Source organism: Erpetoichthys calabaricus, chromosome 12 (genome assembly GCF_900747795.2).
Source record: "Erpetoichthys calabaricus chromosome 12, fErpCal1.3, whole genome shotgun sequence".
Taxonomy (NCBI): domain Eukaryota; kingdom Metazoa; phylum Chordata; class Cladistia; order Polypteriformes; family Polypteridae; genus Erpetoichthys; species Erpetoichthys calabaricus.
The window spans coordinates 82651416-82723504 of NC_041405.2; the positions used below are offsets into that span (position 1 = coordinate 82651416).

Here is a 72089-nt window from a genome sequence, read left to right on the forward strand (position 1 = left end):
AGACGAAAATTGGGCTTTTCAACACCATTTTCATTCCAATTGCAATTTATGCCACCGAGACATGAAGAATCATGGCAAAGGTAGTAAGAAAATTTCACTTTTTGCAACAGCACTGCTTAAGAAGAAGCCCGGGCATCATGTATTGTGATCATATCACAAATGAAAAAATCCTGCAATGAAGTGGCATAAAAAGATTGGAGGATGTCGTAATGGAACATCACTTACGATTAGCAGGACATATTTGTCACCTACCTGACCATTGACATCCCAAGACAGCAATGACGTGGACACCACCAAAGGGGAAGAGAAAACAGGGAAGACCAGTAAAGACATGGCGCAGAACATTCCAAGAAGACCTGAAACGTATCAACATCAAGTGACAAGATATGGATACAGTTGCAGAAATGAAGAAAGTTTATTGCCCAATGTGCTTAACAGCACAGGAGGAACTAAGTAAGTCTAAGTCTAAGACTGTGCTTTGACTTCTTTCTAAAACAGACAGCAACCTTGTCACTCATGTGTGCCACCTGTGTCCTTGGGTTAGTACCAATGTACATCCATGAACCTTCACGGCTTTTATGGCATTTACCACAGGCCATCCCTCTGTGTTTTGTCCAGAAGAAGTGCAATACAAAACTGACTTTGAAGTATCAAGCCCCTGTATCAGACAGGGGCATATGGACCCTAGAGCTGTGCTCTTTTAGAATTGCAGTTCATTTCTGAACCTGCACATGTGCCTTCCCAGTAACCATGATATTAAAACAAGACAAAAAGAGACAAAAGAAAGTATTCTTTTACTTTCTTTAACTTGCAGCTTTCACTCCTATTATATTATATTATATTATATTATATTATATTATATTATATTATATTATATTATATTATATTATATTATATTATATTATATTATATTATATTATATAGAATGTGGCAGGCGGCTGGCGTCCATGCCCAGCCGGGACGCCCCTGCACACTATATTCAGGGGGAGCAGCCCTGGACACTGCAATACCTCCCCCTGGATGCTAGATGGCCTCCTCTTTGGGGTGGAGCAGTGCCTCGGTTTCCCACAGGGCTCCCTGGGAATTGGAGTTGGGTGCAGCCCTGTTGGGTCCCGCAGGCACTGCCAGGGGGTGCTGTGTTTGGGACTTCTGAGCCCATGTGGGCAGCATATGCATCACACCTGGAAGTGCAGCTGGAACTCAGTGATCAAACACCTGGAGCACTTCCGAGTGAACTATAAAAGGAACCAGCGACCACCACTCAGCGGCCAGAGTCGGGTGGAGGAGGACAAAGTTGCCTGGGAGGAGTGGTGGTGCCAGAGAGGAAAGAGAAGTGCTTTGTTACTTGTGTGCTTGGGACTGTGTTGTGTCTGTGGGTACAGGGAAGGCATAGCCCACAGAAAAAGAAAAAGAAAAGTCTGTTTATTTTACACGTGCCTCCCATGTCCAATCTGTGTCGGGTTGAGTGCTATACAGCGTCCATTCTTACAAGAGATATAACATAAAAAAATCTTGAGACGAGACTATTGCCAAGAGATTTTTTCAAGTTCTGCCCCCCTCTCAACCATTTTCAACCACGCACATGGTACTCTGACCTCTCATTCGTGTGAATGCTTTTGTCAGACACAGTTCCTGTGCTCTCAGCTCTTATAAATTTTTACATTTTCCTCACTTTATGTTCCCAATAAAAGACTTATTATGTCCAAATCTTATTGAAGAATTTCATCCCGAAGGGTTATCAACAGAAGAAATGAGTACACGGGCAATCCTAGCACTGAGAAATGATGAAGTCAAACGAATTAATTCGAAAATAGTTACACGGAAATGACATGTAAAATTTTAACAGGCAACAAGAACAGTAATGTAGTACATCTTCCGTGGATAACAGACTCCAAAGGAGATCTTGATATGCCATTCGTATTAAATCGTTTAGTTTTCCATTAGAGTAGCTTTTGCTATGACAATTAACAAATCAGAGGGACAAACAATCAAAAAAGTCGGTTTATTTATTAGAGAGAAAGAAACGATATTCACTCATGGGCAGTTATATGTTACATTGTCACAATGTAAGTCCAAACATGGAATCAAAATTCAATGCGATATTTACACAAAGTTCATTCACAAAGCCCCCTAGCTATGTTATAATATAATAAATACAGTACATATGAACATACAGCCAAAGACAAGCCATTGTCTTACAGTTCTCTGAGGTCTTTGGAGGCATTTCTCTTGGCACTGAGACAACATCACATCTGTGCCATTGGGCCTCTCTCAGTTTGACAGGCTTTTATACCCACACTTTCCATTGACCAATAGTACACCTGGATTAGTACCAATTTAGCCCATTCAGTGAGCTTTTTGCAGGTTGAACTGATGTGCTATGGATTAGCTTCTGCAATTGTGTCATCTCCTTTTCTACACCTGTTACAGTCTATATATAATGTATATAGTATATAATATATATATACAGTATATATATATAATACAGTCAACATATGACTCAGGTGCCGCTGTGAGTGGCAGCTATTCCAGCAGCTTTGTGTATAACTTTGTGAATTTCCCCTTGGGATAAATAAAGTATCTATCTATCTATCTATCTATCTATCTATCTATCTATCTATCTATCTATCTATCTATCTATCTATCTATCTATCTATCTGTCTGTCTGTCTGTCTGTCTGTCTGTCTGTCTGTCTGTCTGTCTGTCTGTCTATCTATCTATCTATCTATCTATCTATCTATCTATCTATCTATCATTTGTCACAGCTGCCTAAAAAGATTTTTCTGCTTTCTTTCATTAGAAAATGTATGTTTGCTAAAAATAAGTATTTTAAACAACATGGTCAGACATCATGGTATTGCAGAGTTATTTTTTAATTCGTTCTAAAGGTCTTTTCAAGTAAAGAGCTATGATTTTAACCTACGTAGGTTTAGACAGTACGCATTGAACTGCTGGATTTTAACTTTAAATTTTAATGTCACTGAGCCAGACTGCACGCTCATCTGTGACTTGACCTGCGAAGGCCACAGGAATCCCCTAACCCATCAGCAGGTCCATGAACTTTGGATAATAATGAAGACCCGTCATTCAGTTCTTCTTTATTGCCTAAGAACAGAACACAAAACTGGGGTCCATCCTTATTGAATGTTATTGTATTTGCTCACCTTCTGTCCATTTAGATATGGGATTTTGACATATTCTGCCTGACAAGCTTTTCACAAGTGTGGAGACCAGAATCTCTGCATTGGACTCTGCCCTTGTCCCTTGAGTAGGTTACCATATGACAAAATGACACAGTGGGAACCCAGTGAAAACACAGTCATCACCAAATTATAAACTGGGACCTTAAATGCTCAGGTCTATCTCTAGCACCGTGTGATCACTTTTGTTGTTTTATATGTTAGCTTTGTTTATCTAGGCAAGTCTTTCAGCATTCTAGGGAGTTTCACACATTGGGCTCTTCAGAAAATTCCACCACTACTTGAACTGGAAAGTCCTCAAAATCCTCACAGCTGGCTGACTCCATGTCCAAAAAGAGTAAACCATTTCACACTACATTCAGTAATGAAAGCAAACAAATGAATTTCATTGTTAAAAATGGCCAGGTGGAAAACAGACTGTTGGAATTGCGGCTTAGCATCTTAAGTAATACGTTTCTGCAAATGTCCACTTGGTGGCACTGTGGGCTGCAACATTACAGAGTAAATAAAGACATTTTGGCCACTTAACAATATTCTGAAACCCACTTTCTATTTATAAACCCACTTAAAGCAGTTCAGGATTGAGGGGTGCCAGAGCCCTACCACACCAGTCCATCACAAAGCCCTTCCATGCACTCAAAAGTACTCAGACTCACACAGGTCTAATTCCCTTAACCGACATGCATGTTTTTGGAATGTTGAATTAAAACTGAAGTAACAGAAAAACTTCTGTAGACACAGGGAGAACATGCAAACTCCACACAGGCAGCAAGCAGGCTCAGGATTCACGCCCAGGATACTGGATCTGGACCAATGTGCCACCCTTGGCTTCAGAACAAGGTCTAAATTAGGCCAGCATTTACTTGTACAGGATCTCCCACAGTGCAGTACACGTCCCAGCTGTTTCCTCCTTTGGCACACTGATATGTCTTGCCATCATAGTAACCTTTCCCTCTGTCGCAGATTGAGGTCCTTATCGTCCTCTTGAACCCTCTAACTTGACTCCAGACACCAGGTAAAAGTCCAAATATTACTTTTATTCGAACTATAACGTGCACAAAGCACCCTCCACTCCACAATACTCATAAATCAATAAACAATACTCTAATCAATCCTCCACACTCCCAGACACTTTGCCACCCTTCCTCCCAGCTCAGCTCAGTGTACTGGTTTCCCAGAGTCCTTTATATAGTCTATGACCCGGAAGTGTTTCTCCCTTCTGTCCATGTGATCATGAACACTTCCAGGTCGGATAAAAAGCTCCTTTCTTCAACCCGGAAGCACGTCGTTTCCTCTTGTCATGTGATCATGACGTACCTCCGGGTTATAGGGCAAGTAAGAGTCCGGCAGCCTCCCCACAGCGACTCCTGGTGGTCCCCATGGTATCCAGCAGGGCTGTGCATATAAACTACAAAGTCCATGAGGCCCTGCTGGAAGTTGAGGAACGTCCACGCTGTTTTTGAGAGCTCCACCTGGCGGCCTGGGGGTGAGGGCCGGAATATTTAGCCGGCCACACACCACACCTCATACCTATGAACACTTTGAAACCACTTCAGTTTCAGTGGCACCTCCTGACTCACCAGTATGAGAAAACACCCACATAGGACATATTGTACAATTCGGTTTGATGTCTGGTTATGCAAGACTTCAAGCTTTTTGGGGACCTCCTCTATTGTTGTCCCTCTATAGCTATTTTTGGAACATATTTTGTGCAGGAAATGACACCCTTATGATAAAGAGTAAATTAATACGTCTTCATCAAAAATGGGATTGGGATATTGGGATATTTGGGGTCAAAGTTACCCCATTTCACAAAATTTCAAAAAAAAAGAAAAAAAGAGGGTTGGTAGCATAGCTTTGTAGAATGTCATTTTATGATATTTGGAGGTTGCTGACCACAAATATTAAAATCATATTTTAATATTTGATTCTTTACTGGTGGTCCTAGCCCTCTAAGAGACACTCTCAGAAGGTTAAAAATGACACATTTTAAGCATGAGGGGTATCATTTTAGACTGTTTCAAGGTCACTAAATACGAATATGATGTTATTTTTGATTTTTCTAATTCAATTGAGAATATTTAAAACACATATTTTAACAATTCAATAGTTGATGCAACTATTTTTGTTTATTAGGTACTTCTACCTCATGAAGTAAATACTGTAGTTACATTTCCAACAAACAACTCAAATTAGGGTGGCTAACACTAATTCAGACTTTTGTAACCTCTCTAAATTTGACTTTGAAATGGGCAGTGTGATGTACGTCTGAACTAAGTCTAACTAATGCACAAAACCAAAAAAATCCAATCGAAGCAACACTCAGAAATCCACAGGACTAGAGATTTGGCCCAATGGACACACAAGAGTAGTTACAACGAGTTATTTAATGGAGCTGCCTAAAGGTTAATGACAGAAAGCATTGCTGCACCCCCTGCAACCTCTTATTTGTAAGAGAAGGACTCATTTTCTGTTGCAAAACTGCAGCATCACAACAAGTCTTACAAAATGTTTATTTCTTTATAGGTAATTACTGGAACATATCAACCACAACATTGAGCAAGAAAGGAAGGATATCTGCAAATTCATTCCTCCTGTTTAGGACTTTTTGGTGACAAATGAAAAAGTCAGTTTGGTGATGTGCTGAAGCTGTTCATTATCACCGGTTATCTAGCAGTACACCGGACAAAGTGTGGAATCACCTTCTGAAAGAGGGAAGGGCTGCGCTGGAGATGCTGCAAGCTGGTAAATGCTGGATGTTACTTGAAATTGCTGAAAAAGAAAAGACGCTGACTGCACATGGTTAGGACTAAATAACAACTGCAAATTCCTCAATATGTCAGCAAGCAGAACATTTATGTGTATATTTAGAGTTCATTGAGTAAGCACTCACTTTACACAAGAAAGAGAACAGTTGTTTGTAAAAAGGATGTTTGCACAAATGACATCCTGTGGTGTGGAATACGGGGAACTTCATGAGAAGCTCTTAGTTCACTTCCTTATGAACACACTAATTATCTGAAAAAGAAGAAACTAGTTTTTCTTTAACAAGGATGAATACACTGCAAAGATCAGATGAACAGACCTGCTTTCTCATAGTGTTTATTGTTAAAAGTAATCCGTGTTACTTTAGATGTGCAGCATGAAAACACAGTTTACAGCTGGAGCAATGCAGCGCTGTTGGGGTGAAGTGGGTACAGAAAATGAATGGCTAAAACATATAAAATTAAATCAGCCTTTATTTTTATAGCATCTTTTTATAGTAAACATCCCATGAGCATCTACAGTGGGCTGGCACCCTGCCCAGGGTTTGTTTCCTGCCTTGTGCCCTGTGTTGGCTGGGTTTGGCTCCAGCAGACCCCTGTGACCCTGTAGTTAGGATGTAGGTTGGATAATGGATGGATGGATATTATATTATATTATATTATATTATATTATATTATATTATATTATATTATATTATATTATATTATATTACAGGCTAATTGACAACTGCTGGTTGACCCTGTGCAGTTGAGTATGTGAGTGGGCTCTTAACAGGGTGGGCTCCTACTTTCTGTCCAATACTGATGGGTTAGGCTCCCACCCCCTGTGATCTCGAATTGAATTCAGCAGGATTATACTTGAGCAATCTTGATGCAGAATGGGCATGCAAGCTCCATACAGACAACCAATATAAACCATTTAAACTGTGGAGCCTGGATTAGTCAGGCAGTGCTCACCAGTGTAGCACCAGGCCACCCTGTAGTACGTTATATTATATTATTAGTCATTAAGGCCTGCTCTTGGCAAGAAATTTAGTTTTCTTGAAGAATAGATAACTCAGTTATCAAAATAGCATACATACCCCGTATAAGAATAGAAAAATTTACAAAACAAACAAATAAGTAATGGCATGCATATGAAGTGATGTGTTAATTTTAAACTCCCAGCATGATCAAGTCAGACATGGATTGAGATGGCAAAAATATTTATAATTTTAGTGTTGATAATTTATTGCGTTTAAATAACATAATATAGAAAATGACAATAAACACAAATAAGATAAAAGAAAACAAAGTATTCATTATTCTTTCAGGCAATAAAATAAACATGTATCTCAGTAACTGTATAAGAAACTAACAATTTTGGACATGACATTAATCATTAAGAGTAAATGTTAGGTTTCAGTATTGTGTAAAGGTTTAGAAAATTATAATAGTTCTTTAAAAAATAATATTCTGATGAACTGCACCAAGTTCAAAGCCCAGTTTTTCCTAGAAGATATCAACAACAGGCAGTTTTATTTACTTGAACATTTTAATAGAATCTTATTTAATTCCTAAAATTCCTCCCTTTAAGCCTCACCAAGATGTGACAGTATCTTTGTAATCCGAAGTTCTCAGGTGTGTGACTGGCCGATAGCAACAGAATTCCTGTAGAGTGTCTAGATTGCCACATATATGAAGTATATTGTAAATAAAATCAAAATAAAAGGATACGGACAGCACTCGTACCAAAATGCCACTGACTTTCAGCTGGACTTGCTACCATCTACACTATCCAGCGAGCGCCGAAGACTAGCACTCAGACAGCCATTTCCAATTATTAAATGCAAAATAACAACATGCTTTTTGCTGGTTTTCTTCACCATTAAAGGAAGTTTTTGGAGAGGTTGGATTTTTCTGGGCCCCATTGCCTTGAGATTAACGCTATACTGCCACAGAGATGACGAGGCAGGTTTTTAATAAGAAAGGCTCAGGAGATGATATGTAGTTTAAAGTCTAGCAGAGTTTATAAAAGACCAAAACCAAAGTTAAAAGAAAAAAATGCTTTAAGTCATATACAAAAAGTCTTAACAAAATGATCATGTCATTTTTAAGGATTTTATTCACAAACTTGGATAAATGAGAAGACCTTGTGTTGACCTTTATTCCCACTGACCTCTAATGTTATGCAGTATGCACTTCCTGGTATTTGGGTATAGCAACATTGTAGTTACAGAAACGAAATGCCAGTACCGATAAGAAAAAACAAATGGCAAATATCTTTATAAAGGTATTAATCAACACCCATTAACCAAATAAGATTGTACTCAAGTCCTAGCCAGCAAATGGAAAAACAACGCGGAAAAAGTATGAAATAAAGCTGTAAAAAATGTAAAACAAAACCAATTCATAACAGACCTATTAATAGAAAACATTTTTCCTTAGGCTGTCTGCAAATAGCTAAGAATTTGTCAGTCAGTCAGTGGAACAATCAGGGATACGTAGCTTTGTATTATATTATATTATACTAACTGTGTAAGAGCCCGGGCTCCTAAAAACTATTGAAATCGGCAGTAAAAGAATTGAAATGTAGAGTTGGTGGTTTCGTTTTGCAGACGTACTCACTCCCCTTGTCTATCAACAGCTAGGCGAGTTTGTCTTTCCTTCATGGTTCCACTTTGGCGATGGAGTCGCTTTCTTTCAGCTTCATGCTGTAGCCTCGTACTTCTTTCTTCTTCCGAATCGTTAACTTGGGGCCGCCTTGCCGGCTCTTTTGAGCTTCATGCTGTAGCCTTGCACTTCCGAGCTGGACAGACAGACACACAAACAATTCCATGCGTAGATATTTATATATTATATGATATGATATTATATTGATGTTGTCTCTATGACAAGAGAAATGCCTCCAAAGACCCCACAGAACTGTAAGACAAGTGTATTGCTTCAATGGCTTGTCTTTGGCTGTATTTTCATATATATTATATTCTATTATAACAAAACATTTTCAAACATGTTAAATGAATTTCAGGGTCATGAGGGATCAGAGTCTCTCTTGGCAGCACTGGGTACCAGTTCATTGTTGGGTTTATTAATACAAAATAACTTTGCATTCACATAGGGATTTTTTAATTGAATATTTGCACCTCAAAGATATACATGTTATTTTATACATAACGTAATTTTAATTAAGCTTCTTCTTAGCTCGTCTTTTCCATAATTCGACACTGGATTGATATGCTTGACCAGCCTTCTCTATACAGCTCGGTTCTGAACCTCATCCCCAGTCAGACCGTTTTCTTCTTTCACTTTATCCACACACCTCCACTTTGGTCTTCCTCTCTTCCTCTTCCCATGTCCTTCCATTTCCATCACTGTTTTGCTCACATATTGACTGTCTGTCCTCATCACATGTCCACTTCAACCTATTTTCCTGTACTTTCTTAGATATCTCTCCCATATTTGTTGTACCTCCGATTGTCTCATTTCTTATTCTGTCATTTTTGTAACTCCACACCCTTACCTTTATCTTTTGCTTTAATTCTTCAATCACACAATACTCCTGATACCTTCTTCCAGTTGTTCCATCCACACTACACTCTGTGGGTTATCTCTGCATCTAACTCTCCACCTTGAGCTTCCACTGATCCAAGATGTTTACATTTATTCTTTAATTTATTCTTTTCGATAGCTCTTCCTGCATGATAACTTCTGAATCTTGATTATCATTAAAGTAAATTTTAAAAGTCTAAATTTACAGAAAGTGTAGAAAAAGTCTTAATTTACTAAATACATGTTAATTAATTATATAATGTATTATGTATTAGGGGGCAGCACGGTGGCGCAGTGGGTAGCACTGCTGCCTCGCAGTTGGGAGAACTGGGGACCTGGGTTCGCTTCCCAGGTCCTCCCTGCGTGGAGTTTGCATGTTCTCCCCGTGTCTGCGTGGGTTTCCTCCGGGCGCTCCGGTTTCCTCCCACAGTCCAAAGACATGCAGGTTAGGTGGATTGGCGATTCTAAATTGGCCCTAGTGTGTGCTTGGTGTGTGGGTGTGTTTGTGTGTGTCCTGCGATGGGTTGGCACCCTGCCCAGGATTGGCTCCTGCCTTGTGCCCTGTGTTGGCTGGGATTGGCTCCAGCAGACCCCCGTGACCCTGTGTTCGGATTCAGCGGGTTGGATAATGGATGGATGGATGGATTATGTATTAGGAATAGTCATTTTACAATAGTGATTAATGGCAAAAATACATCTTAAGAAAAACTTCTGATGACTGTGCATATTCAGTATGAAATCATTAGTCTATTACGTACATGAAGTAGTGGGATATTGGCTACTGGAGTCTATCCTGGTTGCATCAACTTAAAGGCAGGAACCCACCCTAAAAGGAGTGGCAGTTCATTGTAGGTTACACTCTTGCACACACACCCGAACACACACTCAGTGACACCGAGTGAATTATGAGTGCTCAGCAAACATAACCTGCACATCCATGAGAAAACCCACTTGGGCAAGAAAACTCCATCCATTTAGACAGTAGAGCTCCACAAAAATACAGAAGGCTAAGAATCCCTAACCTGTATCTTGCCTGAGAATAACTGAAGTGGTCTGGAAAAGGATGTGACCCTTACTAAATTCAGCAAAGACTGGGAGGTGAAAAAATGGCTATTTAGTGTTCTGAACCCTTGATGATGCTAAGGCTAAACTTTAGTTTAAAGGCCTGTTACTCTGCATCCCACTAGATAACAAAATCACAAAATCCATTTATGTCCCACAAGTTCATAATGATGCTCCATTTATGAAATAAACAGTCCCTGTCAGTCATACAATAAACTTCATCTATCAATTGAAAAGTATATTTCAGTGAACATGGCTTCCATTTTTTTCCACACAATAGGCACTAAAGAAGGTGGAGAAGTCAGATGAAATAAAAGTTATCTTTCTTAAAAGGAAATCAGGAATAACTCACTTTTCTAAAAAAAGATATTTTATTACAACACCTTAGTCTTCCTTTTACCATTGTTTGGTGTCCTTTATTGTTGTAGTTAAAGATAGGGTGACACAGGTAGGAATTAATTCATAGAAGGAAACAAATAAAACACTGACAATGCAGGAATTCCTACAGCTTCCGTCATTTTAATTGTGAAGGCCTTTATTCAAGTTGCACCCTCACAATCCTGTTTGATTACTCAGCATAGCACAACAAAGTCCAATTTTGAGAAGGGGTTCCCAAATAATTGCTTAACATTTCCTTAAAGTTAAATACGTATCCAGTTCCAAGTATTAGATTGATAGGTAAGATGAAAAAGGTGCAGCTTTATGGTTAGTCATTAATACTACTTGACTCTTCATCTAACAGTAAAATGGGAAATAAACCCTTTCCCAAAGTAACTCTGCTTTAACAGACATTTATTTTGCATTATGTTTATATTGCAGAATAATTTATATTTATGCTTTCAAAGTAAAATAAATGAAGAGTTCATAAGAAACCTACGATGCACAATACATTTCACAAACTCTTTTGGGTCGCTGTACTCTCCTGCCTGCTCACTCTTGGTCTTCATTAATATTTTGGCACACACAGTTAAGCCCCTTTTAAACCAGCAGAGCCGCACTCGAGCCCTTGGTACTCAGCAGTGCAGTGCATGATGTGAGAAGACAAATTCACATTCATAAGATTAACAGACAGAGGTCCAGGAAATGTGATTAAGAAGGAAATAAGATCAGCAAGTCTAGACAGTAAGAAACACCAACAAAAATGAGCAGGGGAGGAACGAATAAAAAATACAGACATTGGCATCAAAAGCTGAATAAATTCAGCTCATGAAAAGTGAAAATACCAGCAATGGAAAAGATTGATTGTTGTATTATACACTTAGAATTGATATTCAGAAGTGCTCAAGTACTTGCCAATCTATCTAAATATATAATTAAATAAAATGAATACATTAATATTGACAAAGGGTTTTGCTCTAAGAATTAATAAAATGTCATTCTTTGTTAACAGTTAACTCAATTATAACTACAACTTCCCTGTAGAACATGCAGAGTTAGAAAGGAGACATTTCTCATTTTTTGAGACTAAAGGCAGTATAAGATTAAAAATGTTTTGATTGGGGTTTTGTTGGTAATTTTTAATATGCAAACTGATTGCAGATTTTTTCATTGAATTGTTGCATTGCTCAGATGAAGACCTTCACCATGGAATGCGTTCATAACAACTAGCCTCCATGTCTATGCCAACACCTCAGCTGAACAGACAGTGAAGAAGGGCAGTGCTGGAATCTTCATCAAGTACTCAGGAGGCAGAGAAGAAATCCTCTCCTCACTACCGGCCTTCATTGCACCCATTTTCAGGCTGAAGCAGGCCATGAAGGAAACATCCCTGACATCTCTAACAATCTAGTAGTTTTCACTGATGCCCTGTTTGTCCTGCAGGCCCTGCAGTTTCGAGGGACAAAGAGCTGAAAGTCCTGTCTACTACTCTTATATCCCTAGGAAGAGTCCGCACTGTCATTCTGTGGTGGGTTGCTTCCCACTGCAACATACTAGGCAATGGAATTGCTAACAAATTGGATAAAGAGGATCTATAAAAGAATAGGAAGACAGGCCCATGGAGCTAGGACAATCATCAGAGCCAATGAACACACCGAGTGGTTGCATCCCACACTATAACAGGAATGACCCACAACACCTGCTTACAAGACCTGAGCAGGTGGTTATCTTCAGACTATGAAGAAACTACAACTGCCTAAACCAACACCTCTACACCAAGATCCAGATTGGTCAGTCATACCAGTGCCCAGGCAAAACAGAGCATCTGCTGCAAGGCTGTCTACCGCAGAAGGCCATGAGATGCCAGATCTGGATGGAGGAGACCCCAGCTGTATGGACCTACAATGTACAGCAACATTCATCCAGGAGAACTGCGTGTCCATTGGAGTGAACGACAAGTAGAACTGTTCCTTGTGCAAAGATAAACTGTTTAATTTTCTCAAAGGAAGAGTTAGCAGTATTAGAGGTTTTAAGGTTAGACGCCCATCAGTTAGGAAATTAATGTGATGATCTGTTAGAGCAAATAAGTCTTCTGTTCTCTCTCTATGCATTGTGTTGATTTGGCTTGTTCCTAGTTCTAAGTGTTTCTTCTGTTTTGATGCCCTGGTAATAAACTCTGATTGAGAACTCGGTCAAAATTAAAATAACAAGCAATAAATTAAAATATTATGTTTTATTTTCTGTTTGGCAAGACTGTGACAGAAACTGTTACATTTGTCAAGAAAATGTGTCCTAGCTCTTGTCACGCCTAAATCTTTCGTCAAGCCTAAACACTAAACCAAAAGTTAAAGTTGAAGCCAGAATAACATTAGTAATGAACATTAACCAAAAACACAAAGAAATTTCTTCAGATTTAACTGTAATCTCACATGACTAGGAAGTGCTTGGTGCCAACCATCAATTTGGGGATGAAGTCAGCACTCCGCACTCCTCTGAGAGTTGTTGTATGCCAACGACATAACAACTAAATACCCAAAATCCTGACATGAAGGATAACAAAGATGGCAGTGGAAAAGGGTGCAAAAAATATGCAACTATTACAAAACAATTTCAAAGTTAAGAAATATTGTCAAAATTGGGTTCTACAACACCAAAATCCTACATCCAGATATGGAATGTTGGAATGTAATGGAAAGTCTGAATTAGCGTACAAGGCCCTAATTCGGGGTGTTCTTAAGTAATGTAATGATTTACTTTATAAGGCATTTAGTAAATGATAACAAGAACAGTTGTGTGAAATATTGTAAATATTAAAATGGGTGCTTTAATGTTTAAAGTCCAAATATTCTTATTTACTGCAGTGGGTTGGCACCCTGCCCAGGATTGGTTCCTGCCTTGTGCCCTGTGCTGGCTGGGATTGGCTCCAGTAGACCCCCGTGACCCTGTGTTCGGATTCAGCAGGTTGAAAACTGGATGGATGGATGGATATTCTTATTTATAATAGAAATTTGTCATTTTTCACCCTCTGATCGAGGTCCACAGATGGCTAGATCCCTAGTAAAGGATCATAAATTAAAACTAACATCATATTCACAATCACTGACCTTGAATTAGTCTAAAATGACACCCCACATGCTTATGTTTGAAATTTGTCATTTTTTTAGAGGGCTAAGACCACCAGTAAAGAGTCAAACATCAAAAATATTATCATATTTGTGATAAGCAACCTTGAAATAGCTGAAAATGACACTCCACATGCCTACATGACTGATCCCCATTTTGAGAAAAGGAGTAACTTTGATCTCTGGGTTAGTTGATGTGCACAAGTTCATGTCCTGCTGATCATTTTTGATGAGGACACCAATTGGTTTACTCTTTATCATAAAAGTATAATTTCATGCACAAAATATGTTCCAAAAATAGCCTAAAAATAAGTGTCTTGCCAGTCTAGAGGGCCAAAAACAGTGGAAAACCAACCCCAAAAAGCTTGATATGTACTGTAAGTGGACATAAAGACAACTCAAATGGTTTATCAGGAGGCACCAGACCAAAAAACAAAACAAAAACTGAAGTGATTTCAAAGCAGTCATAAGTAATTCTTATAAACACACTTACAGTGCTCAAGAAAATGAGTAAATACATGAAAAGGAATACAAATCATACCAGAAATCACTTCATGTCTGAATTCTGATACAATAGCTTGAAAAGTCCTTACTTTGAGGGCATATGTAAGCTAAATTTCCATAACACTTACAAATATACTAAATAAAGCTAAACCTAAAAGATCAACTCCTCGTTACATTTCTATAGTTCTATCCTAACGTTTCTCCCAACAAAACTTTGAAAGATTGAGAATGTGCTACAATCTTGTCGCCTTTATCTGGCATCATCAAAATGGCTTCCTGTCTTTTTTCAGAATCTTCTTCCAGACTCTTGGACCACAGATGAATGAACACCTTAGAACGCTTGGGCTAACCTTGAAATCAACTACCAGTTGATGGCCTACAGCCCCCCACTGCCCACTCACTCCTACCTTATTCAGTTTCACAATGCCTCTTCTTTCCAGCTCCCTGTAAAACCCCTGCAATGCCAACAATAAGCTCACATCGAAGGAACGTTTGCAGTCAGAATTCATTTGCTCTTCACATTGTATTGTGAAGCTGTCGGCCTTTACTGATGGCTTTATCAGTTCAAGTATTGCCCTCCTTCATGTATCAATTACCGTAATGTTGTATTGTGCTATGCCAAGTGTTTAGTGATGGCACAAGTCAACAGACTGTTTTCTGCTCTGGTGTTCTATGAAATTCTGTTAGAAACCTAATGGACACGATATTTGTTACACATGCAGCCCCCCAGAGTGCCCACTGCATTTAATTCTTTCTGCCTCATGCCACATATTGAAAGTGGGGCCAATGTTTGCACACCACAGTCTCTCTGCTTCATCATTCATTGTAAGGTTGGGCAGATCAGCCAAGGACGCCAACTAATAGAGGAAGTTTCTCCTTCAAAAAAGGGGCATTATGACACAGAATGGTGGGTATTATTGACTGACTTACATGCACAGCTTCCTGTTTCCAGCTAAAGTTAACCTGAGTCAAAAGAAAGAAATGCTTTCTGCATTACAGCAGTGAATAATCTCACCGTACTATCACAATGAAGAAGGTGGGTTTCTAGGCAGCTAAGTACCAGGAAAGGAAACAAAAAATGAAATCCCCTGAAATTTTGTTCAGAGAGCTGTAAAAGTATTTCTGGAGCAATAAGGAAGAAATGGATGTGTGGTACTTTACCTGGAAAAACACTTCATTCGTTTAAGAAAGAGAATCAAAATCTGGTCTTGATTCAATTCAGTTTACTTTTGTATAGTGCTCTTCTCAAAGCGCAGGCCCAGAGCTCTGCAACATGTTCAAAGCTAAAATACAATTACATACTTTACAAATTACTAATTGCATGATATATAAACTGCAGTGGCACAGGCTAAGGAAGTGATGGCATTATTTTGCAACCATGAAAGGGGTAATTGTGTTTTTTCAATTCCTTTTTTGGAATTATAAATTAAATGAGCATATTCATCTGCCCTCTTTTGGAAATGCACAAGAAAGAATCCAAAGATCTAGCAGGAAGAATAGCATCCAATATTTTAGTGTTGTAAAATAAACAAGAGGGCCACAGATAAAAATGGACACGGATTATCATGGGGCCAAATTTGCAACATCATGGCTTACAGGAATAAACAACAAAGAGAAACAGAATGTCGGCTAATGGTGCTGAGGGGGGCTGTTCACCCATACTGACCCCCAAAGTGCCTGCCTTTGGTCCTCCGTATGGGCTTCCTGGCTTCTTTGTGACATCTATAAACTCAACCTCAAGTGATGGCTGGGTCAGGAGAAAATACTAGCAATCTGAACTACAAAGAGTATGCATCCAGCGGCCTTTCAGTGGTGTGGCCACAGACTGCTTCCTTATCACACAGAGATGCAAGCAAATTGGATCTGTGATTATCCATTAAAAGGCAAGGAAGAAGGCACCAGTTTTCAATGGACGAAATCCGACTCACTGGGCACCACCAGGACGTCCTCGGTTGTGTCTGAATGGTGGATGCATCTCTAAAGTGCAGGCCTGCATAGACCAAGTCAAAATTAGCCTAACTTAAACTTTAGAGGACATAGGGCACAACTGACCCACTTCCAAACTATGTGCTCTAATAATCAGAGTGCCATACATGTGCCAGGTCACTTCACTTCTCAAATGCTACTTGTTGAGAACTAGGGGGTTCTTAAGCACAATTATCTCAGATCACTACTTCAGGTGGGGGGAACCATCAAACCCCAGGCACTCACCAAAAGGGCAAATTGTAGAATCTTTACAAATGAAAAGATTTTTTTTTATACAAAAATGATCTGTGGCACAAAATGAGCTCCAAACAGCACAAAGGCAAAGGCAATCCAGAGGCAAAGTCCTACTACGCAAATCCAAAGAATCATCAATAAACTGAGCATGAACACAAGCACAGATAAATGGCAAGGAAACACAGCGATGCCAGCACATTCAATGAACCGCAAGGGACTGTGGGTTTTCCTCAGCCTTTATAGGGTTAGTTCCCACCTCTAAGGGGGACCACCCTCAAAGCACATGGCACAAAAAAAAAGATATGTCGACATAAAAAATGAACAAAATACACATAAATGAGAAATCTGAACCCCAGTTAGGGGAAACATAACAGTACTGATCACTGGGTAGCTCTGGTCAGGGCTCAGCTCTCTTAAAGGTCTTCTCTTAAAAGCCAGAGACTCAATTATTTTTTTTACCTAACATTAATTCAGAGAATTAGTAATTGAAGTGAATGATCTACCCAAATTCTTATTCCCTTTTCCAGCATAAAAAGAAATTGTCCCTCAAGAATCATGATACATTTAGAACAATGTTTATATGAAATAGGAGTAGACTTGACTAAAAAATTTTCTTCAGTAATCTAAAACAGAGGAAGTCACATTCAGACTCAGACCTTGTGCAAAACTATTTGTTAACACAGTTTCCTCATAACCTCATCTGAATCCAGCACACCATTTCTGAAGATCCACAGCACTGATGAACTCCGTGCTTTTAAAATGCATTACGCTATTACACGTAATAAATCAATGCATTAAGATGCTTACCAGGCTCTTCAAAAAGTCAAGTTTTTCTAGTCAAAGAATGAGGCCAGATGTTCATTGTGCCAGATGTTCAAGGGGCTTCTGCCGCTGCGATGAGGTGGCAGTGCGACTGACTTGAGTGTTGCTCTTCACACACTGCTTTTCTTTAATAGGACCCCTAAACCTGATAGGTATGGGTAACACAGAAATTATGGAATGGGAGAGATTAAGGATTACCTACCATTGATAAACAGATGAGAATTCATGAAAAAAACGTATCACTAAAATTAAATTCAGACACACAATTCAAATGCACCCTTGGCCATTTTCTTTGGTCTTTACTATAATGTACACTAAATGTGTCATTATCTTCCATCATATTTTATTCCAGAAAATAATAAATGTTATCTTTTACTACTGAAAACAATTAATGTTACAACTACACCTCATTACGTGCAGATGCATATTCAGACATCTTGTCTGTAATGCCTTTCAGAATGAGATCTAAGTGCTTTATTTATTCTCAGTGTCACTCACCCAGCACTAGAAAGTGAAGAACTCAATTCACTGGGTGGTACTTGCAATGTCTGCTCAATGGATTCAACCATGCAGTCAAGTACTCTGCTGTTTGGAGCTGGCCAGCAATTGTCCAGATCAGACCACAAATGACGCTTGATTTGAACATGTTGTGGACAGGAACCCTCTGCTGCTTGACTGGCTTGTAGCATGGCAGTCACTTCTTTTTACGACATACAGAGAAATACACCCAGACGCTCATTATTAGCACACTTTAGCCAGGAGTCTCGTGCACCACATCACCCTCCCTGTGTCTTAAGAGCGATGAGCCATCCCAGTGCAGTTACCTTTATAGCTACAATCGGCGGTTGGAATTACTGCTGGATGCACTTCACCTGTTCCATTCATTTGATCATTCATTCCCATCCATTACCAGTCTGCAAAATTTCAAAGTGCAGCCAGCAGTGTGCTACAAATAAATTCAACAATTAATACATCACTGTTGTTTGTGGTTTTATTGGTTATGCAATTATATCTCACTTTTTACTGTGTTTTCATATTTTATACATGGCTTTATTCTTCATATACACACATCTTAAAGAAGGAAAAAAACTAGAAGAAAAAAAACAATTCTAGGAATTCAAAAACTGCCTAATTACATTGGGAAAGAGGAGCTTTATCACGTACTGGGCAAATGTAAATAACATTTCAATAGGATGATGTAATGATGGAATGAAGGTGCTATAATATCATAATGTTTAATCTATTAAATGTTTATGAGTCAACACCTGAGTACTGACTTGTGGGAAGCCATCAAGCTATTCAGTCTTCCCTCCAAACCAAACCACTAAGGAACAGGGATAGACAAGAAATTCACCAACGTTTGTGTTGTACCACAGAGTCAAGTTCTCATGGCGATGATACCATCCTCATCTCTACAGTGTGCTTTGTAAGATAGATAGATAGATAGATAGATAGATAGATAGATAGATAGATAGATAGATAGATAGATAGATAGATAGATAGATAGATAGATAGATAGATAGATAGATAGATAGATAGATAGATAGATAGATATTAGCTGCATTACCTGGCACTACCCAGATGAGAAAGTGGAAAGGTAAAAAGTAATTATAATTAATGTATATAAATGATATAGTGCAAGACTTTATTAAACATTTTAGGACTGGAAAGTTTCTTTGTATACAGTATTTTTGTTTTCCCCTTCTTGTGCAATAAATAATTTCTGAGACAATACAGCCCAATACAGGTCAACATGGGACTGTGACAAAAATAGCAGGTGAAGTGATGCGTTAAAGAAAAATTTAAATGTGATGGATGCAAACCTTTGGTTCAAAGGCAAGCATGCTAAGGATCACACCACCATCACAAGCTGGGTGTCACCTTTTCCCGATAGATCACACTGCCACTCACTCGGACCCCAATTCAATCCACACTGCCCACTGTGGGACACAGCACAAAGTTATATGCTAAAAAGCCGAGCCATCGTGAGGAATACCGTAATTCCAAGTTTGTGGCTAACCTGCTCAGTCCAAATCCTGGGGTCTCCACACAGTGGGCACCTCAGGATGCACAAAGCTGCTCATGAAGTTATTATATACATTGGTCTTTAAGTGTCAGTGTTAGACTGTTCTGAAAACTTACTTAGCCTGTAACTGTTCATCAGCATCAGAGACATTTTATGAATTAATTAAGATATGGGATGCTGGAAGAGTCTGTGAAAAGTGAGAACTTCAAGGACCAAGGCTGGACATCTTCTACTCCAGATCAAATGTTTTCAGGTTTGCTTTTTATTGTATTTTTTAATAAATGCCTATTATTTTTATTTTGTTATCTGTTTAGACATTTTGGCCTCTTTTTTCTTTATTTATTTTGTGTTTTATGATTAATTTTCTAAACTGCCTCTCAAGATCAGTCTGGTCAGAAACTTCTGCCTATCCAGATAGCTTTGGGCTCAAGATGAGAACCAACCCTTGATGGACTGCACGCTGGTCTCATGGTGTGGTTATACATATCCATCTTGTACACGGACAGTTTAGAGCAGACAGTTAAACAAATATTGCGTCTTTTGTATGTGAAAGAAAAACCAGAATACTCAGAGAAGTTCTACATAGACACCGGGGAACATGCTGAATCCACACAGTTAATGTCCAGGCTTTGATTCAAGCCTCCAACTCTGCTCTGGGCTTGTAAGACAGCAGCTCTAACTGCTGTATGTGTTATTTTTGTAAAAAGTGTAATGTTTTTGCACTATAGCAACCCTTACTAGATTTTAAATGAATAGATGGGTGCAATGCCTTTGGGTTGGGCTGGGGGATCTTCAAGCCCCTGATCTTTGAGGGGCCCCCCTTCACAAAAAACAAAGTAGCCAATCACCTCTGCCTGTCAGTTGCATAAGTGTGATGTGACTCCACTTTATCCTCAGGTTTAAGAATCTGACATTTTTGTAACACGGCTTATTTCAAATCTGTTTTTGAGGCCTATCCAGTATTTCAGTGAATTATTCAAGGGCACTTGTCTTTATGCTGGGTTGAATGTAATGCTAATCTCAGATTTATCATCATGGGTGCAGCACAGTCTGATGCTCCAGAGCTACTTCAAGCTAAACAGTTGCCCCAGGAATGAAGATGTTTGAATTTCCTTCTGATCTCACTTTCGAGATTAATGATGAAAGTTTCGTTTCCTGTGCTGATAAACGCAAGATTGCCGCTTCCTTGTACAGCACCAAGTATAAAAGGGGAGCGTGCGAGAGACAGTAGTCCATCAGAGTTTACACAGCCAGGGACAAAGAAGGTAAGTGATGGGGCGATAATAACCTCCGGGGCGTTATGTAATTCGTAATGACAGCTACAGTCGCGACGAGTATTACATTTCTTCTTGCATTCATTTAATAGCATCAAAGTGTGCAAAGCTGGCCGAGCCTGCATCCCAATTGTTTGTAAGGCGAGAAGTAGGCTAAGTAGCCTAAACCATGCAGGCTGACTCCACGTATGTATTTGGACGGACCGAGTGAGAAAACCCGGAGTGCCCGTTAGAAATGAACACAAGCCAAATATTCAGAATACATTCTACGCCGAGCTGGAAAGGAAAGAGGTTACCGTGCAACATGATGTTATAGATAAAGATGATGGTCGTGAGTCCTGGGCGCATTTGTTGTCGCTAGTGTTTCACCCAGCCCATTATAGGACACGTTGGGTTAACTGGCGACTCAAAGCTACACTGACGCCTCCAAACCCCCTCTCCCCACTTGCTTTGTGCGTCCTCCCCGTCTCTAGTACGGCCGATGGATTCCAAAACTTGTAGCTGTACTGAAGAAAAAAGTAAGGATGGATGGATGGAGTTTTAGTAGTGGGAGTGGAAGGTAATTCTGCTGCCATAACGAAGCAACTTAAGCATAAGTCATGTTACTTATTAAATGTAACTCGATGCAGCGAAAGACGGAAAATATAAATCCATGGTCGTGACCTTAAAGTTTTGCTTTATAAATATGTTGCTTGAATCCGTCAAATTAGCCTTGTGGAAATACTAATATCGGACGTACAGATCGATTTACTTCAAAGCACGTTTCGATCGGATGAATGTCAATCCAACCCCTTGCTGAATCAAACCCGTTTTCCTGATTGCAGGTTTTCGCAGAGCTGGAGAGACCCCGCATCGCCGCGAGCGCAAGACACGATGATCCCACTGTGGTCGGGAGGCTAGTGCTGCACATGCCCACCCACGAGCGCCCCTCCCTGATAAACTAACGTGATATTACACGAATGAAAGCATCCAGAGTCATTAGATAAAGCCGCCGCTTGTTTTGTGTTCAGCCTCAGCGTTTAAAGTTGAATCTCGACTCACCATGTGCTCCCCTTGTCAACCAACATTTTCATTTATATTCCGATTTCTTCCAACACCCCGACACGTTTACGTTGTGTTAATCGAAACCGCGGCGTAGTAAGTGCGCGTGGGTGTGTGAGTGTGTTTGGCGATGGAATGGCATCCCGTCCACCACTGGATACTTCTCATTGCCTGGTTGCTTCCAATAGGGTATTCGAGTCGCCACGACCCTGCCACGAGTATGAGTGGGTGGATGGCTATTAAAATTAATTAGCACTGGGCATGCTGCACTCCTAACGGAGCTAGATGTACCTTTACGTGCTTATAAGCTGTTGTCTTTGGGTCTGCCTTTCCAGAAACTGCAGAAATCGGGCTCCTTTGCTTTTGTTTCGTTTGGCTGCAGGTAGGACCACTCGGGCCCAATCTGGAATCGATAAATAATCCAGCATTGGCGTCTTTTGTAAAGTGAGAAGAAATCCAGAGTACCCGGAGGAAACCGCACGGAGACATGCAGAGAACCTGCCGACAATTTGGAGCAAGCGGGGCTGAGAGTGTGGAGTGCGGACTCGAATTCGGCCGTTATAGCTGCCCTCTGGACAATGGGCCACACTGAAAGGGGCTTTTACATTCCAGCTTTTTATTATTTACCTATGCATTAATGAGATCGATACACACACACTGAAAAATTGTTTTCATTATTTCATGTGATTGTTATGCATTTTGATCGGAGAATTCAAAAATGAAAAAAAATTTTCCATCAAGCAACATTTTTTTGCACAAAAAACTTTCCATCAAGTAACATTTTTTTACACAAAAAACTTTTAGCTGTCAATATTTTTATTTTAGATCAATATTTTATTTTAATGATTGTTTGAATTCTATTTATCTAATATTAAATTCAAATATGTTTAAAGCAACCTAAAGAACAATGAGCACCGTTGGTTCATATGTGAAAGTTCTGTGTCTCTGACTGGGTGGTCATTTAGGGGGTACAGAATTGCCACGTTTCCTCTGAGTGGACAGCAGGGACAGAAGCTGACATTGGGCACCGAAGGAATTAGAAAAAAGCTACAGTTTGGTGTCAGAAACATCATCAGACCTGCTTGGGGGTCCGGATAAAGTGCTGCTACCACCCTCTTCATATTCATCATGGTTTGATGAAGCAGTTTGTGAAGGCCCTATCGAAAGACGGAGTGTGTCCGATGTGTTTGTGCCGACAGATTACGGGTTTGTCTGAAGCGAAACTCAAAAAGGGCATTTTTGGTGGACCTGATATTAGAAAACTGATGCACGGTTGACGGTTCGAGAAGTAGTTTCTAAGATTTTACGTAAAAATAAAGTGCCAAATTAAAAGGAAATCGTGAAAATGTATTAGATAAGTTTAAAGCTGCAAAACCTCTCTCCGAGTGCATTGCGACAAGTTTCCCTTAAAATGTCCGAGCTGTGTGTGAAGAGAAGGGTGAAAGATTCCATCAGGGTGTCAAGGACGTGGGGAGAAGGGCGTTAGGTGGTCAGTCTGATGGCGGACTGTTGCGGGATGATTCGGGGGACGCATTAGAAAAAGTGGACACCCGACAGGCCACCAAACTAAAAACTAGAGACGTTATATGTACTGTAGGTCAAATAACATGTATTGCTTTCTTTACATGTATATTTAAAAATTAGAATAAACAGTTCCATGTTAAATTGATTTAGAACAATATTGTATATATGAATACATTGTGGTCCTGCGGTGGGTTGGCACCCTGCCCGGGATTGGTTCCTGCCTTGTGCCCTGTGTTGGCTGGGATGGCTCCAGCAGACCCCCATGACCCTGTGTTCGGATTCAGCGGGTTGGAAAATGGATGGATGGATGAATACATTGTGTAATTTGTGAAATTTTAGTTACGTTTCTTTTCAGGGTTGTACTTATGTGACGTGATGGAAACATTCCATTTATATTTTTAGTGTTAATGAATGAAAATAAAAATATTCAAAATTGAGACAATTTTTATGATAAAGTTTAATTTTGCAGACCTATTAAAAAGCAGACCCGTCATAATGTGAGGCGATAGTTAAAGTAGCCTGGTGGCGGCGTCTCCCGTTTATTTATTTAGAGGTTATTATAAAGTGTGCCAGCCTGGTACACTGTGTGCGGGGCCATGGGCTGGTGCCAGTGCTGCTGCATTAACCCAAGTAGACCTAAAACGGACTTGAACGAACTAAGAACATGGATGGATATATGTTTAACGGTGAAGAGGACGGAACAAGCTCCATTTTTATATTTTTCATTTACTACTTGCATACGCGCAGGAAAAAAAAAAGAAAGAAAAGACAAAATAAAGCGGTTCTGGACTGTGGAGTCCATTTTTTCAACCAGTTGGCTATTGAGTATTATCAGTATATTAGTAAAATCTGTAAATGTACAAAAGAAAAATAATTATTTATTGGAGTCAAAATCACGAAATTCTATAAATATGTAAAAGAAAATGTAATTATTATTTAATGGAGTAAAAATCATGAAATGTGAATAAAATATTGACTGTCTTATAAGCCGATTATAAACTGAGGTCCACTATGCTCGATGAGTATTTACAAAAGACTAAATAAACAATCCATTCGTTTTAAATGACATTCTTATAGATAAAAAAAAAACATTTTTTTAAAAAATTACTCATTTAAATAACAGGAAAAATCACGCGAAAACTAAAGTGGTATGCAATAGGTCATCGCAACTCCACTTTTAGCTAACTAAATCACCTAAATACAAACATTGGTGTTATGAATAGAATTTAGAAATTTTTTTTAAATAGTTTGTTCCTGTGAAACAAAGCCCTCGAGCAAAAATAAATACCACGACTTTCTTGATATTTTAGTTTATAATTTAAAAACGGAAGAAGAATCTGAAAATCTAACAACATCACATTTAAGTTCGATAAATTCTGAAAAAAATGATACCAAATATATACATATGTAGGTTTTAAAATAAGCCCGATTTAAATTGTGACAAAAACGTGAAATAAAAACGTCACATAAAATCGTTGCACTTTTAGGCTTATGATTTTATATATACAGTATATAATTAAATATACACACACGCACACGTAAAAGGGTAAAATGTTTGCTAGATTGCGTGCGTTTGTGTGTTATGGGCCAATACACTGGAATTTGTCCAAATCCCCTTTCCGCTAACTGGTTTGGCTCAAAATATTTAATACGCTTTCTTCTGAGCCTTTGCCGTCAGCACTCGAGTGCCTTCACTGTTTAATTAACTTCCTTTCTCTTGAAAAGCTCGCCGACCGCGCCCTCCTATATCTATTATCTTTATCTCTTTATATAATGTATATTACACCATATTAATTAGTTCTCTGAAAAGACCTACTGCCCCAAAAACACAACATAATTATGAAAACCAAAAGACTCAGCTTCTTTGTGCCGATAATTCAAATATTTTAGTATTATTTGTCATTACAACATATTTCATGTAAATCTGAGACCGCAGACATTTAATTGGGACCTTGAATGACACAGTGCCCTCAGTGATGCCTTAACAATGTCACATGGACAATGATGGCACCAACAGAGACGTCACAGGTATTGCGGGCTGCACTTAGACCCTTCTCGATGGCACCGGGGTTGGCTTTGCTGCCTTACAGTTTGTGCTCAGATCTCGGCCCGTGGGGTATATCCTGGCATATTCTCCTAAAGCTCATGTGGTTTTCTTCTTGTACTCTGGTTTTCTTTTGACATGCCCACGATGGTCGTGAAGCGAGTATTATGCAGCCAATCTAAAGATGTCTTGTGCCTTGTGCCCGCTGCCTCTGGTTTGATTGATGGTCCCTATGTGGCTACGAAATATGAACAAAAGAACGGATGTTTTTGCGAGTCAGTTAAGTTCGCCTTGTGTTTTAACTGAAGTTTAGAATTGTGATGCCTATATGTCTCCATTCAATCTTCTATCAATCCATCCATTCCCTTAATCCGTTTCCAGGCTCACAGGGTTCTGGGGTATTTTTGGCAGCATGAGGTTTAATACTCAATGCCAGTCAGGAGCTGGGCTTGCGTTACTGTATCAGCAGCTTCTGCATGTGATAAGCCTTTTCCTTCGGTTATATCTGAGATTGCTTTTGTGACATGCCTTGTAATGATGTGCTGCTGTATAAAGTACTTTTTCATGGAGTGACTGAACAATGGACGCTGTCTCAGGCTGACTTTTTGCTCTTGTCTTTTCTCCAGGATGCCTGAGGGCTTTGCCTCCGTGTTGTACAGCGAGCCAGCTGTGCTGGGCCTCCTCTCCAATGTAATAAGTGCTTTTTATGTGGCCCTGCAGAACTTTGCACATGCAGCCAGCGGTTTGCCAGCTGTAGGCATTGAAAACACTCTTGCAGGTACAGTCAAGATATAAGCTGTATGTATTGTAGCTCTGCCTTTGGACTTTGCTATAAATTAGCTCCCATTTGAAAATGTGGAAGTGCATGTTGTGCTTCAGAAGTGCGGTTCTGGGGCAGGTTGAGTACAGTATGGTGGTAAGTATACAGCATGCAAGGTGGACCGCTGCATGTTTAATGGGTTCAGGCTTATGGTGGTAGTTTCATTCTATATTGTATATATATTTATTTGGAGATTTGCATAGCAGTGAGGGCTCATTTTCCTAAATGTATGTGTAGGCATTAGTGGGGATCATTTCAAAAACTGCACACAATTGTGTGCCAGAGTGGTGTCAATACTGTCCTGTACTGTGTGTGAGGATTTAGATGTATTAAAGAGTCTGCTCTTTCAGTACATTATGTAATTGCCTTGGGAGGTTACATAAAGCTGCATGGGCCAATGTGCTCTTGTGTAAGCTAGTAGCACATATTCACATATTAGTGTGTGCATGTATAAAATATAGAAGATTATTTGTGGCAAAATTAAATGCAATCCAATGGTTAATTAAACTGCAATGCAATTTATGTGCACATGGTGCATTTACAGTGCATCCGGAAAGTATTCACAGCGCATCACTTTTTCCACATTTTGTTATGTTACAGCCTTATTCCAAAATTAATTAAATTCATTTCTTTCCTCAGAATTCTACACACAACACCCCATAATGACAACGTGAAAGAAGTTTACTTGAAATTTTTGCAAATTTATTAAAAATAAAAATACTGAGAAATCACATGTACATAAGTATTCACAGCCTTTGCTCAATACTTTGTCGATGCACCTTTGGCAGCAATTACAGCCTCAAGTCTTTTTCAATAAGATGCCACAAGCTTGGCACACCTATCCTTGGTCAGTTTCGCCCATTCCTCTTTGCAGCACCTCTCAAGCTCCATCAGGTTGGATGGGAAGCGTCGGTGCACAGCCATTTTAAGATCTCTCCAGAGATGTTCAAATGGATTCAAGTCTGGGGTCTGGCTGGGCCACTCAAGGACATTCACAGAGTTGTCCTGAAGCCACTCCTTTGATATCTTGGCTGTGTGCTTAGGGTCGCTGTCCTGCTGAAAGATGAACCGTCGCCCCAGTCTGAGGTCAAGAGCGCTCTGGAGCAGGTTTTCATCTAGGATGTCTCTGTACATTGCTGCAGTCATCTTTCCCTTTATCCTGACTAGTCTCCCAGTCCCTGCCGCTGAAAAACATCCCCACAGCATGATGCTGCCACCACCATGCTTCACTGTAGGGATGGTATTGGCCTGGTGATGAGCGGTGCCTGGTTTCCTCAAAACGTGACGCCTGGCATTCACACCAAAGAGTTCAATCTTTGTCTCATCAGACCAGAGAATTTTCTTTCTCATGGTCTGAGAGTCCTTCAGGTGCCTTTTGGCAAAATCCAGGTGGGCTGCCATGTGCCTTTTACTAAGGAGTGGCTTCCGTCTGGCCACTCTACCATACAGGCCTGATTGGTGGATTGCTGCAGAGATGGTTGTCCTTCTGGAAGGTTCTCCTCTCTCCACAGAGGACCTCTGGAGCTCTGACAGAGTGACCATCGGGTTCTTGGTCTCCTCCCTGACTAAGGCCCTTCTACCCCGATCGCTCAGTTTAGATGGCCGCCAGCTCTAGGAAGAGTCCTGGTGGTTTCGAACTTCTTCCACTTACGGATGATGGAGGCCACTGTGCTCATTGGACCTTCAAAGCAGCAGAAATTTTCTGTAACCTTCCCCAGATTTGTGCCTCGAGACAATCCTGTCTTGGAGGTCTACAGACAATTCCTTTGACTTCATGCTTGGTTTGTGCTCTGACATGAACTGTCAACTGTGGGACCTTATCTAGACAGGTGTGTGCCTTTCCAAATCATGTCCAATCAACTGAATTTACCACAGGTGGACTCCAATTAAGCAGCAGAAACATCTCGAGGATGATCAGGGGAAACAGGGTGCACCTGAGCTCAATTTTGAGCTTCATGGCAAAGGCTGTGAATACTTATGTACATGTGCTTTCTCAATGTTTTTATTTTTAATAAATTTGCAAAAATCTCAAGTAAACTTATTTCACGTTGTTATTATGGGGTGTTGTGTGTAGAATTCTGAGGAAAAAAATGAATTTAATCCATTTTGGAATAAGGCTGTAACATAACAAAATGTGGAAAAAGTGATGCGCTGTGAATACTTTCCGGATACACTGTAATTTTGGCACAATTTGATTATGTCATAAGTAAAAACATATCAACCAATTGATTGACTGCTTTTGACCACAGTACACAATTTTTGTGTCAGTTTAAAATGCAACACAAAAGCATACTACACTTTAATTCATTTCTATAGATCATGTGTCATAACCCAAAGAAAAGCTCTGAGTGAACTGCATTTTGATTGGAGATCACGCATTAATCATACTAAAAGTGAATGTAATCCAATGACCAGTCAGCGTGACAAGGTGGGGCACGGGGCATTAAAGATGGTGAACTTGGAGATGATAAGGCAGGGGAGCGGCCGTCTCATTGCACTGGTGGAAGCTGGTGATTTAAATGAAAATTTCATTCTCTTCCCATTTGACTGCTTGTTGAAAAGGGTGGGTGTAACAGAAGCAGCAATGGGAACAGACTTTTTCAACTGCTACTGGAATGTCCTTAGAACACATTCAAGAGTTAATGTCCTCGAAGAGCTGCAGCATACAATTATGAAGATCATCAGTCGGGGCATCGGTACACCAGTATTCCCCTAAGCATGATCTGTAATCCCTGCAGATGTGGATGACCATACTAGCTACTGCTGATGTAGGACCAGGACTAGGACAATGGAATAAATATATAAAAGGAAATATAAATATATAAGGAAAGGATAATACATTATTTAGACCACTTAACATAAAAGGAAATGTCTTCAGTGAGACCTAAAAATACTTCTCATCGTTTTAGTTAATCACTCCATATCAATGAAAGTTAAGCTTGCCTCCACACCACAGAAATGATTAGAAGTGGAATGCCCCTTACCCCAACCCTTCATGCCCCTTACCCCAACCCTTTTGACAGCTATTAGTTATTTGATTCCATTCAGTTTTGGCATGATTGATGTGTGGTCTTGAATTAAAATGCTATACACTTGGAGCAGCTGTTGAGTGAAATGCAATACCTTTGCTATGCTCTTCATTATGACATGTGATTCCGGGAGAAGAATTAAAATGCAATACACTTTTATATTGCATTTTAAACTGATGCGAAAATCGGGTACCGTAGTGAAAAGCAGTTGATCATTTTGTTGATGTTTTTAATATAACAAGAAAAAATGTGCAGAAATTAAAGGCACCACGTGCATATGCATTTCAATGATGTTAACACATTGGATTATATTTCATTCTGGCACAAGTAATCTTCCATAATAAAAAGCATTACTCATTTATCTGAAAGCAGTGCTGCACTTTATTCTCCCAACCAGATCTTAGCAAAGCATCTAACATTTGACTTCAATCTAGTAGAGGAATTCTCTCAAAAGTAACTTTGCTGTTATTGTTTTTCATGCAGGGGTGCACCTCATCCTTATAGGAGGGATTGTGCAGCTAGTGGCAGGCCTTCTCACCTTCAGAAAATACGATCACTTGGCTGGAACAACATTTGTGGCATTCTCTGCATTATGGAGCAGTTATGGTGCCACACGTATTGTAACAGGGGCCACCGAGTCAATAACATTCGAAAACAGCACCTATACTCTGAACTCAACGAATGCATCGAATCTGACAACAACGACAGCACCTCCAGTTAGCGAATCAGCTGTAGCTGGGCTGGTGGCATACATCAGTGTGGCTTTCATTGTGTCTTTCTGCTCGGCCACAGCCAACTACATCATGCCTTTTGTATTCGGTGCCATCACTTTGACACTTGTGTTTGAAGCAGTTGGCCTGTTTTCCACTTGGGCACTGGTAGTTGCCGGCGTCATACAACTCATCATCGTCTTGTTTGGCTTCTATGCAGCCTCCGCCCTACTGCTCAAAGGAATCTACCAGCGCCATGTCCTTCCAGGATTCGGCAATGCTCTGTTTGATGTGCTGCTTTTGGGTGCCAAAAGCAAAGTCTCACAAAGGAAACAAGAAGGGAAGGGGACAGAGGAGGAGAAAAAGAAGAACAGCAAATATGCGGAGCCTATGGCACTAGGCAACATGTCTGATGTCATTTCTGCAGCCATCCTGGCATTTTATTGCTTCCGCTACATGCCCTCCTTCCAGGTTGGGGTGCTGTGGGTGAGCATTAATGCTTGCGCCCAGCTTCTTGCCAGCTACTATGCTTATCTAAGAAAAGATGTCTTCTACTCCACCAAGTTTGCCTTGCATGCTACCTATTGGTTAGTGCAGTCTTGGGAGGAGTTCATCACCTCGGTTCTCCTGAAAGATGCCAACGTAACAAGTGCCAGGGCAGCGATGGTAGGAGGCTGGTTCTTCCTAGTAGCAGCCTTGATCTTTTGTGTTCTGTCTCTGAATCGAGACAAGACTGAATTGATGCAAAATGTCCTTTTTGCCTTGCTTACCATATCGACCCTGCCTCAGATTTCTAGCCAAGTTCACTACACCTTTTTTGGTGTGAGTTGCTCCCTGTATGCTTTTTTCTGCCTTTATGTCTCTTTTGTCAGCCTCATCAACTCCATTGCTGAAAAAGCTCTGATCCCGCTAGGGGTGAGGATGGTCAACTCTGTGAGGCTGCAGAGAGTGCTCTTCACCCTTGGTCACTGCCATCATCCATCCCAAGCTCTGCCTTCTTCAGAAGGTGGTGCAGAGAGCCACACTCAGCTTCCTGATGCCTTGTTTTACCTTTGCAATGGTTTGGCAGCCTTCTCAGCACTGCAGATCTCCAAAGTGGACTCGCTGCAGGCACACCTGAGTGTCCCATGGGTGCTCATCCCTGGTACTTTGATGCAGCTCTATGTGTCACGTATGCAAGTTCAAGGGGGAAGGAGATTCGGACCTACCATGCCATGCACCTATGCTGCTGTCTGGGGCTGTTGGACATGGCTCCGATTTGCAGGTAAGACTTCAGACTGCTCCCCTCGATCTCTTCCTCACAGAGCTTATGTTTGTGAGTTGACATCCCAAACACAAATACTGGGGCACTCTCCTTCATTAAACCACAACAGCTACCACTTCCACTGTGTGCCAGGTCCATCTTGTGGTTAACCTGATCACTTTGCATGCAGTTTTGTTTGATTGACTGTAGATTTTTCACATTTGTTCATTAATGTGTCTTTCCCTTAGGACCCATGCTGAAAATCACTGAGCCATCCTTTCATGGGTTTGGTGCTGCTGCAGTAGCATTTCTCGTCATTAATGCGTTTATCATCATGACCGGTGAGTCACTCTGGCCCCTCTCTTTATTTGTTTCTCAATATCTAGTTTCTGTTCTCCTCACTACCACTGCTGCATATGCAGCAGCAATATGGGATACCTGTCTTGTTTTCAGTTTGGCTGAGAAGAGTTGCAGATTCTTGGAGCTCCGGCAGTACGATCACCAAGTTCCTCTTTCTTTTCACAGCCGTCTACTCCAACCTGCTTCTCCTGATTCTCACCATCACAATGGAAGGAATTCTTGTATGCTTTTTGCTGTTCTGTCTCCACCGACTACTCCTCCAACTGGAAGGTAAGCTTGAATTCCACTGTCTTTTTTTAAACGGTAAACAAAATAAGAATCAGTTTGTCTTCGATTTTTAAACTACAGTATAACTAGCTACCTTACCTGTGAAAGATAGAAAATAGAACGCATATTAAAATATATCATATCTCTCTTGCTGTACGTGTGCCTTTAGCGCTCAACCTAAACCTTTCTTTGGCATCCTCTTGTTTCTGAACCTTTCATGCCTGGTACTCCATCTTTCAAGCATGTTCCCATAAAACCCGCTTTTTCAAACTGCGTCATTTCAAGGCACCTTGCTCATCTCCTATCTGCCTTTTGACTTCCACCAATGGAAGCTGGGCAGTAACCTCTCTTGCCCAGCACTTCCTCTGTTGACTGTGTCACCAAAGAAAACTGACTCATAACATTCATCAGAGGGAAAGCACAAGCACAAATAAACAGACAGTAATGTTTTATTATATAGTAGATTAGGTCTCCTTCACAAGTAATGAAGTAGAAAGATATGACATCACAAGGTCATCTGACCAGATCTGATGCAGTGACATGGGTTGCTGTTTCCAGAACACACAGTCACAGCATAATCATGTTTACTGATTGTCACTACTAAAACAGCTAAATACCACCACAGCATACTCAGCCAGCTGCACATCAGCAGGTGACATCACACACTGAGCAGTGAAGCCGCAAGGTACATAGGTGATTTAGTTGCCAACATGCCTGTATATAATATAATGATTAAAGTTAACAATTAGGGTTGTTAGTTCATCTTCACCCTTATCATCAAGGGAGGTATTCCTCATTTAGTTGCCTTCTATGACATGGGAGAGGGCCAGTTATCTTATTCTATTTCCAACTCAGAGGGGTCGATTACTTGCAATAGGTGTTGTGCTGTGGAGAAACAGACTAAGGCGGTTTAGTCATGCGGAGTAAAAGGCAGAGGATGTTTAGGTGAAAAGGTGCACCAAAATGGAGGTGGAGGGAATGAAGCCCAGAGGGAGGGCAAAAAAGAAATGTGTAGGGGAGGTGTCAGCAGGGCCAGCGCCACTATTAAGGCAGATTAAGCATTCTCCTAGCGTGCAGATCATAAGGAGGGAAAAACCCAGCTGCACAGGTTAGCTACTGAACAGTCGGTTGGCACACTAATAAGCTTGGCCTAGGGCACAAAATAACCGAACAATGGCGCTGGGTGTCCGCCAATATGAAAAAAAGTCTTCTTCCATGTGATCACAGAGAGCAGAGAAAAAAATTGGGAGACATCAGCCTACCCTGGGCAAACCCCACAAACGGCTTATTTCAGGCAGTTCATCCATTATCAAACTCACCTAACTGATCAATTCATCCATTATCACACCCATGTAATCCACTGAAGAGTCATGTAGAAACTAACCCTGGATGGGGTCAAATTTCATAGCAGGTCCCACTTAGGCAACCAGGTTGTCTAGACCCGTTTAGATCTAGAACAAAGTGTTTTGGCCATGTGGGTAGTTTCACTTTGAAGACATCCCAGTTAGACACTGGGGGCACATGTAAATTCAATGCAGACAGTGACCAGGCTGGCATTTGCACCCAGGACTCTGGGGCTGTACGGCAGTAGTGCTGACTCTTGTACAACTATGCCACCCATTTGTTAATTCAAATAAATTACTAAAACAGCCATTCAAATTATAAAATTAAAAAGATCAGCACAATGGCATTGTAGGCATGGTGGCGTTGAAGTTAGTGTTACTACTGCACAGCATCATGCTTCAAAGCTTGAGATTTCCTGTGTCCATGTTGTTTTTTTTTCAACCAAAGTCATGTGGGTTGATAATAACCGTCTTTAATTATAGTGCACAGTTTCAACGCTTAAATCACTAGACTAACAGAAATTCATAGGATAAGCACTTACTTACATTTTTTTTATAAACCTAAAGCATATGTTTAGGGTTAAACCAGCTGGCCATGGTGACAAAGTGCTTTTACAGGTTCAGATTGAGCAAACAGGTTCAAGTACGTGCACAGGTGTCCCCAGAATGTGCGAGTCTCATCCAAGGCTGGTCCTGCCATACACTCAGCTCAGCCTACAAAGATTACTTGAGAAAACTAGTTCAGAACATAAAAGAAAAAAATGAACAGATGGATAAAAACATCCATCCATTTTCAAATGTGCGTATCCAGTTATAAGTTGTGGAGGCCTGTTGACCAGTCCACTGCAGGGCACAGTCACCCATGCTGAGCCAGTTTAATCTTTGGAATCTGGGAAGATCTATGCAGACAATGTGAAAAAGAAGTAAACCCCACAAAGGCAGTCCCTGCAGCAGACTCAAACCACCGTACCACTCGCAACATCAGTAGCATTATTTTATTAAAAGTGCCTGTTAATTTCACTTACCACAAGGAAGTGTGACGATGTGGGTTTGCTGCATGCTCCCGTCTGCTGTCCAGGAGCCCTTAACCCGACACCGTTGGTAATGCTACTGATGAGCTAAGCAGTGAGGCAACAATATAGCAAGGGGATGGTGCAAAAGTGTCAAGTGCTTTTATTTAAAAACAACAACAAAACAATGTCCAAATAAATAAAGTGCAGTGCTTCAAATCTTCAATAAATAAATAATCCATAAAAACAAACGTGAAACTGGGAGGTTAAAATCCATTAGATAAATCTCTTCTTAAAAACAACGAGGTTAAAATAATGCAGGAAGCATTCCTTTTTTAAAACAACAACAACAAGCCTGGTGTCTCCTTTCCTCTGACGGCTCCACTGCTTCACCCTTCTGGGGCCTGCAACAGGAGAGTCGCCCTCTCAGCAGCTGGCCTTCTCTCCACTGTCCAACTGTTCGGTTCGCCTTACCGATCCCTGGCTACGGTAGGCCCCGCCAAACAGTGACTTGGGATTCCCCAATGACCAGGGCTCTCACGCTGGAGAAATCCATGTCCCAAGTCCTGACTCCCGCTGCCTCACGCGGAGAGCCATCCACCCTTCACCACTGGTCACTCCCACTACTTGATCACTCAGCGGGAGCAACCACTACTACTACTCCTGGGTGTCGGCCCAACACCCAGGCTTCCTAAACAGCTGCAACGCGAGCCTGCACTCGCTCGCTCTCCCACACCGGCTTTCTCTCTCCACATCCTGTTTTCTCCTTCAACCTCCGTTCGTTCTCTTTCCTTTTCTTTTTTCCTTCTTTTTATTTTTTTTCAAAAACTGGCCTTAGAACAGGAGCTGTGGACCCACTATACCACAGGAAGTAACCTTATAAAACAAGCATAAGTTTATTTACACAATAAAACTGATCATTACAGCTACTGTACATTATTTCCCACACACAACCAAGTCAATGAAGTACTTTTAAGTAGACAGTTAATCTGCCAGTAAAATGATAATAAAATTGTCACTTACAAATACAAAATTTAAATTGTTGCACAATAGAAAGTATTCTTCTGCTTTCTGTATCTGCACTGAAGGATTGTATGGAGACTGAGTCCGTCCTTGTATCTTTGTAGTCCAAAACAGGTGCACTTAGTCAAACATACTTCTAGAATGTTCTGTTTTGACACAAGACAAAACACATCAAAAGAAAAACACTCTCAGAAATAAAAGAGGGCAATGACAAATCGAGCCTGAATGCCGAGACTGTTCTTGATGCAGCATGCGGTATGGGGGAGGAGCTGGATTTGGGAATGCTTCTGTCCTGGTCAGCATCAAGTGGTCATCAGTGGCTTTGTTGCCTACTTGGGTTTATTTTTGATTGGTTTCCACAGGGAAAGCGGGGTTTCCAAAGGTTGTGGCTTTTTTGGCTTCTTTAAAAGGATCAAAAAAGAAAAAGAAAAAAAAAAAGAAGAATTTCGGGCTGCTTTTAAAAGTAAAAAATATAACATTGCTAGAAAAGAATACAAGCCCACTACAGGCCCTGATCCTGGGTTTGGGTCTGTACTGACACCAACACCTTACCCGCTGTAACAAGCAGTACAGCGTAGACCCAGGTAGAAAGAACAGCATACAGTATTTGAACAAAAATAAGTACTGTAAACTAAAGCACTGGGGTCCCAAAATGTTTCATTATTATTATGTTAACACCACTGCAGTTTTCCTCCAGATTGCAACAAACTTCAGCAGAGAGGCAAGCAGGTTTCAAATACATTAGAAGGTCCAATGAAGGAAAAAAAAAGTTCTGTTAAAAATGCAGGATATCGTCAATAATTCTCCTGATCCTATTAACAGGTACAGGTCTCAGTTCGACGTACTTAGTTTTTTTTTTTTTTTATTGTACATTTCCTGATTTGGTCTGCTCAATGTGTGGAATTATTATTGGCATTTTTGTTGCTTCAAATTATTATTCTTTTTTACAAAAGCCTCCATGTTGTTGATAGCAAACCAGTAGAATATAATTGTTGATTGAACTGCAAAACCTTGTGTTGAAGCCAAAATAAGGTTACCTTCACATTACAGCACAATTCCCAGTTTTTGCTCACAAGTGATACAGCTCTGGTGTTTTTAAATAAGTATGATTAACAAAAAAGGATGTTTAAAATGATGATTAATATTTTCAGAAAGTTATTTACACTGCTCATATAACAACTGTTTTACATCCAAACCGTCCTCATTGCTCTCTCCAGTCCTTTGAGCCACTTTGTTTCTATATACAGAATCCCGGCAATGCACTTAAGTGCACTCAAACCAACAGCTGTGATCTCTCATTTATGGTGTGTCTTCATTCACAAGCCTATGAATTCATAAATGTTATGCACTGAAAGGATCTGAAGTAGCACAGCAACCAGCATCTGTCTGACAAAACGGTTTTATTCATTTTTTCATGAGGTACACATTCATGATAGACATCTGTACTCATGTCAGATTTGGACCAACTGCAAGATTAATTGTGAACAGACCCAAAACAAAAAAAAATCTTTTGCCTTGAAATACAGAAGCACTCTGGTATTGGGCATCTCTGCATTTGAATATTGCATACAAATACAAAAGGCATGACACTACTTGTCCATTTCAGTTAGGCTTTTTTGGGCTAGTTTTAAGAATATTTTAGGCTTTAATTCCAAGTGATCACTGGCAACCCTGCACCAGGCATTGTCAATGGCAGCTACACTTGGAGGGGTCCAGAAGAGTGAGGTTTTGCCCTATTGGTGGAGACTTGCCATCATTCTTTAAGATAACCAAACTATTTATTTTTAAGTGGGTAAAATAATTAGGCATTAGAGGATAGTGAAGCCATTCAGCTTAATCGTCCATCTACAGACTGAGGCACGATGATGCTTTTTGACTTTTTTGTGTGGAACTGTGTGTACCTTTTGCCTACCGAGTACATTTTTCTTTTTATGTTTTAACTTATTCGCTTCTCTTTTTGCTAACAGTCAGTCAGTCAGTCATTTTCCAACCCACTATATCCTAACTACAGGGTCACGGGGGTCTGCTGGAGCCAATCCCAGCCAGCACAGGGTGCAAGGCAGGAGCATATCCCGGGCAGGGCGCCACACACACCCACACACACCAAGCACACACTAGGGACAATTTAGGATCACCAATGCACCTAACCTGTATGTCTTTGGACTGTGGGAGGAAACTGGAGTACCTGAAAGAAACCCACGCAGACACGGGGAGAACATGCAAACTTCACATTGCATGGATTGGCTAATTAGATTACAGTGCTTTAAATGTTCAGATAGACCATACACAGCTGAAACTATTTCAGGTGCAAGGTCTAGACTGATGCCGTAATAACAGAAATGAAGTCAACAATTAATTATTTTTCAGTCACAAAGTAGAAATGATCATTTCAGTTTTGCAAGTTAAAAAAAAATGTTAATGCTAAAACACCATTTCAAGTTAAAGCGCAGGTTACACTAGTTGTACAAATGAAGCTGCAATTTTAAAAACACATAAACATTGAAATGCAGATGTTCTCTGGTAATGTGAACACATATAAGTACAATTAGGATTATAGTAAAGACTGGGCATCATATCTATTAGAGAATGAGGACACATAAACTCAGTTTCTCAATTTAATTACATAAATGACATTTTTACTCCAGGCTTGACTGTTTATTACATAGCCAGTAGCTTAGTGGGAGCCTGGCATAATATGGGCCTCGTGTGAATTAATAATAGTATTATACGACTGATTTGCTCCTGTTTTTTCTCCACAGTTGCATTCTTGGTCCTGTTTGCCTTTGTCTGTGCTTATGGCATTGCTGCGTCACTCACAAACTATCTCTTTGAAAAGATGTTGCTTCCCATTGGCTCATCGATCATTCAGGTAATCCTAAAATGCCATAGGCTTAGTTGCACACTTGAACTTTATCTGTCCATTTACTGCATAGGATTTCTAGCTTTTGTTTCATTTAATTTATATAACACACAATAGCTGTGTTACCCAGCCTTGCCTGGGAAATTTCTTAAGTCAAAGGGCCTCGGTTATAGTGGTGTCGGCTAATCAGTTGTATCAAAGATACAATGTAAATAACTGTGTACATTAACGTGTATGATTTTTTGTTAGGAGGGGAGAGGGACAACAACAATATTGGCTAACATGCTAGGGTAATAGTTCACTGCAGCTCCTCCCCCTTAATGTGCAACATACAAGTGCACACGAGTAAAACATGTCTGCCGTTGATCAAGTCTTTCTTTTCCTAGTGACTTGGCTTTTATTAATGGTTATTACAAAATACAATTTTTGGAGGAAACAGTATTCTTTTAAAATCAAACAGGTAATTTGTAGGAATAATGGGAATTTTGGGTATGAATATAATTTTTTTGTAAAAAAATGGTAGCTCAATCAGATCTGATCTTACACATTTACAAGGTTTTGGCAGGTTAAGATCAAAAGCAATATACACTGAATCATGGCCTCCTTAAACTTTTTATAAACATTACATTTAAAGTAACGAGTAACCAAACACAATACTTATTAATATAAGAATAGCTACATTATTATTATTATTATTACAGCAGCACTGAGTATAAGGACACAACCACACATACCTGTACGCTGCTCCTTTATGGGGCTCAATCGCACAGCCAAGAAGAAGAGTGTGCTGCGTGCAGCCTGGTAACAGAAACCTAGAAGGTGTCCGTTTACTTCCAATCCAGCTATCTGCTATCGATATTCATGCAACAGTGCGATCCGGTGACGCGGCGGCCGGTGTTCATACTGCGAATCTCTGGCTGCTCAGGACGGGAATGGATGTGATTTACTTCACAGCATATGAAGGACTAAACGTATTTATAAAACACAAATTGGTTGTGTTTCGGGTCAGTTTCATTAAGTTTAATATATGAGCTTAGGATTCAATAAAAAATGCTGCCCAGTGAAATGAGCAATTGTTTCATAAAAAGAAGAAAATGTAATGCACTGTTTACGCATTATATTTATATAATAAGTAACAATACAAGATATCTATTTACGTTTTTATGTTGCAAGTAACGAAAAATGTAACTAAATTACTTGTAAAACTAACGGTCCCCACGGGAGACCTGCTCGGGAGACACGCTCTCCATGCTTGTTTCGGATTCATGCGGGCGACGAGGAAGACGTTTAATTCTTTTTTGTGCATTTTAATGTCATTGGCGCCTTTTGCCAAGGAAAACTCAACAGGCGAATTCGTTCGCGAATTGTTAGTTTTTTAAGAAACCAGTTTTCTGTCTTGACCGGTTTTACTCATCCAATCCCAAATTTGTGTGTACATGTACAGTCAACATAATCATTGTTTTCATACTGTCAATCACTGAAGGATTCCGTTCTGCGTTGAAGCGTTCTTTCGAGCTTAATATTAAGAGTTGTTTTTACTGACCTTTTCCTGTTTGACCTCCAGTACTCAGGCTCAGTAATAATCCACCTGCTAAGTTTGCTGCCAGTTGCTTTTCTCCTTCATTTCCCCATTAAAAGCTCTCTGGTGAAAAGCTGTTTGGGAGAAAAAGACGATGAACGGTAATCAGGCGCGAGCAGAGCTGAGCGCACAGCGGAGCCTCCACTCTGAGTGACGTATGGATCAGCCAATCACGATGCACACGCCCACTCAATCTTCTCTTTTAAATGTTGAGAACAGGCGGGTTCATCTCATTAACAGAGACACCGGCCATCGTTTAATTGAGCAAACTGAAAGAAAATAACTGGAACAGTAGTGTATGAAAAAAGAACGGCTCTTGTTCAAAACGCGGACGCCACTTGTTTTTAAGATTAGGGACCCAGGTGTCACCTTGCCTTACCCCCACGAACCTTAAGTTCACGGTTTGTAGTAGGGGTAGGCTAAAACAAACAACAAGAAGGAGATGGCGTCCGCTTATTGAACAAGACCCAAGATAACTTCATAACACTTAATTTTTTTTTTTAAATAAGTTTATGGATGTGGTGAGAGAGAACGTGCAGGTGGTGGGTGTGACAGAGCAAGATGTAGAGGACAGGAAGATATGTAACAAGATGATCTGCAGTGGCGACCTGTAACTGGAGCAGCCGAAAGAAGAAGAAGAAATAAGTTTCTTTAAAATGTACATTTTGCCTCATAGAAAACTTCCTCTTACACAAACAAAGTCAAAATAGATGGCCTTTTATTAAAAATACTTAAGGAGAGGTGTGTATTTTCCAATATTTAAGAAATGGATTGATATGAAATCCACCAGGCAAAGTTTGAAAACCCCAACTCACAAGGCCACACAGAAGGCGAAAACCTAAAACACTATGGCAAAATAAGGCAGTAAAGGATATGTGAGAATTGCTCTCAATGTTGTACGTTAGAAATAAAAACACTAAACAAAACCTACATTATAGAGATAATTTGTCAGATCTCAGCTCTTCAGCTCAGTTTAAGTCTCTCTTTATCCTTAATGTCAGTTCTTAATGATTTTGGCAAGCTGAATTTTGTCCTGTTTCAGGCTGGCAAAGGGAATTCAAAAGCAGACCCTCCTGTTCCCTGTCCCACAGCGCCATCCCACATCACCAGCGGCCTGCAGACTATTGCCCGAATCTTGGAAGGAGGTGGTGTGTGTGGCATCCCTTCAGACACAGTCTATACACTGGCTGCCTCTTGCAAACATCCGGCTGCCATTGAACGCATCTATAACATCAAGGTGAGGTGATTTCTTTAAGACCTGGCATTTTCTTCAGAAGTGTATTTTTTATTGAGAATCTGTTACTAAAACTTTTATTTTATTTGAAATGTTAACATATCCTTAACAGTATTTGCAACAAAATAGCTGCTGACAGTTCTACTTGTGCAAGTCATTCAGATCATTTCCACTACTGGACATTTCTGTGTTTAAATATGACATCAAGATTGTGTAAGAGGAACTTGTGCAGTTTCCCCTAATGATGTCTAATAACTCCTGTGTTTATGAAAGTGACTATTAGTCGTTTGAAATGCCAGCCTGGAGCAGATCAGTTTAAGCTCTCCAGGGTTTGAACTTTAATTAAGGAATCAGGATACAATTATTATTATTGAGCACAGTCCTTTAAAACGACTTACTAAAGCTAACCTTCTGTATGAGTGACTGAAATGTCCAAAGTTAACAAGCAGCAGAGAATATAATTCAAAACTGACCATAAGAAGACAGTCCCAAAGGTTGGGGAAAAACTCAATGTGATTGTCAGTTGGGTCACAGCAGCTGCAGATATCCAAGGAAGAACAAGGGGGTGGAAAGTTTGAGCAGTCCCATGATACTCTGTAAGTAGGTAAGCCCAGTGGCGTCAGAAGATCAGTAAGAAGAAACATCTCTCCCTTGTTTTTTGAATCTTTCTGATATTCTCCATTTTGTTATTTCTGTTTTCAGGAACGGCCATTAGAGAAGCCCATCTGTCTAACAATTGGCAATCTGGAACAGTTAGAAGCTGTGTCCCCACCATTCAGCCCCCTGCTCTGGGAATTCATGCGGAATGTCTACCCTGGTGGTATCGGCTGCATTGTCAGGAAGGGAGAGTGGCTTAAAAAACTTGGTGAGATTTCTGTACAGTTGCATAAGGCAGAACACTGCATGATGAACTAACTACATAATGTTGTTCCCAGCATACCTCCATTTATTTTTTAATCCTGCCAGAGCCTATACTGGCAGGAGGGACTACCCCAGATGTAATGCCAGATCACTGCAGGGCACAAACACACTGGGCTGCTTAAAACCTGTTAATCATTCTAGTACACATTTTCAGAGTGTAAAAAAAAACATACCGGGATAAAGAAGAGACAGGGGTGGCCCATTACGACTGTGTCTCCCTCAAGCCATTGCAGTTCTAAAAAAGAACAGATTTAAAATCAGTCAGATAAATAGAACATTAGAACACTCTAGACGGGAACAGGCCATTCAGTCCAACAAAGCTCGCCAGTCCTATCCACTTATTTCTTCCAAAAAAACATCAAGTCGAGTTTTGAAAGTCCCCAATGACTTACTGTCTACCACACTATTTGGTAGCTTATTCCAAGTGTCTAAGTGTCTATAGTTGAATATTCAGTACTCTATGTAAAATAAATGGTAATTTGGCTAAATGAACTAGAAAACCAAGATAAACGTAACTGTGCCTGTGTGTCTGAGGGGACCACATGAAGACAGTGCAGGGAACAGAGAGCAAAGTATGGACAACCCAAACATTCTAACTAAAGAAAGTGCATTGGTCCTCTTATTCCAGAGCAAAGGTGTCTAATCTCAGTGCTAATTGCTTCTCTGCTGTTTTGTAATATCTCTTTGGAAGATGTTAATATGAGATGAATCTTGGAGGGTCACTAGGAGCTGAAATGTGTCATGACAAGGCAGGAACCAAGTTTGGTTGGGGGTTCTAGTCCATTAAGCATGCTGACTCTCCCCCATACTGGACAAGTTTAGAGTGGACAATCATCCTAACAAATGACTTTGGAATGTGGTACCCAGAAAAAAAACTTTATGGACATGAGAACAACATTGCACAGTCACAACCTGGAACATGAACCCAGGTCCATGGAGCTGATTGGCGGCAGCACTAATCACTACACCACTGTGTAGACATCAAATTATTTTTCCAGAAATATGAACATTTTCAAAGGCATAAGATGGTGATTAGCACTAGGGACCCCAAAATAATTTATTAATTAATTTATTAATTTCTGGTCTAAAGCAAAATCTGTAAGAATATTGAACTGTTTTTTTTAACACTGCCACACCATTTGAAAATAAAAATTGGCATCAGTATTACAACACTTTAGTAAATCCATTGTAGTGTGTTACTTAAATGGCCTTGTCTTATACTACTATTTAGCAGACGTTTTTTATTCAGTTTGTTCTACCCATGTCAATGCAAGATGTCCTCCTGCATTCTTAAAACGTCCATGTTAGGTTAGTTGGCTAGGCATGAATGAGTGTGTGTGCCCTGTGATGGACTGGCACCCTCTCCAGAGCTGGGCATTTGCCTTGTGGCTTTAAGCCTCGACCCCGCAGTCAGTAGGTTCAATAGTTAATGGATGAATGCATTTTTTGTACCAAATTTGAATTACCGTATGTCCTTCTTTTTACAATCAGATAACTGGTGCAATCACAGCTAAAAAGGAAGTCAGAGTTTAGGAGTGCTGTATGATCCAACGCCTTAGCCACTGGACAGTAAGACGAGGTGAACTGTCACACTGACAGAACTGGACATAACGCTTTCCAATTCATTATCAAAGAACACCTTACTGAGTCGCTTAGGTTTAATTTAGCAGCAAACACATTTAAAACTTATCTGAAGTCAAAATTGTCAATTGCTCTCAAAATCATTTCCATTGCCATTGGCTGACAATCAGTACAAATTCTCTGCTTTATCGTTGCACTAGGAGTGGGAGCAGCTTACGACTACGTTGGAACCAGAGACAGCATCATGATACGCATTTCAGACCTTACCGTGACTGCTCACCTGCTGGACATGACGGGCCCCCTGGCGATCACCTCTGCCAATCCCAGTGGGCAGCCAGATAGCACCCACCATGATATGGTTGTCACGTGAGTATCTGTGCTGGACAATTTTTGATAGGGAATGGCCAAAGACTTTATGTTTGGACCTTGTAGCTAATTCAAGTAACACATAAAATACAAAAATGTGTAACTAATAACATTTTTTTTATTTTTTTTGCATACACCGTAAACTTCCAGGCGTCTGGGACATAAGCTTAATGGAGTTCTGTGTGATGGAGACTCAACGGAGCTGGTTTCCTCCACGGTTGTTATTTGTACGCAGATTGATGAAGGTATTGACGTATCCCCCTTTTGTGTTTCTGTACTGACTTGCAAGCCAAACCATCTTACCTTTCTGGCCCTCAAGTTCTATTTCAGCAATGTGGTAACCCTGGAATATAACATTAAGATCCAGAACGCAGGAGCTAATAAATGGCCTCATCATCTGCTGTTACTTCATATTTAGAGATTTGTTAGTAGAAATACTCATACGAAGGAGTGTGTGGTGGCACCTGACTGCTGCTTTGATAAGTGGCACAAAGGCATTCCAGTCTACGACACATTGTTGCTGTCCTCAGCCTTCATTCTGCCTGCAGCCCTGAAATTGCATTGATCATCTTGAAAGCTGGATAGATGCATGTAGGTTGAACCTAACAGTATCACATTAAATATCAAACTGTGCAAACTCAAAGTACAAGCCATGGCTGAGCAACAGTACATATAAGGCTATGTCTATTCTGTATCATGGTTGACAATCCAATGTTTCAGTGCAAACTCAGGTGGTTTTATGAAAAGCTGCCATGTTCTCACATTCTTATCACATGAATTAAGGACCATTAATTGGCAGGTCCAAATGATTTCTGCTCAGACATGATCTCAGAAGGTTTTGTGCACCATGTAAAGGACTGGCATCCATTTACAGAATCAGTATTCTCACTGCACCTATTGTTGAAGGAAAGCGCCCACTCATTTTCTTCACCCCGAGTATGGAATGCACTATGGAAGGGAGTATAGATGAGGCACAGTTTCCTCTTTCTTAATGGCACTCAATTTTTAAAAGCAAAACATTCAAACAGTCAAGAGTGGAAACACATGGTAGAGTAACACAAATCTGGCCTTCTAACAAAGAGCCACATGATAACATTAACAGCAAGCTCAGAGATGAATTGTTTTTGGTACAACTTAAAAACCTTTATCTGTATATTTCAAATGAACATTTATCCAAAGTATGTAAATTTTGCATGAATATAATAATTGAATTCTCTGTCTGTAAGAAGACCACCAATGTTTACCTTTCGTCATTTTCTGTTTGGGCGTTTTAGGGAAGCTGTCCTTCCTGAGGGAGGGTGCCGTTCCTGCAGCCAAGGTCTTGCAGATATTTGAGCACGTCAAGAACAAAATGAATATAAAGCAGATGGCCTAATGGACTACACGTGTACACTTTGTATGTGTGTTCTATTCCATTATAAGAAGCAAGCAACACAAATTGTGCAAAGATTGTTTATGCGTTTGAAGTATTGAGTGCTTTTTGAGTGTTGCCTCCATTGTGTATATATTGTAGTTTATAAAAAAAGATTTTGTATTGTTTGAATGGAGCAGCAGGTTCTGCTTTATAATGTTGATTGTATTCATTTGTGACATGTCTCTTTTTAATAAAAACTAATCGTACTCATATTTAAGGGAAATAAACAAATCTGGATGTCACTTTGTGTTTTTTTACTATACATTAAATCAAATTATTACTTTATATCCTATAACAGACTTTGTGCATAGCTTGTAATAACTTCAATTTAGATATAAACACCACATAAGACTACATTGTACAGACTCACTCTTCAGTGATGTTCAGGAAATAGGAGTCATATTTTAATTTTTAGTAAAGAATGAAGGTCAGTAGGGTACAAGACAGTGTATGAATGAGAGGGAGGTCAGTGGAATGGTGAGGATGCAGGGAGTAGAGTTGGCAAATGTGGATGAGTTTAAATACTTGGGATCAACAGTACAGAGTAATGGGGATTGTGGAAGAGAAATGAAGAGAGTGCAGGCAGGGTGGAAAGGGTGGAGAAGAGTGTCAGGAGTAATTTGTGACAGACAGGTATCAGCAAGAGTGAAAGGGAAGGTCTACAGGACGGTAGTGAGACCAGCTATGTTATATGGGTTGGAGATGGTGGCACTGACCAGAAAGCAGGAGACAGAGATGGAGGTAGCAGAGTTAAAGATGCTAAGATTCGCACTGGGTGTGACGAGGATGGATAGGATTAGAAATGAGGACATTAGAGGGTCAGCTCAAGTTGAACAGTTGGGGGACAAAGTCAGAGAGGCGAGATTGCGTTGGTTTGGACATGTGCAGAGGAGAGATGCTGGGTATATTGGGAGAAGGATGCTAAGGATAGAGCTGCCAGGGAAGAGGAAAAGAGGAAGGCCTAAGCGAAGGTTTATGGATGTGGTGAGAGAGGACATGCAGGTGATGGGTGTAACAGAGCAAGATGCAGAGGACAGAAAGATATGGAAGAAGATGATCCACTGTAGCAACCCCTAACGGGAGCAGATGAAACAAGAAGAAGTATTTTTTAATTACTAGTAGTCCGCTCTTTTAATACTAGCACTTTTTTTTTAATCCAACAGAGTTAAGTGTTACTAAAACGTGAATATGAGATTTAGAACTAAATGGTGTCCGAGTGATCCAAGTTCTTAAACACTTGTCATAGCTTTTTAGAATTAGACTGGAAAGTAAAATAAAAGTTGATATCATTCAGTCGTTTATGTGGATTAAAGTTATTATTCTGGTGGGAATGAACTTTAAAGTGCAGGTGACACCAGGAATAACCCGATTCACAATGATTGCAGAGATTGTTTAAGATGTTAAAGGTAGCATTTGGAGAGAAAATGTCAAGAATGAAGCATCAGTAGGAGCTAAAGTGCCATACCATAAAGGTGAGCCACAGCACTTCTACTGCAGTGTGACTGACAGCTGTGATTACGTAGCTTTGTGCAGGAGACCAAAGTTATTTATGAAAGAGATAAGTGTGGCAAAAGAAATCTTCAATCAGATTGAATGGAAATCTTGTGTTTTACAAATCAGCAAATCCTCCTTGGGCTTCTGCTATTCCCTCTTTCATTACTAGCTGTGCTACCCACCTACAACAGCTTGAAACCTAAGCAATCCATGTGGACCTCGTGTTTTTGATACACAAGTTGTCCATTTGGTCTGGTATAATAATATAAACCCAATCCCTTTCCCTAACAGCAGCCTTTTCCTCGTCAGATAGAGATGCCCATTCTCGACTCTTCCTTTTGGCATCACTCGGTGAACTGACCATTCTTATAGTCAGTGTTTTGATGGGAAGATGTGACAGTGTTACCTACCACGCTGGCCAAGTTTAGTGACGCTAGCTTCTCTGTGCCAGGACTTTGGTCTCCTGATGTGTGCGTTGATGTATCGTTATTTTTACTTATCCACTGCCCACCACTTGAAGTTATCAGTCATTAGCATTACAGCTATAAAATTCAATGCATGTGAATTCACTGATTTTCTTATTTTGAGACCTTTATTTGGTATCATTATTATAATTTTTGATTTTATTGTATCTTTCTTCAACATGTTTTGACTATTTTAATTTTTTCTTCCTAACCCTAGCAACTAGATGAACACACAGACACTTGTCTTTTTATTAAGGTAGATGATAATCGGAAATGGTAGACAAAGTCTAAACAGATAAATGTTCATTTTATTGGCTTAACAAGAAATTACAGCATTAGGTGTGAACCATGTAAATAACCAATACAAGCACACATTTTTCAAACTCTTTTGGGTTTGTAGTCTGTGCTGCACAGCCATTCCATGGGCCTCACTATAAGCTACTGAAGGATAAATGTAAATATATTGTGAATATACAAAAAACAATGAAAAAACTTCAGAAACAGGCGTGGAAGATATTTGTTTAGGGAAAAATTCAAGTGGAAATTAACTCATCTTATGAACATCTGCATTATAAATTGAAAATATATAAATACAATTAATTAATGGCACGTTGATGTTTTTTTTTCAAACAGAAGGATCACCTTCTGACAAGTGCGCTTAATGGATACACAAATAAATAACTGTACATCATAATTGTTCTGGGAAGTTGAATCTCAGCAGGGAGATACTTACTGAATAAGAGGAATTCAACAACAACAACATTTATTTATATAGCACATTTTCATACAAAAAGTAGCTCAAAGTGCTTTACATAATGAAGAAAAGAAGAATAAAAGACAAATAAGAAATTAAAATAAGACAACCTTAGTTAACATAAAAAGGAGTAAGGTCCGATGGCCAGGGTGGACAGAAAAAACAAAAAAAAAAAACTCCAGAAGGCTGGAGAAAAAAATAAAATCTGTAGGGGTTCCAGGCCACGAGACTGCCCAGTCCCCTTTGGGCATTCTACCTAACATAAATGAAATAGTCCTCTTTGTAGTTAGGGTTCTCACGGAGTCACTTGATGCTGATGGTTATACAGACTTCTGGCTTTTAATCCATCCATCATTGTTGGAACATCATGGTGCTTTGGGTAGATGGTGGTGGCACAAGCCACCACCAATAGGACACCGGAAAAGGAAACAGAAGAGAGAGTAGGGGTTAGTACAAATTTTGAATGAATAGTTATTATAATGAATTGGATATACAGAGTATCAGGATTAAATTACAGTGAAGTTATGAGAAGGCCATGTTAAAGTAATGTGTTTTCAGCAGTTTTTTAAAGTGCTCCACTGTATTAGCCTGGTGAATTCCTACTGGCAGGCTATTCTAGATTTTAGGTGCATAACAGCAGAAGGCCGCCTCACCACTTCTTTTAAGTTTTGCTCTTGGAATTCTAAGGAGACACTCAGTTGAGGATCTGAGGTTGCGATTTGGAATATAAGGTGTCAGACATTCCGATATATAAGCCGGGGCGAGATTATTTAAAGCTTTATAAACCATAAGCAGAATTTTAAAGTCAATTCTGAATGACACAGGTAACCAGTGTAGTGACATCAAAACTGGAGAAATGTGTTCGGATTTTCTTTTCCTGGTAAGGATTCTAGCAGCTGCATTCTGCACTAATTGCAAACGATTGATGTCTTTTTTGGGTAGTCCTGAGAGGAGTGCATTACAGTAATCTAGCCGACTAAAGACAAACGCATGAACTAATTTCTCTGCATCTTTCGATGATATAAGAGGTCTAACTTTTGCTATGTTCCTTAGGTGAAAAAATGCTGTCCTAGTGATCTTATTAATATGCGATTTAAAATTCAGATTACAATCAACGGTTACCCCTAAGCTTTTTACCTCCGATTTGACTTTTAATCCTAATGCATCCAGTTTATTTCTAATAGTCTCATTGTATCCATTATTGCCAATCACTAAGATTTCGGTTTTTTCTTTATTTAATTTGAGAAAGTTACTATTCATCCATTCTGAGATACAGGTTAGACATTGTGTTAGCGAATCAAGAGATTTGGGGTCATCAGGTGCTATTGATAAATACAGCTGTGTGTCATCAGCATAGCTGTGGTAGCTCACGTTATGTCCCGAGATAATCTGACCTAATGGAAGCATGTAGATTGAGAAGAGCAGCGGACCCAGGATAGAGCCTTGTGGAACACCATATAGGATATCATGTGTCTTTGAGTTATAATTACCACAACTAACAAAGAATTTTCTCCCTGCCAGGTAGGATTCAAACCAATTTAAGACACTGCCAGAGAGGCCCACCCATTGACTAAGGCGATTCTTAAGAATATTATGATCAATGGTGTCAAATGCGGCACTCAGATCTAAGAGGATGAGAACAGATAAATGGCCTCTGTCTGCATTTATCCGCAAGTCATTTACTACTTTAACGAGTGCAGTTTCTGTGCTGTGATTTGTTCTAAAACCTGACTGAAATTTATCAAGAATAGCATGTTTATTGAGGTGCTCATTTAACTGCATAATGACTGCCTTCTCTAGAATTTTACTTAAGAAAGGCAGGTTAGAGATGGGTCTATAATTTTCAAGAGCAGAGGGGTCGAGATTATTTTTCTTAAGTAGGGGTTTAACTACCGCAGTCTTAAGACAGTCTGGGAAGACCCCCGTATCTAATGACGAATTTACTATGTCAAGAACATTATCACTAAGCACGCCCGATACTTCTTTGAAAAAATTTGTTGGTATTGGGTCAAGGGCACAGGTGGATGGTTTCATTTGAGAAATTATTTTATGTAAATCAGGTAAATCTATCCTAGTGAAAGACTCTAATTTATTTATTATGGAGTACTGGGGTTTCGGAGGATCCTTAGTGTTGGGGAGATATACTATGTTATTTCTAATATCATTAATTTTTTGATTGAAAAATACAGCGATAGCCTCACAGGTTTTACTGGACTCCTTTAACACATTTCCACAGATTTTCTCCATTCCACAGATTCCAAAGATGGTAGCCTGACTGGTGATCTGTAAACAAATGTGTGCCCACAAAGGCCTGGAACTGTGTGTTTGCTTTTGCCTTTTACTTTTTGCTGCTGGCTAACAGAAAAAAAACCATAAATAAATAAGCTTGGCCAGAATAACTAATGACACATCTCTTCGTACAGAGCGCGCACATTACACAACCAAGCCGGCATCCCCTCTTTAACTTCACATGACACGTCCAGCTTGCATTGACCTGCAAAAAGAACATTTGTATTTCAAACTTACAACAAGAGCCACAATGAAACCTTAAGAAAGTACAAAGAGGACAGTTCCAGTTGACCCACCCTTCTCACACCTGCACATCTTCAGTTTGCAGGCTCCTCGTGTCTGAAGGTCTCTCCCTGTGTGTGTTGGTGAGGCCTTATCTGGGAACTGGGAAATCTCACTCACCGCTTTTCTCTTCAATTTCATTTATTTTGACTTAAATTTAATTTGCATTCTGCGTCTTTATAACAACTGTGCTAATCTTAATTGTCCTCTGAACTCAGTGAGTGAGTGAGTGTCCTTTTCAGTCAGTTCTTGCATACGTTTTTAGTGTTTTATTGTAATGCTATTGAGAGATGTTGTATATACTCTTTGAAGTGTAATTGTGTTTGACAAGCAGTATACTGTGTGAAGCCACCAGGAGGCGTACAGCCTCCCTAACCCGAACACACACAGGCAGGACACAAGTTCAACACAAAGCTCCGTTTATGGTTTATTTACAGTTTAAAGGGCACAATCACCAGCACCTGCACACCAAAGCTCAGTCCCTTCTTGCCAGCAGTCCTTCTCCCTCCACTCCTCCTCAGACTTTGTCTCCTTCCTCCTGACTCTGGCCCTTCCATGGAGTGAGGCAGCTCCTCTTATTCAGGTCCCGGCAGTGTTCCAGGTGGCTCATCAGTATTACCTGGAATCACTCCCAGATGTACCAGAGGTCCTCTATAGGGCTCTGCAGCACCCCCTGGCGGCCCCCACAGAACCCAACAGGGCTTCATCAAACTCCAGCTCTCAACAGGCCCTGCCACAGCCACCCATGAGGGCTGCCCTCTAGTGTCCCATGGGAGGTGTTGCCTCACCAGTGCCCTCTCCCGTGGTCCTAGCACTCTGTTGGTGTTCCGGCCAGGTAGTGACCATGGCCGCCCATCACAACTGCAAAAAATTAAAAGCACAGATTGTTCCGAACTGTTAGATTTACTGTATGTTCATCCAGCTGGCCAACTGAAATATCAATGCCTGCTTTCATCACACTGTATAAACTACAAATGTATGCCATCCAGTCTACTCTTAGCAGTGGGCACACCTGCAGATTGTCTTTTCTCTGGGGTGCAATTTTTTTAAATAAAAAGTTGAGCAGCCTTACTTCAAAAGTGATTTCAATGCCAGACTTAGAAACAGTGAACAGCCTCACTGAAAACCCCACTCTGCCTTCCTATTCACCCTCAGAATGTTGTGAAACCTGTGGACAGAATCTGTTCCTGGGCGCCATTGCTCCTGCACTGTTTGTCAGAAGGAAGGAGTTCAAAGAGCGGCTGTACTGGGTGCCCGAGGTCTTTACTTAAACTGCTTGACTTGCTAATTCAGTGACTGTTGGGTATGTCCGCTCAGTGACAGTGATTTTCTGTGCCGCCTATGCCACCATCTTGAGTCAAGCAGGTGCCATTCAAAGATGTACAGTAAGTGAGGATGGACTCTGCTGTCCACCTGGAGAAGTTGGTAAGAACAGATGGAGTAATCTGAACGACAACACTGTTGGTGAGCTTCCTTGGCATGACACAAAATGTGTCGTAATCATTTTGAGACAGTGTAAAGCTGCTCACCCTGTCCACAGCATCCCCTCCATTGTAGATGTCAGGGGGATTTGCCTTTATCCATCACCTCTAATGCCCAAAGAGGGGGTTGGCATTATCACACCTAAATTAAATACTGAAAAATAAACAGCTATTAGTCATTTACTGTAATAAAGGAGCTGCAAATGGCTGAAGAGTAGCTATACCAACACTATAGATTTTTAAAATAAAGCATTTATATGATTAAACACCAGTCAGTCATTATCCAACCCGCTATATCCTAACACAGGGGTCTGCTGGAGCCAATCCCAGCCAACACAGGACACAAGGTAGGAACAAATCCTGGGCAGGGCGCACACACACACACCCACACACTAGGGACAATGTAGTATCGCCAACATACCTAACCTGCATGTCTTTGAACTGTGGGAGGAAACCCACGCAGACATGAGGAGAACATGCAAACTCCACGCAGGGAGGACCCGGGAAGCAAACCCCGGTCTCCTTAATGCGAGGCAGCAGCGCTACCACTGCACCACTGTGCCGCCCATTGAATAAACACCAGTATCAACAAAATAAAACACAAAACACTTGGGAGTTTAAGGAACCTCTCTCCAAAAAACTGGGTTTTACAGTACATAAGCAAGACAATTTATGATGCACAATCCTGGAATCAGTCTTCCTGTGTGCCTCGATCTATCAGCTATCATTATGCCAAGTTGAGATGTTGTATGCCATAGCATTACAAAGGTATACTGATTGGCACATGGTTGTCCCCTGTTTGGAAACATTTAGTCTCCTGCTCCTGAACAATCACTCAAGACACCTATTGCAGTTGCAGTTAGCTTTCAGAAAACATATAAACACACTGTGACGGATGGCCAGGACAACTACCTGGCTAGAACACCAGCTGGGTGGAATTACCACGGGAGAGAACCTCTTTGGGACAGCATCCTCCCCAAGACGCTAGAGGGAAGCCCCCCTGAGTTGCTACTGTACCACAGGTCCCCACAGGGCATGCCAGGACTTTTAGTTTGGAGCAGCCCTGGTGCCACCAGGGGATGCTACAGCTAGAGCTGAACCCTTTGGGGTACCACTTCTGCCAGGCACAGAAGTGCAGCCGGAAGAAGGTCAAGAAACACCTGGGGCACTTCTGGGTGCATTATAAAAGAAGCTGCATCACCATCAGTCAGCAAGTCAGAGTCACCAGGTGGAGGACAAAGCTCACGAGGAAGCTCACCGCACCTGGAGGTGTTGATGGAAGGAATATCGAGGACACCCAGAGTGCTTCCGGGTGTTCACGCAGCACTTCTGCCACACCAGGAAGTCCATCAGAAAGCACCTGGAGCACGTCCGGTTGGATATAAAAGGGACCGCCTCCCTCCAGTCGGGAGGAAGAGGACAGAGCTTGGCAGAGAGAAGACGGTGAAGACTTGAAGAAGTGGGTGATTGGTGAAAGGGCACTGTGTGCTGTGGACTTTATTATTAATAAATGTGTGCTTTGTGCAACCATTGGTGTGTGCCTGTCTGTGTCCGGGTCTGGACTTCCACACTATATACATATAGCTATGTACTCATCCAAACCTTTACTTTCAAAATTAATTTTCATGCCACTCCTTTGAACAATTTCTCTTTACCATGAGACACAGAAGATCTGTGTCTTCTCCTGCCTTCTGTTCCAGTTACCCCACAACATGTTTTGTTGCTTTTTTCTTGCATTTCATGTCTGGAATAAACTACATACTTGCATTTCCATACCAGCTTCTTCCATACTGTGAACAGTCCACTAGCTGAAGCGCCTTTTATTTTTTTGCTCATAACACAGTGAGACAAGCAGCCCGATACAGAGGAAGTTGAAGGTGGGGTCCTCATGTGAAACTTCGGGACACCGTAACAGCATTCACAGCACTGACTGTACTCTAAGTTGAATTTGAAAGTACACTGCTCAGTAAACTAATGTAACAAGAAAATGAAGCAGACAACATTCGGGTATTGAACCCATGACGCCTGAACTGTAAAACTGCACACCACCATACTTCAAAGTCATATTAAAAACAGCACTTACAAATAAAGTGTAGCATCAATTCCTTCATCAAATGTGTTGTTCTCAATGAAGTGAAAACTGTGATATGTAAAGATGAGCTGTCACAGAAGCCATTTAATTCCAGCTGTACAGATGTGACATGTAATATGAATGACCACCATTAGAATGACATCTATCCAATGAAAATGAGCCTTTGACTGTATGTGGCTTGAAGTAGGTGTCATCTTTCATAAAAGCAGATTCATTCAGCTGTGATGTGCTGCTCCCCTTGGGGTATACGTGTACAAATCTCAAATTTTTCTAAAGGAAGAGAGCAGACAACATGGAAACATATGATTTATTCGAAAACACACTCAAGTATGTAAAAATACTATCACCACTTTTGAATGCTTTGTGGGTTTACTGCATCGTACACAAATGCATTTGAAATATGGTGGTGTCCTGCTGGTGGGACACCTTGTGCATAAGTGGCTCCACTATGAGTAGCTCTTTTTTTGTGACGGTAAAGTTGACAGTTTAGAATTAGCACCATCTTGTCAGCAGACAGACTTTTCCTCTGTAGGTGGTCTCATCATTGGTGGTGATAAGGAGTTGATTCTGTTTGGCCACACAGTCATGGGTGAAGAAGGGGTACAGAAGGGAGCTCAGCATACTACCCATAGGAGTTTGGTGGCAAGTTAAAATGGTACAGTGATGTTTGGTATTCTACAAAGTGTACTTCAGCATATGTTTTTATTACGCAAATGTGCCAGTATGAAGTTCAAGAGACATGGCATCCTCTGTGGAGCAGTTTTAGGATATGCAGACTGGAGGTGATCATGACTGACTGCATTATTTTCATTAATGTGTCTCGGCAACAGTCTCTCAAAGCAAATCAGTACAATTTAAGTGAGGGCCACTGGTCTACAGGAATTTATACAATGGAATAAATGTCCTCTTGAAGTAGGTGGGTACCTCGGGTTCTCTGAAGACGTCAGCTAATTGATCACTACAGAAATTTAAAATGGTACTGAAATTCCACAATGGCAAAGTCTTTTATGGACATTAACTCATCACATCATCCACACAAATGAAAAACAAGATATCATGTGAAGCTACAGGAAATCAAGTGGCAGGCTGCTTGACATCACAAAGCGAGTATAAAAGGCATTAGGAATGTCTCATCTGCTACAATCTCCAGGTGTCTAGAGTGCATCCCATAACTAAGCTGGCCCCTTTTAATAATGTTGATTTGGTGGGCCTCTTCTGAGGTGATGTTACCAGCCCAGCACATTACAGAGTAGAAAACTGCACTGGCCATCACAGAATTGTAGAAGATGTGAAGGATGTCACTACCCATACTAAAGGGATACTATCTCCTAAAGAAGAAGAGCCTGCTTTTACATAATTCCTCTGTGTTCCAAGTCCAGCCCAACCTGACATTAATGTGGATCCCCAAGTACTTGTAGGCGTGGACAACCTCTACATCCACTACTTGAATAGTGACCAGACATAGCAGGTCTTTTTGTATACTGAAAGTCAATACCCATGTTCATTGGTTTTGCCGATGTTAAGATGCAGACAATTCCCTTTGCACCAAGAAACAAAGTTATTCACCTGACTTCTATATTCTGTTTCATCCCCCTTATCAATACACCCCATACGTGCACAATCATCTGAGAATTTCTGGAAGTGACATGACCTGGTGTTATATTTATAGTCTGAGGTGTACTGAGTGAAAAGAAAGGGAGACAACATTACAGACTAGTTGCTTTTCTGAGCTTGTATCTGCATTTCCTTTATTTCTCCACATCACTGAAATGTATACCTGCATGCCTTCTGTGAATAAATATCTGACGTCACCCGCGATCCAGGATTTCTTATTAGAAAATATTCAGATTTGTATATAGGTGTGCCGTCCACACATTATACGATTGATCCCATTATGACATCTGCATACTTATCCAGATCTAATGAGGGGTCTCCAAATAGGCTCAAATAGTTTTATTTGTTAGCCAGACCGGGGGTTGGTGCTCTCACCTGACCCTCTCTTCTCTTATCCCTCGGCAGCCCAGCTGAAGACCGTGACTCTTAATGACATCACCACTGATCCACCCACTGTTGACATCTCTTCTGGTCAACCCTAAAGACATAATTTCCGCTACCCAGAATTCCCCTTCCTGCCACATCAGTTCCTGTTCTGGCTGTCCTGACCCCACCTCTTCCTCCTACCCACCATATTTATAGAGCAGTCTCAATCTGTTAAGTTAGTTCAATTGTGAACTCCGCTTTGTAAAACGTGTTTTCTTTGCCCTGCTGTTTTTTCAGTATACGGGTCATCCCCAAACCTTTTTTGGTCTGCTGCCTGGTATTTTATCACAGCATGTAAGGTGGCAGCAGAAATACAGATAGGTGATCAGATTTTCTGAAGTCTGGGGAGCAGTAGCAGGCATTGAAGTGTCTTTTATTGTGGTGTAGCAGTGATCCAAAGTTTAAACACCCCTTGTGGGACAGATGACAAGCTGATGATATTTAGGTAAACATTCCTTACATTTTCTTTGTTAAAGTTCCCAGCAACAATAAATAATCCCTCAGAATGAAAACACTTGTATTCTGTAACAATGCTGTACAGATAGGCCAGTGTATTGTTTGTATTGGCTTGTGAAGAAATATAAATGGCAATCAGAAAAACACTGGCGAACTCCCACAGAAGATAAAATGGATGACATTTGATCATGATATACTCCAAATCAGGAGAAATTTTGAGACAATTTTAACATTTGTGCACTATGCATTGTTTATCATAAAACACACTTTGCAAGTTGTGTTGGCTGTATGTAATTGCTTATAGGAGTTTGATATTTAACAGGAAAAGGATTTGAATCCAAAATATTCGTTCTGATGTTTTAATAGGGCTTGCTGATCATAAGCAATAACCATGGCAGTGGACAGCCAACAACAAAAATAATAAAACTACAAAAAAAAAAGAGAAATATACTCTACATTGCAAATCTTCTGCTCCATGAATCATTAAATTTTATATATTTATGTCAGATCCATTTGAACACAGGATTCAAGTTACATGCTTCACGGTGCATACTATTAGGACTGTAGTAGTATGTTCATAAATAGATCTTGTTAAGAATGTCAAACGTATCACCTACCTTTATAACCATTAATACATTTTTCAAGTTCTAATCTTTTCTATTCCAGTTCGCAGTTGCTAAGGGCCGCAGCCTACATTGGCAGCATCATGAGAATCGAAATGGTGGGTATCACTGCAGGTATGGCCTGTTAGAAGATAACGATTTGTTGACTACTACAGATCTTTTTACATTTTGTTTTTTTGCTCATAAACCTGCATTCCTGCATTACCATGAGGTTAGCACGGCTTGTTATACAGGCTGAACATGGTATATAATAATCCAAAGCAATACCGCTAACCACACCACCCCACCACCCACTGAAGCTCCACCAATGATGTAGCTGGCTTGGCGTTGTGGGGGGGGGGGGGGGGTGTTGGAGGGGGGGGGATGGTTTGGGGATTTGGGGGGGGGGGCAGTTCACCCTGTGTTCATTACTGTGCAAACACAAAGGAAATTTCTGCTGATCATCCAAGAATATTTATAAAAACTACATCCATAGTTATCTCAAAACAAATACATTTTCCAGAAACTTTCGAACTGCCCAGGATAAGACTCTACCTGGTAACGATATCAGTAAACAACTGCTTCCCTCAGTCACTTGTTCTTGTTATATTTACATATTCAAATTTTTTGGACAATTTTTTATCATCAAGCACCATTGAGTTCATCATAGGTCTCCATCCTCTAACAGGTCTGTTTACCATAATACTGGATACCATATCCTTCAGAAAGTTACTAGAACGGTGCATCACTCAACTGAAATGGAGGAATCCAAACACCCCATCAAAACTGCAAGGATAAAATAATATTCTGCATTATTATTATTAGAGAAATCTAAAATCACTATAACAGGAACAACCAGTATATGGCTGGTCTTCACAAATGCCTACCATGGCTAGCACTCTTACAGTGCTTAATTGCTGCTAGCTCTCTACCCACCCAGATCTTTACTTTTCTTGCGTTTTTATGTACCTGTATTTATTTTGTATCATAATGTATTTCCAACTGACTACATACAGTGACTTAGGGAAATAATATAAAACATGTAACTGTTAATTTATTAACTGATACTGCTGGCATTGCATAGTAATTGAAAGCAGTATGAAAAAGAAAAATCCTTACTGCAATCAAATGCAGGCTGTTAAAAACTTAGAATTAAGGAAAATATTCACTTGTTCTACCAGATTTTAGACCATGAAACATTACATAGCATTTAAGTTGACAGATAATTTCAAGGTTGTTAATTTTTTTAATTAAGAAAGAACACAATATAATTCATGCAGTTTGCATTTTCCAAGAGAAAAGCAATTGACACTACATCTTTATTGAAATGAAATAGTCTAACAGACTTCTACCCCCATAAAACTGTATTTTCTAAATGAGACAATACACATAAATATAAATTCCACAGAGTAACTGGTGTGTTAAGAGCATTGTCATGTGGACATTTCAAAACACATTACAATACTTGCTAGGGCTGTCAGATTGAATGTTGCTATTTAAAGATAATTCAAATTTATTTAAAAATGGTCTTATTCAAAGACAAAAGCTGACATTCAATTGTCAAAGGAGAGTTGTTTGTTTTACTCACACTAGTTTTTGGCGCTATGCATTGCTGCAGTATTTTACAAATCTGTTTTAGCACTTCACTTCCTAGATCAGCCATTTCATAATTTTCAATGGTTTCCTTGTTATCTTCATTAGTAAAACTTATGAATCCTTCAAAACAATAGTTTGTTTTTCTTTGTTCTATCCCACTAGTCTGCACTTACAATCTTACATGTGTGCTCGGAGAAGGCATCTAAAAGTATCATTTCACATTTGATTCTGTCTGATTCACTCTTAAACCTGAGAACCCTGACAGTTGTTAAATGCTAAGACCTTCTCATTAAAGCAAATGGAAAATAACTCATAATTCAGATTTTCCTTCTATTACGCTATAAAATCCACACTTTTAAGAGCCAACCTGCCATGTCCCACAATTAGTCTCCAAGTTGCGTCGCTGCTGGTTTGACACTTAATGCCTAAAAAACTGAGGTGTAATTAAAAATATTCTGACCACTTTAATTAAAATATTGTTGCATCTGTAAAGCAGAAAAAAAGTAGACAGATTTTGTGGATCCAGACTTGAAATTGTAACGATTCTGCTTTTCCAGGTGATTTCACAGGTGCTGCCTTGCCTGGCTTTTTATTCTGAATGGTATGATTTATACAGGATGCTGCTGCTGCCCACTGGATAACTCCAAAATAATTAAAACAATTTAACACCCAGAATCCTTAAGTTACATCCGAATATATTCAAATATTGACTAATTTTTATTTTGAATATTCAAACCTTACCTTTTGGCTAATTTGACAACCATATCTACCACAAAAATAAAAATCAGTAATTCATTAATTTCCAACCCTGCTTATTCCATAGTTCTTGTCAGAAAAAAACTCATGATGGAATGTTATTTTGTTAATCCCAAACAGGACATTTGCACTGTGGTAACTGCTGGCACCCAAGTGCAAACCGATAACATTACAAAAGCCTTCAAGAAGTAGCCCCTTTTACACCATAAGCAATAGCAATGCTCGTGTGTGCAGGGACTGCCTTCTATGCACTGCAAGCAGTGGACTTTATGGTGATGCCAGCTGAATTGTCTCACACTAAGTCCCAATCTTTTTGTGCAGCAACACCAGTACATTAAGTTCTGATGCATCATAAGATATAATCACATAAATGAATTCACATTGGCAGAACAATCATAAACTACTTACTGTTTTCTCTGTAATCCGGGGACACAAATGAATAAACTGCTCTTAAAACAATATTCTGGACATAAGCTAGATCAGGTGTTGAAACATTACATACATAATCTACATTTTAACATTATGAAATGTCCAATTTATTATAAAATTACAGAAAGTTATATTTAAAAATGGTAACTAAAACAGCTACTCTATGCAATATGTTGAAAACCAAGGACAACACAGGCAAGAAAAAGGTTCAAATGACAACTTTATTTTAGTGCTTTATTAAAAGATCAAAAAAATAACAGAAGTTATATATATATATATATATATGTATTTATATATTGAAAAGATTAGCATGAAGCATATTTCTAGAGCACATACAAGCAGTACAACTAACAGCAAACAGAAAATTAAAATCAAAGCACTTCTTTATCCAGCTCTTAGCAGAGGAGGGGAACAATCTCAGGTGGTATGGCTTAAGAGACAACTGTACAAGTATGCAATTACCCACAGGGGATTATCATTCTACAGCCAGTTTCAATGATTCTGCTGCCTCTTCCTTAGCAGGACCTTAATGTTTAACTTGCATCAAATGTTTCTATCTGCAACCATTTTTACAGCCAGGAAAGACTTTGTACAAAAGTTTATGTATATAAACAAATATATATTTATCATTATGTTTTTAAAAATAATTACCTTGCCATTAGTTAATATTAACTTGTATGCTACTTTCTGTGCACTATATATGAATGTGCATGTGTGTATATATAAATAAACACAGGCAAAATGAAGGATTAGATTGTTTTTAGCTTTGATGGTTATAATACTCTGTTCATTTAATGTGAAAAAAATTTCCTATGTTGTTTCTACTATGGTGACTCCATAACCATTATTGTTAGCTATATGGCTGTCAAACAGTATTGGCTTGAGGAAATCTCCCTGTTCACCTTTGAAGAAATCCCCCCTCTTCTGCTAAGGCATGAGCGCCATGGCAACAAAATTGTTGGCTTCCAGCTCTACCAGATAGCAAAAATGTAAAATATCTCACAAACAGAACTTCTCTGTGAGCTTGAGCCCAACACAAGAGGGAAATTAAAAATGTGAATATTGCCCTCCAGCTAAAGAGAACAATTACTAAAATAATTTTATCTTCTATTTTCTTGATTAGTTGAAGAGTTACAGTGAAAAAGAAATGAGTTTCTTTGAATATTTCCTACATGAATCTCTTCTGCTTTCTGAAACTGCACAAAAGATCATTAGAAAATTTTCTTTTTTTAAATAAAATTAAATACTGTTTACATATTTCAGAATATATATATATATATATATATATATATATATATATAAATATATATATATATATATATGCTTACATATAGTAGGTACATATTGGTAAATATGTATTGCACATAGCAAGGAATATTTCAGTATACCTTAACTAATGATATGCATTAAACAAAATTTAAAAGCTGCAACCATAAAGGTGGTAAAATGGGCCACACAAGTCTCACCAATGTACTAAATGTACAAAATTACCTCCCTGTTTTCATGAAATATCCAAATTTTTGATCTTAAAGATTCAGTACATTCAGTTTGCATTCTCTATAAGCCTGAGACTTGTTAGATGAATAAATCGAGCTATAAAATAAACAGTGTAGAGAAACAAATCCAAACTCTTTATCACATATTCAATGTACAGGAACCTAGTACCAACTCTTTAAGATTGTCTTTTCTGCAAAAATAATGATAAAATGGTTTCTAAACTCTTCAAAACAGTACTATAGGAACTCAATCTTAAAATATGAGTACTTGGGAGAACAAAGTACAATTTGACTTCAAATCCCTGTGTTCAACAGCACCATCTTTGGTATTGATTTTAGTCAGGGACTGACTGCAAAAGCAAATATAGTAGCGGTATACTTAAATTCAGAAGCATTTTACTAATGATCTTTTAAGTGGATTAACTTTGTGTTCAGAAATATTATCCACAAACAAGATCTGGGAAATTTACCAGAGGCAGCAGGTTTTGGTGAAAACTTTGACCCACCTGTCAGATTGTTAGCTATGGCAAACTACAAAGCATCTTAATGTTTTTACAACAGCAAAGCAACACCATGCTTTCAGATGTGTGTCATAGCAAAAACCCTCAAAGCTGTAGCAACATCTATATCTTTTACAAACTCTTTCTTGTATTAACAACAATACCGTCCATTTTATATTCAAAATAAGTTCTGAGTATTTCTTTCATTAACTATGTACATAAGTGCAAATAGGGTGAATATCACACATTCGTACACTAAGTCACTGGAACTGCAGCATAAACACATTTCTTCAACACTGTCAAAGAGGGTGGCAATTTGAAGGGACTTTCCATAATACAAGCTACCTGAATGGTACAAAATGAAGTCCAGTACAATAAAAACAACAGTTTTACGATACCGGAAGGCACTGCCTATTTCAGACATTTACCTGTATTACATAAACTAAGTAATTGTGTAGTATGTCTTTATTGTAAATGTCATTGCATGTAAAATGTATACAAGAACATATAATGAACTATACATAAGAAAATAACACATAAGTAAAACACAGAAAATGAAATATGAAATATTGCAGTTGTCAGGTCATAAGCTAAAAAATAGGCTGTCAACAATTAATTTGAAATGATGCAGGGTTTGCTCATCGTGTTTATTGAATTATTTGAATCATTGTAATATCGAAATCCATCCTTAGTAAACAGGTCTAGAATATACTGTAGATTTCAAAATAAACTGATGCTTGCAAGTTTCACTGATGTTGTAAAGACAATGTGAATTGATAAAGGCAATAGTGCAAATACTATGTTTCCCTCCAGTGCTAAAGTAATTAAACTGGACTAATTCAACAGCTAACCAGCCAGAGTAGTATCAAAATCCAAGTGGTAAGTCATTCTGCAATGGAAGCAAATATAAAAATATATAGACGTAATTTATTATTGTTCTTGGGAAAACATAAACTATACAAATAGGCTGCTTGTTTGAAATGACAGGCAGTAACTGTGTGGTGAAAGATATATAATTATATTTTTTTGTAAATAATACTACAACTAGTCCTCTCAATGTGTACAGCTGCTATTTTATATATTCTACAGTGCTGATTTTCCATATCAACTGATTTAAACACCATTTTGCTGTTGCAGTACCTTGGAAAGTCCCCTTCTCTCCATATATCTTAGTAGTTATAAAATACAGATGGTGACTCTATGTCTTCCAAGACTAATGATCAATTATAATAATAATACTAGTAATAATAATAATAATAATAAAATAAAAAATGAAAATAAAACCAACATGATTTCAAATTTGGACTCTCAAAGTTTCTCCATACAAAATATTCAAATACCAGTATCTTTTTTCTGACAGTATCTAACTGTACCACCTTAAATAAATTAATGCTGTTGTACATAATCTAAATTTACATGTGAAAAAGTTCACAATTTAGGTATACAAAGGTAGCCATGTTGTAGTTTTGTTGCCATAACAACAACAACTTAACATCATCAACAATGAATCTATCATTGTTAAAGAAAATATAAAATGTATATTTTTTACTTTTAAGTGTAAACTACAACTAACGACTTAAATTTCATTACCATGCTTACTGTATAATATATTTAAAGTAAACAGCTCAGTGCCATTAGGTTATTTATTTTTATATTTTGTTTTAAATGTTTGAAATTATAAGTTTAAACCTGCTAAAATATTGACACTCCTTCCAAATTAATAACTAAATAAATGAGTATAAAACTGCTTACAAAATAATAATAAAAAGCTTAAAACTAGCAAGAAAGAGCCTATTTTACTATATCCTATAAATATGCACAAGCATGCACATTTGTTTTAGAGAAGCTAGATAAAAATCCTCTAAATGAAGCCAATGTATATTTGTGGTTAAATATCTAAGGCCCCAAAAATGCTCAATCATGAAAACAAAAATGTTTTATCTTAATAAAAAATCTAGGTAGAAGAAACAAAGGCATTAATTACATTAATCGCACAGTTAATGTATTGTGAAAAACTGAAATGTAAAAAGCTTAAAAGAATACATTTTCTTGTTTTCATTTATTTTAACTTTAGACGTCCTTATGAGCTTCTTTATGTTAAAATGATACCTTTGTTTAATTAACAAATAAATAATTAAACATGTTATTTCATCCAGAAAGCAAATGATTATCTTTAAAGGTATTAATTAAATAAAAATACACTTATATATTTTATATTATGAAGTAGTTACTAAGCAGTAATTACCTCTTAACAATATCTTTATAGGCTTGACCCAGATACTGCTTAAGAAATCTGGCATATATTACTTTCTTGAAGAGAACACCAGGCTGTCAAAATAAATTAAGCATCAGGCAGATATTTTTCCATATCCATGATAATATCTAAACTGATGACTGAGTAAAAAGTAGGCACAATATACTGTTAGAAAAGTACATAACAGGGGAAGAATGACAATTTTCAAAAGCTGCCTTAAAATGCAGAATTGCCAAAGGCTTTCACCAAATGTGTAACATTTAACATTCAAATTTTACCACGACATTTTACTTTAAATTCATTTAAAAATAATAAGGATGACACTATGAAATGGAGAGCATGGTGCAGTTATTAGACATACTGCCACACACCTTAAGATCTAGACTACACTGCCACTGTACAATTTTCACATTCTCTGTGTGTCTGCATGGAAATTTTAATGTATGCAGTTATGTACATGTTAGATTAACCGGCATCTCTAAATTGACTTGGACAGGAGGGAGTGTGGATATGTGTGTGAAAAATCCCTGCAGTAGATGGTGTTCCCTATACAGGGAACATTACTAACCTGCATCCAGTGCTGCCAGGATAGGCCACAACCAGTGAATAGAAAAGTGGGTTAGAAAACAGGTGCACAGAAGGATTATTACAAGATAATTATTAGCACTTTTTAAAAATAAGGATCCAATATATTCACAATTGTTATATTTTTAGGATATGGGTCAAGGAATCATTATTATTTTTAGGTAACAAAATTTTTACATTAATAATAAAAAACTCTTAATTTCTATAAATGTTCAAATGTACGTATACACATATTATATCAGACACAAAATAAATTACAAAATGCAATTGCCAAATGAGAAATAAATTTAAAAGGCATATTTTTCAACAAATATTACAGTAAATAAATGATGTGGCATAGATCAAAGCAATTACTGTATTGTCTTTGATCATGCTAAACATGGTAGGAAAGATGCACAGTCCACCCGGGACAGAAATCTGTAAATAAAGCGTAGATTCAACAGTATTTGCAGATTATGAATGATTAAGATACAGAAAATCTACTAGGGAAGAGATGATTCAAAACATGTTTGAAAATGGAAAACAGGAAAGGACACATATAATTAATAACTTGTTTAACTGATAAACAGAATTAATTAAGCTAGAAACATTCATTCGCTAGTATTTATGTTACAAGGACTGAAAATGCAAATTATAACAAATTTTATGTAGAGCAATGCATGAAGCTGAAGAGGCACTACAATACTTGTAATAGGTTTATAAAAATAAATGGAGCAGATCACAAAAATATATCCACCAGTCATTACAAGTTAAATTTACTTACATTTGACTACTACAAGGAACCTACTGCTATGGAAATTTTTAGATATTAAGAAAGTTAACTTCATTGTCTACAAATTGACACTGATCATAATTAAATATACATCCTAACTGAATTACAAGTATCAATACTTTAATTGCTTTTTGTATTTTATTGTTAAACTCTGGATATTTTATTATGTCAATTTAAAAGATTTTTTCCCTGAACACATGCTAAATCTAAATCAACTGAAATAGTAAATTGAAAATTGCTGTCTGTGGAGGCAAAAATACTGTATTTTGTGTAACATTTTAGGATCTGAGCCACTGGAAAATTAGTATGAATTTTTCAGATTTCTAGAAATGGAGTATGAAGTATATCTATAATATTTTTGGAAAAGCTCAATATAATTTATGACACTTGTAATTCACACCCTAAATTTATTAGTCAAGTTAACTTGTTCAATGAGTGAAGAAGAGATATGACCAAAATAAAGTTACTCTGCAAATGAAAGTTGGTGGAGAAGGGAGAATATAATATAATAATATATTGTGATAATAATCAGGTTGTTTTAAAAGTCCTTCCTTCAGGGTGAATGCGCACTGAGGGTAGATTAAGGAATGCTGAAACACGAACAGAGGAGACAGGAAGCTTCACGAGTTTAAATGTATGTGTTTAACTTAATTATTAAATGTGTTATTTTACTTAAATTGAGAGTAAAATTGGATGCCTCCTTTTTGAAATTCCTTTAGAATGTGTATTACCTGTAAAAAAAACTCCTAAGTATAATTTATACAGGATTTTACTTCCAAAGTTAGAAACCTGCAGTAATATGCTGTTGAAACATACTTGTACCAGTTACTGACATTTCTATTATCTATGCAGCTATAAAAAATATTTCATATATTCCCAGTGACCTGAGATATCGTAGAGGCCACAAACCAAAATTTTGTAGCCTATCTGGTCATTTTTAAAAAGAATATAAATGTGTGTTACCAGAACACTAAAGTATTGAATTCATTTTTTAATTTTGGCTATCCATCCATTAACCAATAAACTGAACACATAAAAGAAGCATATTTCCTCTGACTTCATATTTTCTTCTATCTGAAAGAAAAAAATACGAAATTTACATTTAATATGCAAACTTGCTGTTTACTGTTTACTATGGGTGGAAATTTTGAATTAACATTCTCCTAAGTAAAACTGCTAATTTACATTCCTTTGCAGTCCTGACTTACTGGTACAGTACAATGGAAATATATGCTGTGTTAAGAATTCTTTCCTTAAAGAAAATGTCACAAGCCAGAGAACATGTTTCAGTCAACCTTGATTATTCAGTTAGTTGACACTGTATAGTTTGTCCCAACCTGATGTTAACTGTGTGTTATTTTAGTATCTGCTGCAGTAATGACATTACAATACAGCACATCCCTCATTTCTTATTAGTGACCCTTCAATACTAAGACATATTTTTAAATAAAAACTTCATAACAATACTACAGAATATTTTTAGTTACAGTTTCAGTAACCTACCACTGTGTTTATTTTGCATTAAAAGAAAAGAACTAAAGTGAAACATTTGATAAAATGCCTGAAAACTTGTTATTTTAACCATTCTTTACTATGAAGACTGCTGTTATTTAGTGTACCTGTCCAATGAACTGCCTTACTGACACATTACATTTCAGTTTCTAGAATAATATAAGGTACTTTTTTATAACTAACTTTTCAAATAGTCTTACAAACGAAGTGAAGTCTGATGCCATTCATGTTTTACTACACTGCACTTTCTAACTGTAAAACAGGTTAGTGCAATATACATTTTTATATATGAAGCAGGCATGTATTTGGACAAAGATAGTTTTTTTTTATTTGCAAAAGTAAAATACCTGCTATTAAAAAAAATTACATCTCTTCACAAAATAGGTCCCTTGCAACAAATATGGATAGGAGTGTTTTGCATAATATGTGCACAAGGCTAAGGAACAACAATAGTAACAACAACAATGATAGTAATAAAAATAAATGGGACATAATTTGGAAAATAAATTAACATTACAATTGCATTAAACAGCAAAAAATATTTTATAATTACATAAATAATACAAATTTAGGACATTTCTCACACTACGGCATTTCTAAGTTACGAACCAAATCTACTGTTGATTGTAACTTCGGTAACATATAGGGTGCATTTTGGATTTACACAAAAAACCTACAATAGGTTAGAGGATAGGATGCACTAGGCAATAGGGGTTGGTGTATGTGTGTGAATATTAATATATATATACTGTATATATTTATATATTTTTGTGTATACACACAGTATATCATTGTTAAAGGAAATAAAACAAAATGTATTTACTGTGTATCATTTTTTCTTTCGAAACCAGATAGCAATAGAATATGCATCAATGGTACCACGTTTTGTGTTTTTTTGCAAAAAGAGTTAATGAGTCTAAAATTTAGGCAAACATTTTACTTAAAATTCTACTTTAACATGTAAATAAATATGTCAGTCAAAACGAATGATCAAAAGTATAGCTTTCTTCTAAATGTTTAAATAAACAAGGATACCAATTCAAGTTTAGGGTTCAAAAGACTCTAAGGCGTAATTTCTTTTTTTATTTTTACAGATGTAAACATAATATACAATGTTTTAATTTTGGCACTTCTGTGAGACAGACCTCTATGACAGCTTTCTGCCTTTAAAAAAAAACTGAGTACATAACAATTTGAAGTACTACTGTAAATATGTTCAACTTAGTTCACTGGTAAAAGGAGTATTGTTTGCTTGCTTTTAGGTGCACCATAACACCTACAGAGGGGCTGTACAATCTGTATGATTAGTCTCTCTCTTATGATAGCTCACAACTGGCCTATGTTAATTTCATTTAGAGTCACTGCCTCAACAGGGACTTAAAATTTGAATTATACTATTGATTGAAATGTAATTTAAAGTCTTAATGACTGAACTGCAACAACAATAATTAAAGTGATAATAAAACCCTCAAGAAGACAGAAGTAGCAATGCACTGCACTCAAATTTTAAAAATTATTAATTGGGCAGGACCGATAACATGCCTCATTTACATTTTTATTTACTTCTTGTTTTGTATACTTTTAGCAAAGACATTATAGTGACAATACAGCAATATTCAAACTTTCTTCCAAGTCCTCAAATATGGCAAGCATTATGGAGGTTAACACTACTCTGACAAAATGTATCAGAGAGGAGTGCAGGATTTTGGACAAAATAACCAAAGCCAGATTTTATTGGTAACAATGTGTCAGAGTTTAAAACTGCTGTCTAGCAATGTCCTAGAAAAATCTAATGCAAAACATCATATTAAATAGCTGCTTTCTGCTTCACAGTTTTTTTTTTAATTTTTACTCTAAATATAAATATAAAGGACACCTCATAATGTCCTTATTGCAGTGCCAAAGTTAGGAGTGCATCTTGTTGAGGAACGTTTTTTTTTATATATATATATATATATATATATATATATATATATATATATATATTTATTTATGTATTATGCAGACACTCCAAAAACCATCTTACACTCATGCATACACACGAAAGGCTGACGTAAGAAATTAAAAGTATAACAAGTATAAACAATATTGAACAAAAAATGAAAACCAATCGCACCCCACCTGCATTTTTCAAAAATACCTTAATAATGTATGTAACTCTACAAGGTAAACAGAGGGATAAAAAAATATAATTTGCCCCTCCTTCAGTACAGCAATTAATAGTCCTTTTCATAGATAACAGCAGTGTTTCTTATTTTCTCAGGCACTAAAACAGACTGTGTAAAAAGGCTGGTAAACCCATGGCCACATCAGATACGTTCAGGCAGACTTGCATGTTGATGCTCAGTCAAAACATTCAAAGATCTTTATGACTGTTCATCCTATTGTGAAAAATAAGTACATTTAAGCATCTTGGATGCAAATGACAAACAAAACCAATCATAAGATGTTTTTGAGAAAAAGAGAACCATAGGAGTTATGCCAGAACCCCAATGAGTCTTATTATTTAATAAAAGATTTTGTTTGATTTTAAATGTGCAGGCATGCAGCTGAACACCATTTAAAATGGTGTATTAACTGAATGCAATTCCATCAGATTATGGCTTAGTTTTAACCCTGCCTGGTTAATGACCTTTGCAAGACAGAATCTTATTCTCGCATACTACCACTCCACTGCATTAGAAATGACTTGCCTTCATTTTCGAGAAAAGAATTGATTGCATGTAGAATAAGTCAGACACATGATTCAATCTATAACAATAGTCAATAATTATGTACATATTTTCCAATAATGGGGTTAAATGCATTAATAAGAACACATTCATGGAATACTGACAATCCCAGGTGCTGCTGTAAAAATAACTTGGCTACACTTATATCAAATTAGCTTTCAAAAAAAAGATCTACTGGTGTACCTTACAACTGAAAATCTGTTATTACATTGAATATATACTTTTAATGTTAATCAAATATCTTGTGAGATCATTTTGTTTCATAAATCTAATTGAATTATTACTTCAAACAGACCATTGTTAAAATTTTATAAATAATAAAATACTTTTAACCAAATGAAGAAGAAGATATTTAGTTGTTAATATTTACAAAGCACTGTTATTAAGACATAATTTGAAATAATCTCATATGGGTCCTGTTGGAATTGCATAATTAAGTGCAGCCAAATTATTTTTATCTTTATTAAAGCCTTATAGTCTAGATACAGTTGTAAAACATTTTAACTAAAAGTATGATTTAACTTTTAAAACAGAAAAGTGAAAAACAAAATATTAATTTTCTGATGTAAACACAACAATGATAACACTTTCTCATAAAAATAAATGACAGGAAAATATATCAGTTTCAATATGCTCTGAAAGCAAGAGTCTTACAAACTTGTCTCTTTCTATAGAATCCAATGCATTCCAAATTCATTCAGATGCATTCCTCTGTTCTTCTATCTTGCTCCACGCTGAGTAAGACAGTATTACACAGTGTATGTGCAAGTTTCTCCCAGATATTTCCTCCTCTAACATTCAACTTTGATCGGTATTTTAAACGTTTCTGTTTAACATACCTATTTTTTGGTTAACGTGAGTACAGAATAAGGCTTACTGCCAAGGGAGATATTAGTGACTGGATGAACATGGATTTCCATAGAAATATTCTACAGATCCACCATTTTGCTGCTCATAACTTCAGAGTGGCCTACTAAAAAAGAGAAAAAAATCATGATTAAATGCAGCATGAACTGAACTTGTGAGAAAAGAAATTATCAGAAATTCAATACTGCATATTGATTGTTGCTTGATATTATCAATGATACTTGGCTGCAATGAATCTAAGAGACGGGCTTGTATCTGCACATGCAAATCTAAAAAATAATGAAGTTATGGTGGATATCTAAAGTCTGTACATATGCTGTTTATTAACTGTTGTTTGATATTACCAAAGATATCCGACCCTGATAAATGTAAGAGATGGTCCAAAATCAGCACACTGAAACCTAAAAAAAGTGAACTTATAATGAATATCCAAAGTCTACACACACTCATTGAGATTTCAGGCTGAAATAAAGAACAACATTTAAACAAATAGTATTAAGGAAAAATAACTAAAAATATTTACAGGGTGAGCCAAAAAGAAGTACCACATTTCAAACGTTTATTCTACAAAAACGCTACAAGATAAAATAAATTTCATTACAACACAAGAAAGGGTATACAAAATATATTTTTTTCACTGTGTTTTAAAAATGATGTCTTCAAGGTGGTGGCCATCATTAGCGATACACTCTTCGAGACGATTTCTGCCATTTCAAGGGGAATAGTGGTGATTTCGTGACAAACAGCGTCCTTGAGGTCTTCAAGGTTTTAAGGTCGGTGTGTATATACCTTCAACTTGAGACAGCCCCACAAGAAGAAATCACATGGAGCAAGATCAGGCAAAAGTGAAGGCCACCCGACATCACTGCACTGGGAGATCAGCTTCCCTGGAAACATCTCCCACAAAACGTGCATGGATCTTCACACCGTATGAGCTGTTGCTCTATGCTGTTGAAACCTGGCATCCACCACATCCATTTCTTCCAGTGGGGGCCGCAAAAATTTCTCTAGCATTACAAGGTAACGTTCTGAAGTGATGGTGACCGCTGCTTCCCCCTCCTCACAAAAGTATGGTCCTACAATGCCAAATTCTGCAATGGAACACCAAACTATAACACTCTCACTGTGCAGGGGTCTCTGAGGAAGTTCACAAGGGTTGGCTTCAGCCCAATAGCGAAAGTTTTGCTTATTTATGCAATCATTCAAATGGAAATGTGCCTCTTCGCTGCACATGATGGCATCTCGAAGAACGGCTCCCCCAGTCTCTCTCAGTGAGTTCCTGCACTACCATCATTTTGTATGGATGGAAATTAAGGACCTTATGCAAAATCCTCCTCAAAGATGTGCCAGAAATGCCTAAGGA

The 72089-nt window shown here is 38.7% G+C and overlaps 2 protein-coding genes across 4 annotated transcripts in view; one reads left to right on the forward strand and one right to left on the reverse strand.

The window, feature by feature from the left end:
- The first annotated feature begins 20790 nt into the window (after positions 1–20790).
- On the forward strand, positions 20791–45444 carry si:ch211-153b23.3 (uncharacterized). Its single transcript, XM_028815759.2, has 11 exons — positions 20791–20895; positions 26140–26291; positions 29846–31336; positions 31564–31656; positions 31841–31945; positions 38078–38187; positions 40800–40994; positions 41694–41856; positions 43694–43859; positions 44010–44104; positions 45134–45444. Exons 2-11 carry the CDS (start codon positions 26141–26143, stop codon positions 45232–45234), a joined length of 2670 nt encoding a protein of 889 aa, XP_028671592.2. The 5' UTR covers positions 20791–20895; position 26140; the 3' UTR covers positions 45235–45444.
- A 14771-nt stretch (positions 45445–60215) lies between these two features.
- Positions 60216–72089, reverse strand: part of mbnl3 (muscleblind-like splicing regulator 3) — a 253728-nt gene continuing 241854 nt past the window's right edge. For all 3 annotated transcript variants that reach the window (XM_051935117.1, XM_028815762.2, XM_028815760.2), the window contains one exon: positions 60216–70832. The gene's annotated coding sequence lies outside the window, so the exon portion shown is untranslated. The remainder of the gene's footprint in view (positions 70833–72089) is intronic.

Bases quoted from the DNA above. Each gene is read 5' to 3' on its own strand.
- si:ch211-153b23.3 (XM_028815759.2), top strand. From the start codon at position 26,141: ATGCCTGAGGGCTTTGCCTCCGTGTTGTACAGCGAGCCAGCTGTGCTG. The intron at 26,292-29,845 runs GTACAGTCAAGA...TTTTTCATGCAG, and splicing joins CATTGAAAACACTCTTGCAG to GGGTGCACCTCATCCTTATA. The intron at 43,860-44,009 runs GTGAGTATCTGT...GTAAACTTCCAG, and splicing joins CACCATGATATGGTTGTCAC to GCGTCTGGGACATAAGCTTA.